Source organism: Trichosurus vulpecula, chromosome 1, assembly GCF_011100635.1.
Source record: "Trichosurus vulpecula isolate mTriVul1 chromosome 1, mTriVul1.pri, whole genome shotgun sequence".
Classification (NCBI taxonomy): domain Eukaryota; kingdom Metazoa; phylum Chordata; class Mammalia; order Diprotodontia; family Phalangeridae; genus Trichosurus; species Trichosurus vulpecula.
In genome coordinates this window covers 307,099,109-307,163,269 of record NC_050573.1, presented here as the reverse complement: position 1 = coordinate 307,163,269, position 64,161 = coordinate 307,099,109, and the positions used below count along the sequence as shown (strand labels likewise).

Genomic DNA, 64,161 nt, shown 5'->3' with positions numbered 1-64,161 from the left:
CTAGAGGGTTCACAACATTTGCATACCCTTCTGTTAAACATCACCAGTTCAACACAACCAGCATTTCTTGAGTATTTAAGAGACGTTGTACTAGACACTGGGGGAAAAAAGACAAAATGAGACAGTCCTTGCCTCCAAGGAGCTAACATGCTGTCAAGGGAGACATGTACACAGATGAATAACAAGATATATGCAAAATAAATTCAAAGAGGGGGCACTAGTAAATGGGGGAATCAGGAAAGGTCTCTTGTGGGAGGTGGCATTTCAGCTGAACCTAGAAGGGAAGTAGAGGTTACAAACACTTAGCTCAGTGCCTGGCAAAGAGTAGGCACTTAGTAAATGTTTATTGATTGGCTGAATGATGAGAGATAGAAATGAGGAGGCAAAACATTCCAGGCCCTGGGGACAGCCTGTGGTAAGGCAAATGGAATGCGACAGTCCAGAGAACAAGTTGACCAATTTGGGTGGAATGTAGAGTGTGTGAGGGGGAAGTAATTCTCACTTAGCCTGGAAAGCCAGGCTGAAATCTGGTGTAGGGCTTTTGAAGCCAAAGAAGTTTGCATTTTATGCTAATGGCAATAAAGATCTTCTGGAGCTTCTTGAACAGGGTAGAGACATGGGCAGATCAGTAATTTAGCATTATCAGTTTGGTACCTATGTAAAAGATAGATCACAGATAGGAGAGACTAGAGGGAAACAAATTAGGAGAGTATTACAGTGGTTTAGGTGCTAGTTATTTAAGCCTCGAACTAGGCTGGGATATGAGTGGGGAGGCCACAGATGAGGGAGATTTTGAGAAGGTAGAATTGACAAGATGTGGCAACTGACTGAATATGGAGGATGAATAAAAGAAAGATGAAAACAAGCCTTTGTTAAGCACCTAGTATATGGCAACTATGTGCCAGACACATTATAAATATTGTCCTATTTGATCCTCACAACAATCCTGGGAGGTAGCTGGTATTATCCTCATTTTATACCTGAAGAAATTGAGGCAGACAAAAGATTAGTGACTTGTCCAGGTTCACAGAGCTGGTAAGTGTCTGAGGTAAGGTTTGAACTTGTCTTCCTAATTCCAGTCTAGTGCTTTAACCACAGCACCGCCTAGTGGCTTCTACTAAAAGTGCTGATTGAGGATGACTTCTGGGTTATTGAATCCCTTGTGATTTCTCTTTCATATTTACCTTTTGATGCTTCTATTGAGTCTTGTGTTTGAAAATCAAATTTTCTATTCAGTTCTGGTCTTTTCATCAGAAATGCCTGAAAATTCCGTATTTCATTAAGTATCCATTTCCCCTCTGAAGGTTTATACTCAATTTTGCTGAGTAGGATTTTCTTGGTTATAATCCTAGCTCTTTTGCCTACTGGAATATCTGATTTTTTTTTGTGTGGAAGGTCCTAAATCTTGTGTGATCCTGAGTATAGCTCTACAATTTTTAAATTGCTTCTTTCCAGCTGCTTGCAATATTTTATCTTTAACATGGGAGCTCTGGAATTTGGGTATAATATTCCAGGTGGTTTTCATTTTGGGATCTCTTTCAAGAGATGATCAGTGGATCCTTTCAATTTCTATTTTACTGTCTTGATCTAAGAAATAAGGGCAGTTTTCCTTGATAACATCTTAAAATATAATGTCTAGGCTATTTTTTTATCATGCTATCAGATAATCCAATAATTCTTAAATTATTTGTACTTGATCTATTTTTCAAGTCAGCTGTTTTTCCAATGAAAATTTCACATTTTCTTCTATGTTTTCATTCTTTTGACTTTATTGTTTCTTGATGTCTCATGGGGTCTTTAGCTTCCATTTGCCCAATTCTAGTTGTTAAGGAATTTTTCCCCCAAAAACCTTTGGATCTTTTTTTTAATTGATCACCTATGCTTTTTAAGGAGGTCTTTTCTTCAGTCATTTTTTATGTTTCCTTTACCATTAGGCCAATTCTGTTTTGAAAGGTATTTTCTTCAGTATTGTTGTGCCTTTTTTTTTTTTAGCAAACTGTTAATTCTCTTTTCATAATTTTCTTGCATCACTTGCATTCTTTTTCCCAATTTGTCCTCTACCACTCTTATCTCTCTCTCTTTTTAACTCTTCCTTGAACTTTTATTGGGTTTGAGTCCAATTAGCATTTTTCTTTGAGGCTTTGCTTGTAGCTGTTTTCACATTGGTGTCTTCTTCTGAGTTTATGTCTTAGTCTTGCCTATAGTAAGAGTTCTTACTCTTTGAGGGGGGGGTGCATTACGAACACTTTGGCAGTCTGGTGAAGCCTATAGATGGCTATTTAAAATTTTTTTTTTGAGGCAATGAGGGTTAAGTGACTTGCCCAGGGTCACATAGTGTCTGAGCCTGGACTTGAATTCAGATCCTCTTGACTCCAAGGCCAGTGCTCTATCCACTGTACCACTTAGTTTCCCATCTTAGAATATTTTTAAAACAACTCATAATTGCTAAATTTCAATTATGGGTTGGTGAAAATAAAGATGGAATTTTTTTGCCATTCTACTTCAAAGAACCCCTAAAGTCTAAACATGGATGTCTGCTCTAGAGGAAAAGTGATCCTTGCTGAATTAAAATGAGAGGTAATCATGGCCAAGGTAGGCCAACAGAAGCAGTTAGGCTGAACAGCTTAGAAACTCTAGAACTGCCTAATCTAGAACTGTTTTGTTTTATTCGCACTTCTACCTTCCATACCCTATTGTGTCATTGGGTATTGGGTTCTCTTTTTTCTTGTGAGATAACTTTGGTAAAAACTCTTTTGTGGTCAGAGGTATGAAAACAGATGGTAGAATCACAAAAAGGAAAATGTGTAGTAAGGGAGCCTAGAAAAGGTGAAAGAAGCAGCAGAAATGAGATAGACAGTTTGGGCACTGTGGTAGCAGATCTTTGGATTATATTTCTGGACCCAAGGAACTAAATAAGTTCATAAATCAGGATGTTTAAGATCCATTGTGCTTCAAAGTGGAGTTCAATTTTAGGGATATTTTATGATTATGCAGTGAAAGAAGGACCCTGGAAAAAGAGTTCTTTGACCAGGTGCTAAGGAAGTACCCTAGAAAACTGACTTATGGTCAGTGAAGCCTGGAGATGTGCTTTAAGGCTTAGCATATGGAGACAAAAACAGTAAGTCTGGAGCTTACATTCTTTTGGGGGTGAAATAACATGTCCACAGCAGAAAAAATACAACATTCACAAAAACATCATTTTTTTTGGAGTGCACAGTAAAGTGTGGGGATCAGAAAAAGTCTCATGAAGACGGTGCTTGAGCTGAGCTTTGAAGGAAGCTAAGAATTCCAAGATATAAAAGGAAGGAAAGGGAACATGCCAGGGAATGGTGACAGATTGTACAAAGTCTGCACACCAGAGATGGAGTGTTCAATGTGAGGAGCAGCAAGAAGCCTGGCTTGGATGGAACACAAAGGAGAGCTTTTCTCCCTCTCCTCAGGTCAACTCTGATTCTTCATTGGGCATGAAGAAAGCATTAGCTGTTCAAAGGCTAGGCCAGCAGAGCATGTGCATAGTGTATGTAACATAGTCATCTTGAAATCAGCCTACTAAGCTTGGATAAGTTCATCCTCAGGAGGTTGGTCACCTGACATTCTTTTAAACTGTTTGTATACCAAGTTATAGCATATGCTTCCAAGCAGAGAACCAGCCTAGGCCAGGCTTCCAAGAACTGAGAAAACCAAGGGTGTGGGGGAAGGCCAAAAAGGGAGTGTGAATCACAGTAGCTCACAAAAGGTTTTACTCTTACACAGAGGACTTGTGCTATACACAGAGAGAAGTAGAAAACCCCTCCTTAGAGACCACGGGGTTTTAGAAGCATAACAGTGTCAGCTAACTCTTTTACCAAGAAAGAGACAGAGGCCCTTTCAAAAGTTTCGTTCTACTTTTGCTGTCCAAGACCACAAAGATTTACTTGGCTCAAGGGTGCTTAGACACCACTTCTTTCCCTTTGTCCTTGAAAAAAGTAAGCACAGACTGAAGGACCTATGCCTTTCTGCCCATATTAATTCCAAGATTTGACTTTGCTCTTGACTGCAGATTTGCTAGCTGGCAGCCGGTGCATTTGTGTAAACCAGAAATATTTAATTATCCGTTGTTCTGACTTTGGAACTTTGTTTCTAAAAGTATCTGCTTTATATCCGAAGAATTCCTTATTCTCCAGAAACATAAATTCACAGGGTTAAAATGATTGTTACAAAACTATAAGGTGTTTTCCTTTTAGAGGTGTCTTAACCCATTAACATTTATGATCTCAGTAGTAAAGACTGTTTTCTCTCTTTTTAAGTTTTCATTGATATTTAGTTTTCACATTACATATATTTGCAGAGTGCTCTCACATCATTACAGATCTCTCAAGTAAAACTAACAAAACCTCATCTGAAAGCTCCCGCAGCATTTCATATCTGCAGCATACCTGTCATATCTATTTTTTCAATTCACAGAAAACTATTTTCTCTTTCTATCTTCTCAAATTAATCAGGAATGAGATACAGAGCTGGTCCGTTTTATAGAGAGAAAGGCTTAGGAGGAGGTTAAGGTTTCAGTCATAGTAGAGTAGGAGCAAGCCAAGTTGTGGTACATGGTATATGTTTGTGTGTGCTGGGTGATGGGAAGGAAAGTTGTTGCGTTCTTGGTCACTGAGAAACAGAAGGAGGGTTGGTTGCTGACCTGGAAAAGAAAGAAGATGTAGGTAGTGTGGGCAGTAAACCACACCAGATTCATATCAGCATTAGAGCTTAGACTAAAAGTCCCACCTTTCATTTTACAGATCAATTAATAAGTATTTATTAAGTACCTAGTATATATTAAGGATTTTACTAGGTACTGGGGACACTGAGGACCACAAACTTGTCAAATGTTCACTCTGTCTATAGTATGTAATATTCAAGTTAAGAAGTGACAGTTGTAATCATAAGGTAGAAGTAAAAAGAGAGTGAGTTCACGTGAGGTCCTAGGTCTTAGTAACTTCATTTTTATCAAAGCACCTAGAAACAATAAACAAAACACCATCAGATGAAAGCAGGACAAGCCTGGTAGGAAAATCACTGTTAAAAATGTAAAAGAGCTTAGATATCATCATATAGTCTAATGTCCTTGTGACCGATAAAGAAACTGAGGCTAGGGAAGCAAAAGGACTTGCCCAAGTTTACACAGTTGTTGGTGACATAGTTGGAAGCAGAACCCAAGATTCCTGCCTCTCAGGCTATCTTTCTCTCCTCTGACCTGCAGCTGCTGCCATCAGAGAAAATAAAAATTTCTGAGACCAGCAGGAGTAGGAGTATCCAGGTGCCTAGGAGCAGGAGAAGCACCAAGGACCAAAGTTAAAGGTTAAAATTGACTCTTTTATCTCCTGTCTCTTCTCCTGCATCTTTCTTAATAGCTAATATTCTGGTAGAGATGTTAAACTAAATGCCATGTGGCCCTAAACTCCCAAATGCAGTGGGAACCAGATTGAAATGTAGTTGGGAAATATTTAACAAAAGCAAAAATAGGATACAATATAGATAATGTGAATTTATGGTTTTCTGAGTCAGTATGTTTCCATTTGAGTGGGATACCACTATTAGGGCACGGTTTAACTTTGTGTCATGTATTCCTTTGGCAGTCTAGTGAAGTCTATGGAGCCCTTCTCAGAAAAAAAAAATTTTTAAATGAATAAAATAAAATACATAGGATTAAAGACGAAACCAAGGATGTCAAAATATAATTATCAAAAACATTATTAAAATGTCCACAGAAAACAGGTTGGGAGCCCCTTCCTAGAACTTATTGTTGCCAACACCAACTCTTTTCCCCTTCCTTCCCATTGAATTTTGCCCACTCTTTTATCTCACTAACTCAGGGCCCAGGTTGGAGCTTCATAGTTTAATCTACCTGTCCCACATACTAAGTGAAGAAGATTATTAGCTTTAGGTGATATGTATGTGTGCATGTGTGTGTGTGTGTGTGCTCCCACACGTATGATTACATATATGCACATGCATATACCTAGACACACAATTACCTCGATGTTGTTACTAAACCTGTCAGCTAGAAACTTCTTGGTCCCATAAGCTGGCAGCTGGGTCCTTAGAAGGTTTCTTAAACTGCACAATAAAAGCTTCCCTCTAGGTGTAGTATCTTCTGATCAGTGATGGAAGTTGTTTTGGCTGCTGGCCAGCCCCAGTCAGCCTCTGATCAGGCCAGATGTTCTGCAGCTGAGTTCCACCCTTCTGGGCATATCTTATGGCACACAGTGTTTTTGTAATGTCATTTATTTCTCATTTTAAAAAATGTTGTTAAAAAAGAGTTATTTTTACCCAGGTTTGATAGACCAGGAAATTGAGGTTCAAAGAGTGACTTGTCTGTGGCCACTCTGCTAATAGCTAAGTGGGGTCTGGACCCATGTCTTCTAGCAGTAAGCCCAGTATTCTTTTCCATCACACCACCCCAAATTTGGGGCACAGAACCAACATCCGCCCCTCTGACTCAGCCTCCCTCCGCTCTAATTAGGACTAGCACGAAGCACTCCACTTCCTTCCCTCCACCTCTCACGCCAAGTGCAGCAGCAACATCTGCAGAGTCCAAGGCAGCAGCCTTTTTGATAAGGTAGATAACAGCAGTGGCAGTGGCAGCGGCGGCAGCAGCACGATCCTGGTATAGTATAGGGGAGACTTAATCACTTGGATCTCACACCTGGACATCTGCTCCCCTGCTTGTAACAGTCCTGGCTGGAGGAAGGGAGGGGCTAAGCTATGAGTTGAGCTGAGGGGGTGAGAGCGAGGAAAGTCTGTAAGAGGAGTGCAAGAAAAACGGGGAGGGAACCGACTAAGCAGGGTGGTCTATAGGGTTATTGTCCTAGGAATCATCCTCCTCCTGCTCAGTATAGTCGCTGTAGGTGACCACACATTTTGTCTAGACGTGGCTGTCAAGCAAGCTTGGGGAAACAGCCAGGGCTTTTGCTTTCTTTGAGGTTTTCATTTATTTTGTTGAGTTCTGGCTGTGGTTAGATTGGAATGAGTATTAGTTTACTTTGGAAGCTCTCTTTGGTTTCACATGATTTTAATAGTAAAGTGTAGAAATTTTAGGTACTTTAATTATTAGGCCAGAGATGGGAGCAAGAAGAGAACATTTGTAAAGACCCTCCAAAGTTCTCCCCACCTGAGTTCTGTCACTTCAGTAGAGTTCTACTTCTGTGTGGTCCACCGTAGATTGGACCTGCCTGGCATTATGTGCTATGACCCTGGCACATCATAGGGCTGTCCCGTGCATGGAAGGGGAATCACACTTTATCTGTTTAGACACAGTGGACAAAACTAGAAGCAATGAGTTTTAAAGTTGCAGAACTGGAAATCTCAGTTTCAAAGAACTTTCAATAATCAGATGTTTTTAAAAATAGACTTGGAAAGGGAAGGGGGGAAGTGAGTAAGTACATCTTTCTATCCACCTCTATTGTCTTCTTGAGGGGAAGGGGATAAGTATCTATCTACATATATACATTATACACCCATATACATATGTAGAACATGTATATATGCATGTGGGGGGTGTATATGTGTGCATACATATTCACATACTTATCACCTGCTATGTGCCACCACTTTATAAATATTATCTAATTCAATCTTCACAACTCTGGTAGATAGGAGTTACTATTATCCTCATTTTACAGTTTAGGAAACTGAGTTTAAGTGACTTGTCCAGGGTCACACAGCTAGTACGTATCTAAGGCCAAATTTGAACTTGAGTCTCCCTGACTCCAGGCCTGGCACGTTGATCTTGCAAGTCCTGGGTGGTTCTGGATATCTTTCTTTATTCAGAGGCTTTCTGACCAATTGTTGGGGATATTGTAAAGAAGAATGCCTTGGGAACTTCTCTTGTCCTTGTCCTGTTTAATCTTCTTATCAATTTGTTGTGTAAAAGCAGATGGTACATGCTAACATTTTTATGATTATGATTCTAGACAATAGAAGTAAAATTCTCAAAGAATTTACCATGTTTTACTGCTTGGCCATATCTAGCAGGATGAAATGTAACAGAGTAAAGTGTAAAATACTGCACTTGAGTTTAAAATATATATATATATATATATATATATATATATATATATATTAGTATAAGTATGAGACTATGAGTGTGGGAAACTTCATTTAACATTGCAGTTGTTTGATAGGTTGGTTAGTTTCACTGAATTTTTCTTTCTTCTTTTTTATTCTTCGACATAAAGGATGTCTCTCTGGGAAGAGAGGGGATGATACATATTGCAAAAATGAAGTGATGGGGAGCAGCTAGGTGGGGCAGTGAGTAGAGCACCAGCCCTGGAGTGAGGAGGATCTGAGTTCAAATCCTGCCTTAGACACTTGACACACTTACTAGCTGTGTGATCTTGGGCAAGTCACTTAATCCCAATTGACTTACCTTCCCACCCTCCAAAAAAAATGAAGTGATTTTTAAAAACAAAAGGTCCATAAAAAGTTTTTTAAAATTATAGTAATTATAGGATGGAGAAGACATGGCTAGATAACAGTTTATATTTTTATAAAAGACATAGTGGTCTTAATGGATTTAAAACTTTTCTTCCTTAGTACATAGTGAGTTTCCTGAGAAACAAACAGAAGCTGAATGCCTACTTGTTAAGGAGGTTACATAATGGATTCTTGCTCTGGCATAGGTTGAACTGGATTTCTTCTAAGATTTTGTGATTTTGTGACTATAGGCTATGGAAGCATGGAATGGGACAAAGTAATATCCCTAAAATGTAGGAATTTGTGGATCAAACAAAGGTCCAGTGCAGGGATTCAAGAATAAGTGGGCTGGTTGTTGCAGTACACAACAGTAATCCTTGCTATCAGGGATGATAATTCCAGTGGATTGGTCAAGTTTGGGAGTTCTGAACTGCAGTGGTCTAAGGAAAATCAAATGTCACCAGTACATATGGCTCCCACAGTGTGAGCTCCAAGAATTGGGGTGCTACCAGGCTGCCTAAGTACATACCATCTACTTTCCCAGGTTGGAATTCGTGAGACCTAGGGTGGGGGTGGGGAGTAAAAAGAGGGAGAAAGGGTAGGGGGGAAGAGAGAGAGGGGGGGGGGAGAGAGAGAGAGAGAGAGAGAGAGAGAGAGAGAGAGAGAGAGAGAGAGAAAGAGAGAGAGAAAGAAAGGGGGGGAATGGGGGAGAGGGGAGGGAGGGGGGGAGACAGAGATCGAGAGACCACCAGGACTCATTAGTCCACTTCTTCATTGCCTCCTTGTTTGATACATAAATTACTGCATTTCTGGATTCTTTGTATCATTCTATGCTTGCACAGTCTGTAGTCACAAAATCACTAGTTGGTTGACATTAGCTCTGTCCTTAGGTAGAGATCTAGGTTTCTTCATCTGTCTTTTCTAGAATAACATCTGGACCCAATCTCCCTTAAAGACAAAAAACCATAATGTTAAATGTGATCTTCAGCTGGTATGTTTTCAGGATTGTGTCAGGTCTAGGTTTATTTGCCAGTCAGTACCTGAGTTACTCGGGCAGGTATTTGATCACAAAGGTAGGAGGCTGGTAAGGGTCTTTGAGTGAATTGAAGTAAAATTACCTAGCAATGTACCAGATCTGAGAGGGGTGGAGGTATGTGAATAGCAAAGACCAGAGGGTTGGGGTAGGGTTTGTGATAGTGATGAGACAGGCAGGGGTGATGCAGGACCACAAGATGAGGAGACTTTATATAGTACCTACTATGTACCAAGCACTGTATTAAGCTTTACAAATGTTGTCTCATTTGATCCTCACAACAACCCTATGAGGTAATTATTATTATTATTCACATTTTATAGTTGAAAAAAATGAGGGTAAAGCAGTCAATTTGCCCAGTCACACAGCTAGTAAGTATCTGAGGCCAGATTTGAACTCAAGTTTTCCTGACCCCAGGCCTAGCACTCTATTCACTGTGCCTCCGGCTATTCCCCATAAGATCGTAGATTTAGAGATGGAAGGAATGTTAGAAACTACGAAGTTCAACTAAGAGTTTAAGTGATTTGCCTAGGCTCACATATTAGAACTCAGGTCTTCCTGAGTTCCATATATTTCATTATAGTAGATACTTTGTAGTTTTCATCTCAGTAAATCTAACCTGACAGGTAGAAGCATAACTCTTTCTTTTCACTTTTCAAAGCATTTCTTCTTGGGTTGCACACTAAGTTTTTATGTTTTACCTTCAAGACACTTCTAGTTCTCAGCTCATTAGCATTGGATAGATAGCTGACATTCTCTGAGCCCAATATCTGATGCTCACTTCGGCAGCTCTGCACACTTCTCCAGATTCTTATCAATGACTAATTACCCAGAAAGCCCCAGGAGACAAGTCTTCCAGAAACTTATCATCATCGTCTCATGAAACCAGAATACTTTAAACATTCAGCAAAACAAACAAATAAAAACATGCAATGCCTATATAGAGAAAGGAAGGCTTCTTCCTTAACAGGAAGGTTTCTGATTAATTATTTGTGAGAGTTATATAATTTAGCTGGTATGTCTCAAAATGCATACAAAGTTCCTTAGCAGACCCAGTTGGAAAGTAGCATTCAGAAGTTTAATGTTTTCTTTACGCTACAGTAAAGCTCCTTCTCAAGGCACTGGGTGGTGAGTCAAGATGCCTGCTTATATAGAGCATAAATCACAAGCTGTTCTCTTTGGTGTCTTTTATGTGATAGCTATGGGACATTGTACAACTAGCTTCTCCGCTTTGACCTCTTTTCCTCATCCGTAAAGTGTGGGAGCTGGTCTATTGTGAAGGATAACATTTTCTGACCGTGATCTCACCCAGCAAGATTGTACCCCATCCACTAATCCTAACATGTTTTCTTGCTGTTGTTGCCTTTTCTTAGTCCTAAAAGAAATGTGTCTGTTTTCCCCTTTTCATTTCCATAGCCTCTCTTGCTTTGCCAAATAGCCATCTGGGATTATTTTTTCAATGTCTTCTCTTCTTAATTCTTTTTTTTTTTTAATTTAAAAAGAGGTAACTGAGCCAAACATTCTTTGTTTGAACTACATGAGTCACATGTTTATTGTACAAATCTTAAGACATGAATTAAAAACATGAATGCAAACAGTGGTTGCCAAAAATCACTTGTATGACTAACACTTGTGCAATGTGGGACTTTCATTCACATTGTACCGTTGTGTTGAGAAGCAACCTTATTTGCGGCAGCTTAATTTAGTTTTGGTTTGGATTGGTTCAGAAATGACACAGAGTCTCAAGTCATATACATATATATACATATATATGTACATGTATATGTATGTATATAACTAGTATTTATTATTAATAATAAAGGTCTCAATCAGTAAGTGAACAATAACTATAGGTCTTAATAAGTAAATCCCAATACTAATGTCACAATCAGTAAATCTCAACAGTTATGCCACAATCAGTAAGCCTCAATAGGTGTGTCACAATCGGTAAGTCTCAATAGTTATCCAATATTACCGCAATTGATCAGCACCAATGGAGGAATTATCTACATCTGGATCACATGGCTAAGGAGTCCTGGGTCACCATCTAGAGTCCTGACAGGAAGGTCCTGGGCTATGAGTCCTTACCATGGGGGAGAGGGGGAGGGTGACTCCCAAAGTTGCCTCAGGAACTAGTAGTTCCTTCTAACCAAGAAGGCATTTTGCCAATTAAACGTGTGATTGATGGGAAAGGTGCTGTTCTCAAAGAATCCTTGAAAGCATTTCTGTTTAGGAATGTCTGATTCCAGGAGGTGCGGCCAGTCTTCCCTGGTAGCAGACATCATAAGCAGTCCTTCAAGATCTAGCTAGGAATGAAACTAGTTTGAGTCAGATTGCAGGCATACTGAGAGAAGTCAGAATGTCCCAAATGAATTTATGCATCACAACAGATTGCTGAAGGGCTCCGCAACAGAACTAATTATCTTCCTTTCCCTCTCCAGTCCGCCCCTTTTTAATTTCCCTTTTTCTCTTTAGAGTACTAATATCCCTCCAGTAAACTAGGTTCTCAAGCTTAGAGTCACCATGACTTACCTCCTCACTTTCCTTCATGCTGTATATCCAATCTGCTGACAAGTCTTGCCCATTTTACCACTCCAATATGTATTACATCCATCTCCTTCTCTCTACTTAGATAGCCACCCCCTCTAGCTTAGGTCTTTATCACCTCTCACCTGTACTCTCACAATAGTCTCCTAATTGGTCTCACTGTCTGAAATTCCTCTCCACTCCAGTCCATCTGCCTCACAGCTGCCAAAGTGACATAGCAGAGGTTTGCTAGCTCACTGTCCCTACTCCAGACTTATTATGGACAAATATGTGGCCCATGGACTGACAGAGCTCCAGCTCTGGGACTGAAGAGGGAAGCCGGCATGATATAGAATTCCTTGTCCTTTCACCAGCAAGCAGCTCTTCAACTAATCAATCAACAAGCATCACTTAATATGTACCAGGCACTGTACTAGAGATGAGGGATGCAAAGATAGAAATGAGACAATCCTTGATCTCGATGAGCTTACATTCTATTAGGGAGATGGGAAGACATCATATCTCTACAATATGATCTATAGACAGACAGACAGATAGATAGAGTTATATTTTCCTTTTTGTTCTTGTTGTTTAGTCACTTTCAGTCAGGTCTAACTCTTCATGATCTGATCCGGGGTTTTCTTGGCAAAGATACTAGAGTAGTTTGCCATTCCTTCCTCCAACTCATTTTATGAAGAACTGAGGCAAACAAGGTTAAATGACTTCCCAAGAGTCACACAGCTAGGAACTGTCTGAGGCTGGATTTGAACTCACAAAGAGGAGTCTTTCTGACTCCAATCCTGACACTCCATCCACTGCCCCACCTAACTGCCATATGCTACACGCACGCGCGAGCGTGCACACTCACACACATACATACATACATGCAAATATATATGTATATATACACACATGCACACACATATTTACTGTATATATGACTCATATCTCCTCTAGGATCAAATTCAAATTCCTCTGTTTGGTATCTAAAGCTCTTCTCCACCTGACTGTAACCTACTTTTCTAGATATAGTGTGTAAAATTTCCTTTCACAGACTTTATGGTCTAGTCAAACTGGGCATCTTGCAATGCTGTATATCAGGCTAGATTTAAAGCCTTTCTGCCTTTGTCTGGTTTGTCTCTCATGCAAAGACTATACTCCCTCCTCATCTTGGCCTCTAAGCATCCCTAATTTCCTTTGAATCTTAGCTCAAGTATGACTTTCTATGAGTCCTTTCTTGACCTCTCCCCTCCCTTCCTCCCTCCCTCTCTCTCCCCACATGCACACTTTCTCTTGGATAATTTAACTTTCTCTTTTGTATGCCTAGTTTCTAGCACAATGCCTGGCACGTAATAGGTGATTAATAAACACTTGTTTATTGAACTGGTTGAGCAGTTGCTTGCTGGTCAAAGGACACAGCACCTGCTTCCTATGCCATCCCAGGCTGAAAATCTGTCAGGACATGGAGCCAATCTCCACCCAGGCACTAATGTGACTTTACTGGTCTAAAAGACAGAGTTCCCTTTAGGGCAGTTTTCTGCTCCCTATTAAAAAGTGCTCCCTGTAGGGGTTTGATTCCACTGGAAGTATCAGCAGGGAATTTGGAAGAGTAACATATGTGAAAGAGGGCAGAAAGCAAGAACGAAAAAGAGGCTGGAGTTAAATGGTCAGTGCACTGACAAACATTTATTAAATACTGTGGTAGGCACTGTGCTGAATGTGGAAATACAAATACAACCACAATGAAAGACAGTCCCTGCCCTCCAGGAGATAACCTTCTAATGGGTAAGACAAGATGACATATCAAAAAAGCAGAAAAGCAGGGGATGAGGCTGAAGTCACCAAGGTGGGGCAGGAAAATGATGAAGAAAGGCAGAGTAATGCAGCCTGGTGGAAAATGAAGAAAGAGCTGTCTGGTAGATTCAATATGTCCAAAATGGAACTCATTATTTGTCCCCCTAAACCCTTCCTTCTGCCTACCTTCCCTATTACTGTCAAGAGCAACAGCATTCACCCAGTCCCTCAGGCTCTCAACCTAGAGGTCATTTTGGATTCCTCACTAGCTCTCCTCCACCAACCTCCATACCCAAGCTGTTGCCAAGGCCTGATGATCTTATCTTCGTAACACCTTAGAATATGTTCTTTCTCTCTTCTGACGCTGTTACCACTTTAGTGCAGGCCCTAGTGAACTCATGCTTGGTGTGTTGCAATAGCCTGATGGTGAGTCTGCCTGCCTCAAGTCTCTCCCTTCTCCAATCCAGCCACTATTCAGTCATTAAAGTCATTTGCCTAAAGCACAGGTCTGAGTATGTCAATGTCCTCCCTCTCCTCAGTCGGTAAACTTCATTGGTTCCCTATTGCCTCCAGGATCAAATACAAAATGCTCTGTTTAACACACCAAACCCTTCATAACCTAGTCCCCTCCTAACTTTCCACAAACTAACCTCCTGACCATTCCACAAAGAACACACTCCATCACTTGCTGTCCCCTGTGCCTGGAGCACTCTTCCTCTCATCTATACCTATTACAGACCTCCCTAGCTTCCTTTCAGTCCCAACTAAAATCTCATCTTTTACAGGAAGTCTTTCCCAACTTCTCTTAATTCTATTGCCTTCCTTCTGTTATTTCCCACCTGTCCTGTATGTATCTTGCTTTGTCTCTGTTTACATGTTGTCTCCCTCATTCGATTATAGTCTCCTTGAGGGCAGGAACTGTCTTTTACCTCTTTTTGAATCCTCAGCACTTAGCAAGATATGTACTTAATAAATGTTTTTTAATTCATTGATTGACTTGGGCACCCTTCTGTAATGGAGGATTTGGAAGGAGTCATTCAATCTGAGGAAAGTGCCCCAAGAGACAGAGAGTCAGAGTTCCAGGGCTAGAAGTGAGCTTCCAGTCCGAAGATGTTTTTTGGTGGGGATGGATAAATATTGAAAAAAGAAACTGAAGAATGAGAAAGGTAGGGAAGGAAAGTCAGGGCCTCTCTTTTCGTAGAAAAGTAGACGTACAGAGGGTCTAGGTCCTTCCTTTGTGAATTGGAGGCTATCCTCACATAAAGAAATATATGCAGCTGCCATCATGGAAATAGCACAAAGATTTTAATATTAGAAAATACATTGAGGTTAGAGCTGAAAGATCTGGGTTGGAATCTGGTTCTGCCACCTGTGTGACTTTGGAGAGGACATTCTGCCTCCCTTCAGTTTCCTCACTTATGAATTTGGAAGAAGACCAGATAATTTTTAAAGACCATCTACCTCTAGCTCCTCAGAATATATTTTTAATAAAAGAGCAATAAGTTTGAGCTCATCTCTTTTTATAATTAAAATAAATCTTTGTTCATTGAGTAAATCCCAGTATTAACTGCCAAGAATAAAGATGAAATAAGTTGTGCATCAATGTAGCATAGAATGCCAGGCCTGGAGTGAGGAAGACCCATCTTCTAGAGCTCAAATCTGGCCTCAGACACTTACTACCTGTGTGACCCTGGGCAAGTCACTTAACTCTGTTTGCCTCAGTTCCTCATCTATAGAATGTGCTGGAGAAGGAAATGGCAAACCACTCCGGTATCAGCCAAGAAAACCCAAATGAGGTCATGAAGGGTTGGACATGACTGAACAAAAACAACAACATGTAGCATGACCTTTTGTGATCTTTTCCAGGTTCCATTATGGATTCCCTCTCTGAAGCAAATGGTCCCTTTGCCATTAACCTTTTGAAAAAATTGAGTGAAAAAGATAACTCACAAAATGTGGTTTTTTCTCCCCTGAGCATCTCATCTGCCCTTGGCATGCTTTTCCTAGGCGCCAAAGGAAACACAGCAGCCCAGATCATAAAGGTATGTTTGTTGGTCCCAAAAGAAGATGTGAGATAGCTGGATTTCTTCCTTCATTTCTGACTGATTTTGAAAGCAATTATTTAGTGCCCTTTCCTGCCTAGTGACCTTGAAGACTTGGATAAGACCAGAAACACACAGTTTGTCATTAAAAAATCAATACTGCAAGACTAGGGACCACCTTTTTCTTCTGGCTTTATAAGAGATAAGTATATTTGCATGTAAACAAGACATTTTTCCTTTAATTTCATGAATTTAAACATTTAAGAAATATTTCAGGTTTCTAGTAAGTTCTGCTGTGAAAACCAAATATGAATTGCAAACAGCAAAGAGTGGAAGTGGGAAGAAAGTAATATATCCAGGCGCATTGTAATGGGAATAGAGAAGAGGGGACAAATACAAGTGAGATTGTAGAAATAGAATCAATAGGATGTGTTAATCAAAGACCTCTGATACATCAAGGAGAGGACAGAGAGAGTAGGTATATAAGGGTGCCACTCACATAAATAATGAAGTCAGAAGACTGAACAAAATTCAGTGTTTACTTTTCTCTAAAGGTTCTCCAGAAGCAATTATTCTGCCCTGGAAGGGGCCACTTGCCATATGCCGATTTAACTACTTGAAGGTCATTTCTGTCACTCCCATACAAACATCAACTTGGCCATTTGGAACAGTTCAGGATCCATTGTCTTGTTCATTGTCGTGTGCCCTGTAGTGTCTCCTCAGAAATATGATGCTTATTCTTTGTCAGAGGCAGGGTCACTCCATTGCTCTCTCTTCTATCATTAGGCTGATCTCCTGTCCATAGCCCATATTGACCACCCCTTAGGTATAATCTTTATAGAGTATCCCTTCATGACCCTGGCAATCTCTCATCAATTAACATAAATCCCTCTCCAACCTAATCCGGCCATAGCCATCCATTTAGCATGTCCAATACACTTCCTTTATTGTAACCTCGCAATCCTCAGAATGTCATCAGAATTATACCATATGGTGGCTAGTCTACCTCAAAAGTGGCTTCTCGGTCTCTCTCCTGAGCACCCCAAAAAAGACCTTGTACACAAGTTCTTTCTGAAATCTCACCTTTCCTCATCCAACCCTCTCAGGATTCTCACCAGTTGTCATTGAACCAGCCCAGTCAGTGTTGATATAGCAATTTCTCTGAGGGCAGTGGGCTTCCTACCATTACTCTTCCAGCTTGAAGAATCATAGGTGGCTAGATCTTTTAAATTTATTCAGTCAATAAGTTTTATTTCAGTCAATGTCCAATTATACAAAATTTCGTGTGAATGCCTGTATCTCAGTTTAATAGTCCATCATGGGTACAAAGGATATGAGCTGAAACTTTCTAGACTAAAACAAAATTCTATTGGAACAAAAATACAGAATATAAATGAATATCCAGTTAAATGCATGGTCATTCTTTTTTCCTCCCCTAATCTATTATAATTTCATTAGGGTTTTCTTTTTCTTATGCCAAGGGTTTCAAAGCCATCTCTTAAATTTGCTGTCTGTGTAACCCTGGACAAGTCAGTTATTTCTATGTAGCTCAGTTTCCTCTCATACAAAAATATGGCCCCTGAGTACCCTCCTAGCTCTAAGATTTAAGATATATGAGAGCATCATCCATGATCCTATTTCCTGAGGCATAACAGGTATCAAATGCCTGACAAGATTCCTAAATGTACTCTTGCTCACTGCTAAAGGGAGTTGTAATCCTCTGCCCCACCCCTGAGATGTTGATGTACACACATAGAAACGGTGGACTGACATACCCACACATATTCAAACACATGTTCCCATTTCACATTGAACCATAACAACTTTCAAAGTGATTGTTTGCTTGAGGGAGGTCTCCAAACATAAACAAAAAGAAGTATGTCATCATGATGAATATAGTCAATTTTTCTAAATCTGAGTCTTTGTCAATTTCCAATGTACAATGAAAAAAAAAATCAGTAGATTTGGAGTCAGAGAGCCTGGGTTTGAGTACTGGCTCTGATACTAAAGGGAAAGTTATTTCACTGCAGAGTACTCATCTGTAAAATGAAGGATTTGTACTCCCTGACCTCTATGTTTCATCCCAACTGTACATCTATGATCCAACTGACCTCAACTTCTGTAAAAACAAAGCTCTTAAATCATTAGAATGATTCTCCTTTCTATCTGGGAGGTTTACCACTTTGGAGAACTATTTCTCTTCCTAGATTGTATGACATGTAGGACGTTGTTGCCTTTGCAAAAGTTTTAAAACTTGCAATCTGGGCATATTCAGCTTCCAGGTCATTGCTGGAGACAGTTCTTGTCCCACAGGACCAAGGATGTGTTGGTTAATGATGAACAACCAGCTCTCCCAGCACAACATATTTTTAATATTAATCAGCACTATTACAATTTTCTCCATTAGTTTATTCATCTAGAGCCAGCAATCAACAAAACAGTAAATCAAGCCCTAATTTGGAGCCTCTGCCAATTTCTGAGGTGGAAATTCTCACATTGAAAATTTAGTAGTTGGTTTTTAAGCTTTCATAAGCCAATACAAGGTGGCTCCAGCACTCCACTATCTATACCACATAATCTAGACTCTCCACCTGTAACCAATCCTTAAGTGGCCTGAGTTATTCACAGTCTTAAAGATAGATAAACATATGTGCATGTGTATGTATAGATGTGCACATACATATATATACACAAATATGTATAGATGTGTACATACATATATATATACACAAATATGTAATCATGCATAATATGCATATATAAAATATTATATATACACACACATATATGTGTGTATATTTGTTGTTCAAGATAGTTTGAAATAATATATCTTATACCTAACCCATTTCTTATTTTCAAATCTTAACTGCTCTTCTCTTCAGCTAGAGGCTGATAGAAAGGTAGGGAAAAAAATGACTGAAAAAAAGACTATCCCATGCATAGAGATCTTTAGAATCTGGCTTACCCTGTCTAAGAAATACTGCAGTTTCTACCTTGAGGAGAGCAGAAGAAGGGCCAAGGTTGGAGGTGCTAACTCTTTTCTTCACCTATCTCTGAAAGGGGTATCAGTCTAGAACTATATCTCTCTGCCCCCTCCATTATCTATTGTGGTCTAGTCTAGGAGTACAAATCTTCATTCTGAAGGAAAGCTCCTTCCCTGGTTGCTCTTGAAAGGCATGATAGGGAGTGCTTAGTTTACACTCACCAGCTTAGCTCCTTTTACTCCTTACAAAGAGTAAAACTCCATTTATCCAAACAAGCAGAAAGCGTATGAGTTCTACAGATTAGAATATACCAGAAAATATACAAGCATGAATGAGATCTCTAGATGGAGACAAGAGAAGACCCTATCTCAAACCATGAGAGAGAGTCTCATCTCCATCAAGGAGGTTCTTTCTAGAAGTCTCTAGCCAGGCTAGCTTATAAATCACGGACCTCTTGGAGAACCAGCTTCTCATACATGCCTGTTGCTTTTTTCTCTGTGTCTTTCCCCCAAGAATCTCTGGCACCAACTCCATCCCTGATACAAAGCACAGGCACAAAACATAATGTTGTGCTCAGTATTCTCTTGACTAATCTAGAATTTCATTTCCTTGCACATATGCAGCCACACACAAAACACAACCAGGCATTAGTGAAAGACTGGCTACACAGAGAAAATACTTCTAAAATTATGTGGAGAGTATTACATGGCAGGACACGGAATTGTTCAAATGAGAACAATTCTGGTTAAAATTCTAATTTTCATTCTAATTAGGAAAAAAAATCAAGACAATTTTACTTTATCTCATACTGTAACATAGACCAAATAACCTATAATGTACATATTAGTCTTCCCACAAAGCACATGTAGTTATCTCACTAGCCACTATCTGAGTAGTAAGGCTGGGCTAAAGTAGGAACACAATGACTGATAAAAGTAACATGAATTTGAGCAGTTTTGCAAAGGAAACCTCTTTCTTTCCAAATCTGGTATCATCTGCCCCAGAACTTTTTTGTCCTAGCTCCTATTTATCTCCTACTCTGTTTTTTTTTCTTGGAATAAAGGATTTGTTAAGTAGTGTCCCTCTCCTGGCATGGATTAAGTCCTCTAACTTCTTAAAAAAAAACCTATCCCTTTTCATTTCAAGGAAGATACTCTGGTATTCAATCACAAGGTTTGTGGTCTGAAGGTGGGTTTTTGGAGGCAGAAGGTCAGTGCTGACAAGAATTTTCATTTGTTTCCCTTTTTTTAACAGGTACTTTCTTTAAACAGAGGTGGGAACATCCACAAGGATCTTCAGGCACTTTTCACTGAAGTGAACAACTCTAGTACCAAGTACTCACTGAGAACTGCCAACAAGCTTTTTGGAGAAAATACTTATGATTTCCTCTCTGTAAGTTGAACTAAGTGATAAATAGAGGAAATGAAAATAGGTTGTGGGGAAGAAGGGTTAAAGGCCCTCAATAGTATGAGCATTCTGGTGAATTTTTACTTAAACTGAATATGCTATCATTAAACATTGGGCTTTTAAAAAATCTTTTCCAAGGTACATTGTATCTTTTCTTGGCTGTGTATGGCATATCCATCCCTGTATATTGTTACTGTAAAAAGAGGAGTTATATATGTGTATTGTGTCCAATGAGGGCCTAGAACCTGAATTTATTTTCCCCCAAAGTGCACAATCATTTTTAGAGTCTTACTCCGTATGAGAGGCTCTTTTGAGTAACTGGAGATGTTGCTTTATGTTTTTATCTTCATAGACATTTAAAGAAACTTGCCGAAACTTCTACAGTGTGGAGCTGGGAGAACTTTCCTTTGCTAAGGCCCCAGAGGAGTCCAGAAAACATATAAATGCCTGGATAGCAGAGATGACTGAAGGTCAAAAATTATATTTGTTTGTAAAATGTTGATTGTTTCAGTAATATTGCTATAAAAGTGGATAGAGAGACTGGTTGCCCCTTTCAAACAGAGCTACAAGGTACAGCCAAACATTCATCACATCCCTGGGGGATCCAGGAAATATAGCACAGTGTAAAACAAAACAAAGATAAAGACAAAAAAACTGAACTTGTAAACAGGAGAGACCTGTGACAAAGGTTGTCTCTGACACTTATTGGGTATATGACCATAGGCAAGTCATTTAACTACTCTGAGCAATAGTTTTCCCTTCTGTAAAACAGTGGGTTTATTATTCAGTAATTTTTTCAGTTGTGTCTGACTCTTTGTGACCCCATTTGGGGTTTTCTTGGCAAAGCTACTCAAGTACTTGGCCATTTCCTTCTCCACTTCATTTTCTAGATGAGGAAACTGAGGCAAGCAGGATTAAGTTACCTGTTTAGAGTCACACAACTAGTAAGTGTCTGAGGTCATATTTGAACTTTAGGAAAGGAGTCTTCCTCATTCCAAACCCAGTACTCTACCCACTGCACCAGCTAGCGGCCTCTAAACAGTGATATACCTATACTTGCCTGTCAGGGTTGTTTTTTTTTTAATTAATAATTAATTAATTTTCAACATTCACTCATAAGATTTTGAGTTCTAAATTTTCCCTCCTCCCTCCCCAAGATGGCATGCAATCTGATATAGGCTACACATGTACAATCGTATTAAACGTATTTCCACATTTGTCACGTTGTGAAAGAAGAATCAGAGCAAAAGGGAAAACCACAGGAAAGAAATAACAATCCAAGAAGAAAGAAAGTAGTATGCTTCGATCTGCATTCAGACTCCATAGTGCTTTCTCTGGACATGGATAGCATTTTCCAACATGAGTCTTTTGGAATTGTCTTAGATCATTGCATTGCTTAGAAGAGCTAAGACTAAGAAAGTCAGTCACCACACAATGTTTCTGTTACTGCGTACAATGTTCGCCTGGTTCTGCTCACTTCACTCACCATCACTTCATGCCAATCTTTCCAGGTTTTTCCGAAATGTGCCTGCTCATCATTTCTTTTCTTTAAATCTTTTTTTAAAAAAAATTATGTACTTACTTATTTTTAGTTTTCAACATTCACTTCCACAAGATTTTTTTAGTTCTAAATTTTCTGCCCCTCTCTCCCAGCTTCCCTCCCCAAGATGGCATGCAATCTGATATAGGCTCTACATATACATTCACATTAAACATATTTTCACATCAGTCATGCTGTAAAGATGGATTAGAACCAATGGGAAAAATCACGAGAAAGAAAACAAACAAAAAAAGAGAGCAAATAATATGTTCTTATCTGCATTCAGACACCATAGCTCTTTTTCTGGATGTGGATACCATTTTCCATCATGAATGTTTTGGAGTTGTTTTACATACTTGCATTGCTAAGAAGAGATAAGTCTATCAAGGTCAGTCATCCAACAATGTGGCTGTTACTGTATACAATTCTCCTAGTTCTGCTCATTTCCCTCAGTATCGGTTCATATAAGTCTTTCCAGGTTTTTCTGAAGTTCACCTGCTCATCATTTCTTATAGAACAATAGTATTCCATTACATTCATATACCACAACTTGTTCAGCCATTTCCCAGTTGTTGGGCATCAACTCAATTTCCAATTCTTTGCCACCACAAAAAGAGCTGCTACAAATATTTTGTTCTTGTGGGTCCTTTCCCCTTTTTTATTATCTCTTTAGGATATAGACCTAGTAGTAGTATTGCTGGGTCAAAGGGTATGCACAGGTTTATAACCCTTTGTGTATAGTTCCCAATTGCTCTCCAGAATGGTTGGATCAATGCATGACTCCACCAACAATGCATTAGTGTTCCAATTGTCCCACATCTCCAACATTCATCATTTTCCTGCTTTGTCCTATTAGCCAATATGATAGATATGGTGTGGTACCTCAGAGTTCTTTTAATTTGCATTTCTCTAATTAATAGTGATTTAGAGCATTTTCTCATATGACTATAGATGGTTTTAATTTCTTCATCTGAAAACTGCCTGTTCACGTCCTTTGACCATATATCAATTGAGGAATGACTTGTATTCTTATAAATTTGATTCAGTTCTCTATATGTTTTAGAAATGACACCTTTATCAGAAACGCTGACTGTAAGAATTCAGGGTTGTTTTTAAGAGGCAGTGGACTAGGGTAGAAGGAACCCTGACTCTGAAGTAAGAGAACCTATGTTCAAATATTACTGCTGTCACTAGCGATATCACTTTCCCTTCCTTTGTAATGTGAGGAGGGGCTGACTAGATGATTTCCGGGATTTTTTTTCTGGATCTAAAGATATTATTTCATAGTCCAATGGTATAATTTATATGTAGAGTTTTGTAAGTCATGAGATTATATATAATTATTGAATGTTACTTATCAGTAGAGCAGCACTACAAGGTTAGCAGGCATGTCAATCAATCTCATTCATCTCCCACATTTTTGTGGATTGGTTTGGCTGCTTGAGGATGGCCTTCTCTCCAGTGATTCCTTAGGCTCTTCTCTCTCAGGAGGGAGACCTTCTTCTCAAATCAGACTTTTGAATATGGGGAGAAATGGCAGAGGCTAGAGCAATGACTGCCAGTCCCCTTCATTACTCTTACCATTACTGATGCATTGCCTAGAAAAGGGATTTTTTTTTGGCCACGAACTCCTTCGGCAATCTGGAGAAGTTTATGGACTCCTCAGAATGGTGTTTTTAAATTCATAAAATGCACAAATTTAAAAATAAAGCTAATGATATTGAAAAAGATATATAGATGTGTGTATATATGCATATATACGTGTTTGATACATGTAGAATATGTGTGCCTATAAAAACAAGTAAAGTGGGGATTAAGAACACTTAACCTGGAAGAACTCTGATATAAGTAATCTCTCTGACCTAGGAAGTTGAAAGAAAGGAAGGAAGAAAGGAGAGACAAAAGGAGAGAGACAGAGAGAGACAGAGAGAGAGATAATGACTCTCTTCTGTAACTCTGAAATCACAACCAGAGATCCCTTTCTGGCAAATTCTGCAATTTTTGATGCTTCTTTTAAATTTTTTTTAAGAGTTTCCCCTTTTGAGAGGCTTTCCAGTGGTTACATCTCAGATTCATTTCAACAGTAACACACAGATTATCATTTCGATGGCTAGCACCTTATATCACAATTTCTGACTTAGGAGACAAAGCAGAAGTGTAAATACTAAAAGGTAGACAAACTTTAGGCCCCTAGGCAAAGATAAAGGCAAAAAAAGTAGGATGAGAAATAAAGAATCACCAACTCTGGTCTCAGGTTCTATGCTCCATGTCTCCTTTATGATTTGATCATACTACTTCAGCCTCCAGGGTCCTGGCACCTTCCCTTCATGGTTGCTGCCACCTGCCACTAATTCTGACCTCCAGATTCTTTATACTCTTGCCCCTTCATGGTTTCCTTTCTCCTAGATGTATTGCAAGTTCTCTTCCTAAGCACATTCCCTTAGGATGGGAGGGGATAGCTTATAAAATATACCAGCCCTCTCTACCTGACTCAAAGTCAGGACAAAACTTCCTAGGAGTCAGATGCAAGTAGGAGGCTGGGAAATTTCTATATGACCAGTAGCCATTCCCAGCATCCTGATCTCGTTGCATGATGTCTGTCAAGGTTTGGCCATTGAAGCATAATATCTTTTTTGCTCTTTTTTCATAGTCATCTGAGGTGACAAGTTTTGAATCCCAACTCTGCTCCCTTTGACTGTGTGTGGCCATGAGTAATGCATTTAATATCTATAAGCCTCACTTTACCCATCTGTAACCCAATAAGTTTGATCTAAACAGCTCATTTTCTTTCAGGAAGTTAACATAAAATCAGAAGAAAGTAATTTCTAAATCAGAATATTAATTCATTAAATTGATAACTGGCTTTCTCAGTAGTGCTGGATATGCTCTGGTAAATTCAAGTTCCTTTGATTTCCTTTGCTTCAGTTCTGTAGAGCCCACCAGATTTCTGTTATTACCTTGGACATGCTACAGTTCAACAGACCACAGCTTTTTTTTCATTAATCACATTTCAGCCTTCATGACGCAATTAGAGAGATAACCCAGTATTGTGATGATCTTTAGGGTGTCCCACAGTTTCATCACTAGCAGATTTACAAACCATCTCTTAGCATGAATTTCTTTTGTATGTGATTAATCTTTTTAGGACCTCTGTCCTCTCAGTCCTGGTTGGAAGATGAAGTCATCTCACAATATCTAAATAATCATCACTGAATTATACTTTATGTATGCCAATGTGTATTTTTTATTTTCAAAAATATTTTATTCTGATGGGTATTATACTATTATCTGCCATTTTGTTTCCTAAGTCACGTGTAATTTCCTTAAGATCATCAGTCCATGAGTTAACTAGAGGACTGAAAATCCCAAGCTGCTTCTTGACTAGGACTCTCAGAGCATAGGTTCCCAAAGTGGGTGATACCACCATCCAGGGGGTGCTGCAACAATCCAGGAGGGCAGTGGTAGCTACAGGTGCAATTGAGGAACATTGAATAAAAATAAGGAAGTGGTGGAAGCATAAGGAAAGAAGAGAAGAGAAGAAAAATTTGAAAAACCATTAGGATGTTTCATCTATTATGTAACAGAGTTAAAGTTGTAGTGATTACATTATTTTCCAAATAAACAATAAACCAAAATGAAAGTTGTAACTGATTAGTACAAAGTCCACCACCAGATCTTAACAAGCAAGTGTTGGCAGGCTGGTGTGTCTCACATTCTTGGGAAGTCCAGCATGCATTGACAGGAATATATGTATGAAATGACTTGTTTACAATACAATACTATATGGTTACATGAGGCAATATTGTGTCATCAAAACTTGAATGTAGAAAAAAATCACAAATTTGCAATAAATTATTAAATTTCAGATGCATCATTTAAATAAATATTCCATATTGTTTTGAAATGAGGCAAATTTCAAAAACACCATTAAAGGGTTAAAGTTTCCGGGGAGACACTACATTTGGAAACCTCTGCCTCTGAGAAACTCGTGAATTCTCAATCAATCCATAAGTAAATACTCTCATAAGTAAATTAATCCTCTACTGTGTGCCAAGCCCTCTGCTAGGTACCAAGGCTACAATAACAAAAGGGAAATTATCTTTGCCTTCAATGGATATTCAATAAATGATTTTATCCGGCTTTGACTCCAACATTGTTGAATTTGGATTGCTGACTCTGAATGTAAGATCATATCCCTTTTGTAAAAGTATTTTCTTCAAACACTGATTTAATTATTTCTCTGTTTTCTTTAAAGGTAAGATTGCAGAGATGTTACCTAGCTCTTCAGTCGATCCACTGACTAGACTGGTCCTTGTGAATGGCATCTACTTCAAAGGGAAGTGGAATGAACAGTTTAAGGACAACTATACAAGGGAGATGTTTTTTAAAACCAGAAAGGTAGGAGAAAACTTTTAGACATTCTGATTACTGGCATGAATGAATAATATAGAAAAAATACAGTGTAGACCTTTTTAGGGTTCTGTGTCTTCTGACTTCCAACATCTTATAATCTCTGATATAAAAATGCCTGAGAGAATAAGGAACAATCCATAAAGTGTTTAATCATGGTATCAATGTATCAACAACATGAGCTCATCATGATCTTCTCTAATTTCTGAGTCCAAGACCTTGGGCAAGCAGCTTGTGTAGCAATTAGCCCACACAATTTCCCCAAGGACATACACAATGCAGGCAAACACACAAAGAAGCACTGGAAAAGCACACAGGAAGAGAAGAATAGAGGCTTGTATCACAACAAGGTATCCTATGCCTTACTATCTCTACCTCCTTCCAAGGGAGTCAGTTCTTCACTTGCCATAGAATGGTGCAGTCTACATCCACCAGCTCAGCAGTTTTACTTCTCCTTTGCTGTGTCTGCTCTCTGAGGTTGAGATAAGGGTTGGTACAACCTCAGGGGTATTGCCCACAGTTGGTCCCTTGCCATTCCCATGTTTCAACCTCCTGGACTCCCTTACTGTGATAATAATATCCTTCCTTCTAGGACCTGTCATTCTTTTTCCAGAATTTATACATCTCTGTCTGTCCTTCAGAGTTATTGCTTGAACAATTTCCTGCAAGCAAATTTATCTCTATTGTTAAGCTGGGCTGGGGATGGTCTGCCTTTTAATTGGTCAGTTATTCTGTATAAGAGAGGCTAGAAGATCTCATCTCATTGCTTTCCTTTCTATCTCTATTCCTTTTTTCTTGCAGATTTGGCTTCCCACATTTCTTCTGAAGACGTGCATACTTCTAGGGGTCACTACAATAATTTTCTATACTTCTTTTGGATCTTCAGATTCTATGTAACTGGCTCCTGTCCCTCCAGAACTCTGTATTTGATGATTTTGTAGACTCATCTATTCGTAGCTTCTTGTACTGAATGCTTATCAAAGGGAAGGTGAAGAAAATTAGGCCCTATCCTATTTCCTGACATCATTCTGCAGCAGGAGGGATTTGGGCAGAGTGCTGTGTGTTGCACACTCATTCCTCTGATCCTGCTCTGTGAGAGGCACATTTCCCTGATCTCAAATTGAAGTACACATAATGAGTCTTGCCATATTGGACCTAGGGACCGGTAATAATGGCCCTGGTAGGTTAAATATGGCCATACCCTGAGAGTCTGAGATCTCCCCTTGCCCATATTGGTCTAGTTTCAATGATCTCCTGCCTTCTCCAGGGCATATCGATTATCACTGCCAGACCACTGAAACAGAGGTACTGTTTTAACAACCCAGCTAGCAGCTTCGATGGGGGTGTAAGATCCCTCCCCCGCTGCCGGGACCCAGGGGGCTGCCGGGACGCCGGGAAAGCACAGGTTCTTTTTATCTGCTTAAACAAGGAAAGCACGGTGAAGGGGTTGACCAGCTTACTTTAATCCAACATTCAGTTAGCATACAGACAACAATCATTTAGTTCAGGGGAAAACACCAGCATTCAGTTAGCATTCAGTTAGTTCAGGGGAGCATACAGACAAGCATCAAGAGATATACCAAATACAGATTCACATACTTCAGGGGAAAAAAGCCAGCACCCTGAGGTTCAAAACATTCATTTAGTTCGGGGGAAAACAAACCAGCACCCTGAACCTCAAAACCAACATACAAACAAGTTACAAATATCAACAGACAGACCCAATACAATTCATAGTTACCAACATCTGGGCTCGGCCCGAGAGCAAGGGCTGGCCCAGAGTCACGCTTGCTTGCCGCTGCTCCCATACCAACCGGAAGAGGAAAAAAAGATCTTCAAGCTGTCCTCTCCCCTCTTATAGAGTTTTTGACATCATCAAGCGCCACCTGAATGACCAGGGCCGATTGGTTCTTGACTTGGCCCCTCCCCCTAGCGTAGACATTAACACCTCCCCTCAGCCAGCCCCATGACTCATCACACAGGAAGTTTTCTGCTTCCTGACATGCTCTCTGGGCTTCCTGCCCTGGAAGAGCAAGCCACAGCATCCAGAGGCTCAATGAGGTAAGCTGAGTCATTCAAAGAAAACAAAGGCCATTCTGGTTACAGGTACCATGGAGGAAACCAACGCTATAATGAGCCAGATATTGCCACCTCAGAGAAACCTGCTGAGCCCCACTTGTATAGGCTCAGAAGTCTCTCATGTCTTCAGTGGGTCTGTTCTCCTCTCCATCCAGATCCTGCTCCCTCTACCTGTACACTTAACTATAGTCTTGCATAAGTGGTCAAATTGGAGACAGGAATGGGTTGTTTGTTAAATGCTTTACACAGTTCCACCCTGTACCAAGTCTAGCTTTATGGCATGACAAGGAAAATGGAGATACAATGCTAGGATTTCTTTTTAAGTGTTTCATATTTACTCAAATAGGTGTTATGGCAAATGGGAGATAAAATTGTACCTCTTTTATTTTGTCAAAGGGGAAAAACCTGGACTTTCTGTTATGAAAAGCAAAGAGGGTTCCATGGAATTTTACCGAATAAAGAAATCCCTACTATGTGCCAATAGCCTAGTTTTCTGGAAGTTGAGGTAGTGGTTGTCTATTTTTTGAGGTTTTTTTGTTGAAAATTCTTTAAAGCAGTTAATGACACTTTTTACATCTACGGACAAAGGCACAAAAGGATGATTCTTTTGTATGTATCATAAAGAGTTCCTTAAGTCAAGTGCATCTTTTCGGTAAGTTTTATTAGCAACTTGAATAATCTGATACTAATCTCACATTCACCTTTTCTCCACCAGAATGAGAAAAAGCCAGTGCAGATGATGTTTAAGGAAGCAGCATTTAAAATGGCCTACCTAAAGGAAGTGTCCACCAAAATCCTGGAGCTCCCCTATGTGGGTGAGGAGCTGAGCATGATCATCATGCTTCCTGATGAAAACATTGATTTAAAAAAGGTAAGTTAATGATCCCAAGATCAAATGACATAACTCTAAATATTGTTATGTTATATTGCTCTTTGAGGCTCATCTGATCCAATTGCCAGTTTATTATAGAGATATAGCCTCATGTAGTAGATGGAGTACTGTTTGGCTAATAATCAAAAATTCTGGATCTAACCATGGCACTACTTCTCTCAATGAAGACATTTAATGTCTTTAAACCTCAGTTTCCTCACCCAGATTCAGAGGATCTGTGTTTAAATTCTGGCTCTGCCACTTACTAGTGTGGCCCTGGTCACTTGACCTCTCTAGGTTTCCATTTCTTCACTTGTGAAATGAAGGGGGTGGGCTATATAATCCTCTCCGAGTTCTAAATCAGTAGTTCTATGTTGGTTAGAATCAAGCAAGTCAACAAAGCAAGCAGTCAAAAAACAGCATTACCACTGGAAAAGAGAATGCATAATGCTACTGGCCCATTGAATTTGGGGATAAGAGATTAAGCATTCTAAAAGTCAGTTTTGAAAGCCAAGAGAGAATTAACTGGGCTTTATGGGGGTTCTTTAAAAAAATACATAATCAAAATGTCTATCCCAGAATAAGCCACTCTTTGTCTTACTCCCCATAGAAATATCTATCATTTCTTCTGTCTATAATAAGAAACAACCAGTAACAAGAATATAAGGAGTGCCTACTTCATGACAGGTGCTATGAATGACATGAGATAGAAAAAAAATTGCTACCAGCTAACATCTCTACAATATTTTAAGGTTTTAAAGCATGTTGCATATTTTATCTCATTTGATCCTCAAAACAACCCTATGAAGTAAGTTTTGATATTATTCCCATTTTGCAGAGGAGGAAACTGAGGATGAAAAAAGTTAAATGACTTCTCCAGGATCACATAATGAGTAAGTTTGAGGAAGGATTTACACTTAGGTCTCCAAGACCAGGATTTTATCTACTATGTCACCTAGATGTTAAAGAGCAAGCAAAATACAACAGTAAGGTTTCTTTACCCGAAAACTCTTTCCCATTAACTTCATTTTTAGATAGATAGATAGAGAGATAGAGAGATAGATAGATAGATAGATAGATAGATAGATAGATAGATGGATGGATGGATGGATAGATAGATGGATAGATAGATAGATGGATGGATGGATAGATAGATGGATAGATAGATAGACAGACAGAGAGATAGACAGACTGAAAGATAGATAGATAGATGGATGGATAGATAGATGGATAGATGGATGGATGGATAGATAGATAGATAGATAGATAGATAGATAGAGTAAGAGCCCATTGCGTTATAGCCTCGCTCCAGCCAGGTTCCTTGTTTTCAGCTATCCTAGTAATCATGGTATCATGGTGCTAAATATTCTTCATTTCGTCAGTTTATTTTCCTCTAATGCCAACATAAGCAAGTGACCTATGACAATATTTTGAGTGTGGCACTTTAAAATTTTTCTATTTTACTTTTTCAGTTTACAAAAGTCTATTTTCTTTCCTGCTTACTCCTTTCCCACAAAGTCCTTGTAGATGTTAAAGCAGAGTTAAACGAAACAAATTCCTACATTGGTGTAATGCCAATGTGATACCCATAGCAACTGTTATGAATATGCATAGGCATTTCCAGGGTTGATTCGCAAAATACAAAAAAAAACTTTTTCCTCCAAGACAAAACCAAAATATTTATTTGGAACATTACTATCAGGATGCCAGAAGGCAAAATTTAGCAAGACACTCATCACCAATCCAGGGAGCACAGACATCTCAAGCACTCTTTAAGTCCTCCTAGGCAAGCAAGTTCCTCTAGGCAAGTTCTTCCCTTAGTCTGTTTCTCTTTCTGTTTCTCTCTCTGCCTGTTTCTCTCTCTGCCTGCTTCTCTCTCCACCCACACCTCTCCCTCCAAGCAGTATAATATATACTGTTTCCAATCAGAGGCTTGGCACTTGATTGGCTTAGTTTGGAGAATCTTGGAAATCAGCACTTAATTGGAAAGATGTGGAAATCCCTGCGGCCTGGAGCCTAATTGGCTCTATGCCAAGGCTCCATATCAGGCCTATTAATGGGTAGGGAAAATCTTATATTCCATTAACTTTAGAATTGGTCATGTACAAATGCGCATTTACATCTCTCTATACGTATAGTTCTACACCCAAAGTCTATCACCTGTCTTTGAGGATATAGGTAGCATGCTTCATCATAGGTCCTCTGGCCATTGCAGTTCTTACACCTTTCAAAGTTAATTTATTTTAAATGTTATTGTATAAATTCTTCACCTGGTTCTGTTCACTTCTCTCTGCATTCGTTCATATGAGTTTTCCAAGGTTTTTCTGACACTGTATTTTTCATTTCTTATAGCACAGTCGTTGGCTTCAGTATTTTTGGAATACAAAAGAGCAGCAAGGTCTTTCACCCCTCACTTTAGAGACAATGCAGCATGGTATATTAGAAAGAGTGCTAATTTAGTCATTGGACCCAAGTTTAAATCCCAGTTCTCTGCCTTCCCACCTGTGTGACCTTGGGCAAACAACTTCTCTTAGCTCCAGTTTCCTGATCTGCAAAGTGAGAAGGGTTTGAACAATAGGACTCCAAGGTGCCTTACAGTCCTAGATCTATGTGATCTTATAACCATTATCTTGCTTTCTCCAAAGTGCTCTCCCACTTCACAGGGGTAGGATAGCTGCGTCTGCAAGTTGTCATTGACCCTGGGGAGGAGTGACCTGAGGGAGGGTCAGTTATGGAGGCAGTGTGAATGTAACTAGCTGTTTTAACAGCACCTTATGACTTCAACCATTGTCTTCCAGGTAGAAGAAGAATTGACCTATGAGAAATTTGTAACCTGGACCAGACCAGACATGATGAAGAGAACAGAAATGGGTGTGTTTCTCCCCAGATTTAAACTAGCAGAGCATTATGACATGGTATCTCTTCTTCAAAGTTTTGGAATACTGGATGCTTTTGAAGGAGGCAAGGCTGACTTTTCTGGAATGTCATCTCAAGGAGGCCTTGTTTTGTCCAAGTTCCTGCACAAGTCTTATGTGGAAGTCGATGAAGAAGGTGCTGAGGAAGATGATGCTGCAATATTCCGAGTGCCCCTTTGTGGACAAATTCTGCCAACCTTCATCCCTGATCATCCCTTTCTTTTCTTTATCCGGCACAACAAAACCAACAGCATCCTCTTCTGTGGCAAATTTTCTTCTCCATGAATATATGCAATTACTTTGCTTATAATCCATTTACTTTTGCTACTTCTTTGTTTTTTCCCCTAAGGTAGAAGAATCATATCCATCATCCAAAGTAATGCCCTTAATGCAGCTTGTAGGGCAGGAACAGCAATTATGCTTTTTCATATTTCCTCCATTACCTAGCACAGGTTTAGGTATATACTTTGCATTCAGTAATATCTTTTGATTGATTGATAATAAAATTAAATTAGTGGAACAGCATGTTAGTGTTTGTTTCTACTTTTTTGCTGAATACTGTGATATTGAACAGTGTAATATAATGGGAAGAGAGCTGGGTTTGGTGTTAGAGGATTGGGATTGAAATCTTGGCTCTGCTACTTATCTTTTTTGATCTTGGACAAGTCACTTGACCCCTCTCAGTTTCCTTATTTTTTAAGATGTGGGGCTGGACTAGATCATCTCCAAGGAAGCCTTTGATGGCCTCTATATTATCTCCCCATTGGCCAAATATGTGCTCTATAATAGAGCTTCTCTTTTTTTCTCATTTACAAATTGGCATTTCTCTACTTTAGCAAAAATCTATTGCACACAGACATGGGGAGAATTTAGGGAGTAGGTGATAACACCAATTCAAATAAACTGTGACAGAATCTTAGTATTAGAAGAGACTTCAGAGTATAATATGTATCTGAACAATAATTCCTTCCATAAAATCCCCAGTGAGTGTATTCATCCAGGCTTTTCTAGAAGGCATTAAGTGAAAAAAAAATCCACTTATTCTACCAAGGTAGCCCATTCCACCGTTGGAGAGCTCTAATTGTTACACATCTTTCATGTGCATTGAATTGAAATCTGCCTCTCTGCAACTCTATCCTTGCTTCTCTGGGGTTGGGCTGAAACTCTTCCTCATTTCAGACCTTTAAATGTTAAATAAGTATTTATTCCCAGCCCTTATGTTTTCTCTAGTCTAAATACCCTCCCCATTCCCCTTCCTTGAGAGGTCTCTGCATAAAAGTCACTCTTGCCTGGGTGCTCCCCAGCCTGTCAATGTCCTTTCTCAAATGTGGCACCAAGATCTGGACATGTATCCCAAAAATGGCCTGATTTTAGAGTTGTCTGATGTAGGGAAATAGGGAGTTATCATCTCTCTCACTCTGGACACTTTGTCATTCTTAAAGTAATCCAAGAGTGCCTTGGTTGGCATGCCATGTTATTGACTCAAATTGAGTTCACAGTTTATCTGGATCATTTTCAGATGGCCTTTTCCATGTAATACTTGTGAATGTGATTTTGGGAAACCAAAATGTACCTATTTATTCTTGATAGTATTGGCAGGCATAACGGATCAGGTACCAATCTGGATTCAAATCCTTACTTGAGCAAAGTTACTGATTGTATGATCATGGTCAATCTGTTGGTCAATTAACATTTATTATGCATTCACACAGGGCAATCACTCACCTGGGGGCCAGAAGAAGTGACAGAAGGACACTCTCAAGGTCTCTCTTGATAACTTTGGAATTGATTGTGTAACATGGGAGACATTGGCACAGGACTGCCCAGCATGGTGTGCCCTCATCAGAGAAGGTGCTGTGCTCTGTGAACAAAGCAGAATTGAAGTAGCCCAAAAGAAGTATGAGATGTGCAGATTTAGAGAATCCACTCCAAATGTGCACATGGACTATTTTGCTTGACCTGTGGTAGAGCATTCTGAGCTTGTATTGGTCTAATCAACCACAGTCAGATGCATTATAACTTTAACATAGCGATATCATTTTGGTCCTCTTCTAGAACAACAACCATTTATTATTCACCTATTATGGGCCAGGCACTGTGCTAAGCACTGGGAATATAAAAAGAGGAAAAAGACAGTCTCTGGCCTCAAGAGGCTCACAATCTAAGAGAGAAACAATAAGCAAGTTAATATGTACCAACAAAAAGCTAGAAAATAAGAGAGGAAAGGCACTAGAATTAAGATGTGTTGGGAAAAGCTTCCTGTAGAAGATGAGATTTTAAGTGGGACTTAAAGAAAGTAAGAGAAGCAACTTAACTTGAGTGAGAAACTTAACTTCTTTGTGCCTCAGTTTACTCATCTGTAAATGGGGTTAATGATACTTGTAGAATACCTATCTTGCAGAGTCATTTGTTAGGATCAAATGATCTTTTGCCTGCCAACTACTATATAAATTTCAGTTATATCTATTAAAACCCCATTTTGTTCAATTTGACCCATTATTCTGGTCTGTCATTGAAGGTATGCATTATGCATTATATCCCAGCTTTATGTCTTCTAAAAATTTGACAAGTATCCCAATGTCATTGACAAAAATGTTAGACAACACACAGTTAAGCACACATCTCAGAGGTACTCTAGGGAGCTTCCAACCTGTTGATATTGACCTATAATAGATTACTCTTTGATCAACCATAAAGATCTGGTTGCGATTAATCATTATCATCTAATCCATAGACATCCTATAGACATCATCTTGTCTACAAAGATAGCATGAATGATTTTGTCAAATGTTCTACTGAAGTCTAAGTAAACTATATCTATAGCATCTCCCTGATGGACCAGTCTAGTTTTGCCACCAAAAAAATGAGATGAGGTTAGTCTGCCATAGTCTGTCATAGTCCACCATGTATATATTCTTGACAAAACCATGCTGGTGCTTATTAACTACTACTTCTTTTCCTAGCTATTTAAAAACCATTCTGGGGCAGCTAGATGGTACAGTGGACAGAGCACTGACCTTGGAGTCAGGAAGACCTGAATTCAAATTCAGCTTCAGACACTTATCAGCTGTGTGACCCTGGGCAAGTCACTTAACCATGATTGCTTCAAAAAAACCCTTTTAATTAGAGCTAGACAAAAGAAGAAGAAGAAGAAATTAATTTGGGATAATCATTGAATATATCATGGAGGTGATATTATATGTGAACTTTAAAGGATGAAATTTTTTTTTGGTTTTTTTTTGGAGGGGGGAAGGCAGGGCAATTGGGGTTAAGTGACTTGCCCAAGGTCACACAGCTGGTAAATTTGGCAAATGTCTGAGGCCGGATTTGGACTCAGGTCTTCTTGACTCCAGGGCTGGTGCTCTACTCACAGATGAAAATATTTTTGAAGGCAGAGATTAAGTTGGGGGGGGGAGTTTTTCAAAGGTAAGAGAACAACATAAAGGATATCACAAAGGTGAGGGGGGATGTTTTGAGGAACATTGAATAGTCTAGTTTAGCCAAATCAGGAAGTGTTTAGAGGAAAATAGTGAGAAATTAAGTTCAATGACGAAGATGATGAAGAAGAAGATGCAAAGATAAAATGTTCCAGTAGATCTATGATCCCATCAATATGGGCATTACTTTCAGGAATGCAGAATACACTTCATTCAAGGTTACCCATCCTGTGTGACTCTTGCCCATGCTTTCTGATAAATTTACTCCAATGTATTGACCCAGTGTCCTAGAACTCTTTCCCTAGTTCTCTTGATATCAATGTAGCACATAGTGTGACCATTTATTATCCTTCACTCTTACCACAAGCCAAGTCCATATTTTTTCATCATATTTTTTCAGATTACATCTTTTATGTTACTCTCCTGAACAATCCTTTGTTTGGAATTGCTGCACTTTATTCAGGCTGACCATTTACTTCTCCTTCACCCTTTTCGGTGATCCTCAAGCTTAACATTTTAGAGATTATATTGTTTTACAACTTGAATCTACAAAATATTATTGAGAAAATGAGTTTATTAAAAGAACTGGAAATATTTCCAAAGGCAAAGCAGCCTTCCCATTCTCCTGTTCAATTCCAGGGCCAATTCATTGTGCATTTTCAATATCTAAGAATTTTGTGCTGAGAAGCACATTCTTTGGCTTATCTACCCAAATGTATATCATCATCTGAATAACAAGAATTCTTCATCCACTTGGTTTTACTTATTTGGATAGCTGAGTCAAACTCTTGAGCAATTATTGCTCTGATTTGAGAAGCTCTAAAACATTCCAAAGAGGCAGCTAGATGTCACAGTAGATAGAGTGCTGGGCCTGGATTCAGAAACATTCATCTTCCAGAATTCAAATCTGGCCTTAGACATTTACTAGCTGTGTGACCTGGGGCAAGTCACTTAATCCTGTTTGCCTCAGTTCTTCATCTGTAAAATGAGCTGGAGAAGGAGATGGTAAGCCAGTATCTCTGACAAGAAAGCCCCAAATGGGGTCACAGGGAGTCAGGCACAACTGAAGAATGGCTTAACAATAACAAAAACATTACAGAGCTTACAGAACTCAGTATAGGGTAAGATGGCGGAGTAGGCCAGAAAATTCCAAGCTCTCAATATTCCCCCAACACACACACACACACAAAAGAGATAAAACAGTATCTTAGGGCAAACAAAGAATGAGTAAAAATAAATAAGAATAGGGGCACAACAGGAGTCTTCCTGGGTCAATTTGAGAAGATGAGAAGAAAAATCCCAGGATGAAGTTTGGTCCCGGTGAAAAGTAAACACCTCCAGGCTAGGGTCTGCTCTGACAACAAGCGTCAAGCCCTGGGGTTAGTTGGCTTGGGAGGCTGCCTCAGCCCCAGCCACAAGAACTTTTTCCTCCAGGACGGTGAGGAGAGTTGGATATCTGAGCCAAGGGAAGATCAAGAGAATCTCTGCTGACATGGAGTGCAAGATCCAGCTGTGCTGTTAAGAGTGGCGGGGATGAGAAGGAAAGAGCATGTGCCTAGTGGGTGCAGAAGCAGTAGGGCAGAAAGCCCCTGACTGTGGGCATTTACAGGAGTTCGGAGGTTTGGCTTTGGTTCCAGGCTAGAGGGGAGAACTGAAGATCTGGGGCAAGAGACACCATCTCACATACCTAGAGGTGATTACAGAAATTAAGCTATTACCACAAAAAATGCACAGGCAAAGGGGAAAGAATCCAGCCATAGAAAGCTATGAAAAGAGAAGACCAGGGTATCATCTTCAGAGGAGGATATTGAAACAAAGAAACCCCCTTCTACCCAAAGAGTAATGTCAAATCATCAACTGCCCAAAGAGAATTTATAGAAGATCTTAAAAAACATTTTAAAAATCAAATGATAGGGATAGAGGAAAAACTTTAAAAAATAAGACTAAATCAAGAAAAACAAGATTATGAAAAGAAAGTCAACCAATTAGAAAAGGAGATCCAGAATCTTTTTTAATTATAAATTTATTTTTTATTTTTAGTTTAGAACACTCAATTCCACAAGTTTTTGGGTTACAAATTTTCTCTCTCCTCTTCCCTCCCCTCCCCTCCTCTCAAGAAGGCATGTATTCCAATGTAGGTCCTATATACTTCACATTGAACTTATTTACATAATAGTCCAGTTGTAAAGAAGAATTATAACCAATGGAATGAATCATGAGAAAGGAGAAATGAAACCAAAAAAGAAGGAAAAAAAAGAGAGCAAATAGTTTGCCTCAATCTGCATTCAGACTCCATAGTTCTTTCTCCGGATGTGCGTAGCTTTTTATATCATGAGTCTTTTGGAGCTGTCTTTGAACCTTGCATTGATGAGAGGAGCCAAGTCTATCAAAGTTAGTCCTTACAGATACTGTGTGTCTGTAATCGTGTATAATGATCTCCTGGTTCTGCTCCCCTCACTCAGCATCAATGCACATAAATCTTTCCAGGTTATAACAAAGTCTATCTGCTCTTCATTTCTTACAGCACAATAGTATTCCATTACATTCATATACCACAATTTGTTTAGCCATTCCCCAATTGATGGGCATCCCCTTGATTTCCAATTCTGCTACAAATATTTTTGTACATACTGGTCCATTTCCCACTTGTGTGATCTCTTTGGGATACAGCCCTAGAAGTGGTATCGCTGGATCAAAGAGTATGCATATTTTTAAAGCCCTTTGGGCATAGTTCCAAATTGCTCTCCAGAATGGCTAGATCAGTTCACAACTCCACCAACAATGTAACAGTGTTCCACTGTTTCCACATCCTCTCTAACAGTTATCATTTTCCTGTTTTGTCATGTTAGCCAATCTGACAGGAGAGATGTGGTACCTAAGTGTGGGGGGTCCCCGACCAGCAAGGACCCCAATCTCAGGACGCAATGATGAGGCGGGAGTCAGAGAAGAAACAATTCCGATTTATTGGGAGACATTATCCAGTTTTATAGGGTTTTGCACTACATGAGCAGAAGCAGGTGTTCAAGGGGTAAGGGGACGACAGCATGGGAAGATCGATATCGGGTGGGAAGAATACGGATTGTTGCAAACTATGGTTTCTACAAGCGTATGGGAAAAACTAGGGCTGTAGTAAGGTAGTTTCTATGGGAGTATGGGAACAAAGGGGGATGCTGTCCTACAGTATCTACAGAGGCATGAGAAGGCTCGGGGCATGTAGCAAGCTGCCAGAGCTGTATGAGCTATGTGAGGCACGGGGCAGGATGCCCTTGTAAAGTATCAAAGATGTTCCAGTAAGTAAAGTATCAAAGCATGGTTGTATTAGGCACTGGTTCAAGAGCATTAGGTAGTGGCCAGCTGGGTTCCTCCTTCTGGGCTTATGAGTCCCTTGTGGATGGACTCTGCCTACATGTGTAGGAAGACCACAGGGGGCTGTTAAAGGCGGAGGCCCTCCCTCCGGGCACCTGCCGTTCCATCTCCTACTAAGCCTGTCTGGTTTTACCCAGGAAACAGGCCAAGCGCTAGGGTCCTGACAGCCCCGGGGTCGGCACCAACCCCTTACACCTAAAAGTTGTTTTTATTTGCATTTCTCTAATCGGTAGTGATTTAGAGCATTTTTTCTTTAATTTCTTTCTCTGAAAACTGCCTGTTCATATCCTTTAACCATTTCTCGACTGGCAAATGACTTGTATTCCTATAAATTTGTCTCAGTTCCCTGTATATTTTAGATATAAGGCCTTTATCAGAGACATTAGTTGTAAAGATTCTTTCCCAGTTTTCTGCTTCTCTCCTAATCTTTGTTGCATTGGCTTTGTTTGTACAAAAAATTTTCAATTTAACATAATCAAAATTATCCATTTTACATTTTGTAATGCTCTCTATCTCTTCTTGGGTCATGAATTCTTCCTTTTCCCATAAATCTGACAGGTAAACTATTCCTTGCTCTTCCAAATTGCTTATAGTATCAACATTTATTCCTAAATCATGAATCCATTTTGACTTTATTTTGGCATATGGTATAAGATACCGGTCTATGCCCAGTTTCTGTTTTCCACTTTTCCCAGCAGTTTTTGTGAAATAGTGAATTCTTAACCCAGAAGCTGGATTCTTTGGGTTTATCAAATAGTAGATTGCTATAGTCATTGACCACTGTGCCTTGTATGCCTAACCTATTCCACCGATCTACCACTCTGTTTCTTAGCCAGCACCAAGTAATTTTGATGACTGGTGCTTTATAGTGCAGTTTAATATCTGGTATGGCTAGGCTACCTTCCCTAGCATTTCTTTTCATTAATTCCCTTGATATTCTGTACCTTTTGTTCTTCCAGATGAATTTTGTTATTGTTTTATCCAACTTTGTAAAATAATTTTTTGGTAGTTTGATTGGTATGGCACTGAATAAGTATATTAATTTAGGTAAAATTGTTATTTTTATTGTATTGGCTTGGCCTAACCATGAGCAACTGATGTTTTTCCATTTATTTAGATCTGATTTTATTTGTGTGAAAAGTATTTTGAAATTGCGTTCATATAGGTCCTGGGTTTGTCTTGGCAGATAGACTTCCAAATATTTTATAGTGTCTACAGTAACTTTAAATGGAATTTCTCTTTCTATCTCTTACTGTTGGGCTTTGTTAGTAATATATAGGAATGCCAAGGATTTATGTGGGTTTATTTTATATCCTGAAACTTTGCTAAAGTTATTTATTATTTCAAGTAGTTTTTTTCTTGATTATCTAGGATTTTCTAAGTAAATCATCCTATCATCTGCAAAGAGTGACAACTTAGTTTCTTCTTTGCCTATTCTAATTCCTTTGGTTTGTTTTTATTCTCTTGCTGCTAAAGCTAACATTTCTAGTACCAAATTGAATAATAGGGGTGATAATAGACATCTTTGTTTCACCCCCTATCTTATTGGGAATGCATCTAGCTTGTCCCCATTACATATAATGCTTCCTGATGGTTATTGGTAGATACTACTTACAATTTTAAGGAAGACTCCGTTGATTCCTATGCTTTCTAGTGTTTTTAATAGGAATGAATGTATTTTGTTAAAAGCTTTTTCTGCATTTATTGAGATAATCATATACATAGCATTGTTATTTCTCTCTCTCTCTCCCTTTCTCTCTCTGTCTCTCTCTCATCCCCCCCCCCACCCCGTGAAGTGTTTGGGTTTCTCAACTCCCTTGGCAAACTTCACACTACTACTGTCCGAGGATGGTTTTGAGCTCTGTTCCTTGTGATTCTATTGGCAATGATCTGTCCTCTGTGCCAACTTGGTGCCCTTCAAAGGTTAGTTTCCAAAATGAAAGTGTAAGACAACCACAGATGTTTGCCTTATAGGAAAAGCCTAATGGGAGTGTCCAGTCAGGGAGAGGATTGCCTCCACCTGCCTTCTGTGAGCTCTAGAAAAGTTCCACACCAATAATTAAACATGTGCCTTTCATAGAACTGAACTATGAGGAAAGTTTTGGCATTTGGCAAATAATTACCAGGCGATGACAACCCAGGACCAATAAAAGATGGAGACTTGATGATTGTTTCCTTCAATAATCTATCCTGTTCTGTAAAACAGCATTCCAAGCAGGGATATTTCAGTATAAAACCAGTCTTCACCTCAGGATCATATTCCAAGTTTCCTATTGGGGCACAACATAGACTTGTTACTTCTCTCTCTCTCTCTCTCTCTTCCCTTCTGTGCAGTGTTTGTGTTTCTCATGTACCTTGGTGAAGGCCATGTGACTATTGGCCACAACTGGATCTGAATGCTGTTTCTTGCAGTTCTAGTGGCAATGCTCTGTCCCCTGTGTCCCCTTGCTGGCTTTCAAAAGTTAGCCTCCAAAAGGAAAACTGAAGACAACCGCAGATATTTACCTTATAAGGAAAACCTAATGGGACTGGCCAATCAGGGAAAGGATTGCCTCTGCCTTTCTTCTGTCAGCTCTAGAAAAAAACCCCTGAGCGATTATTGAACACCTGCCTTTTCTAGAGCCAATCAGGTCTCAACTAGGAGGAAAGTTTTGGCGATTCACAAAAAATTACCAGGGGATGACAGCCCAGGACAAATAAAAGATGGAAACTTGAGGAATGTTTCCTCCAATAACCTATCCATCTTGTAAAACAGCGTTCCAAGCACAGAGATTTCAGTATAAAACCAGTCTTCACCTCAAGATCATATCCTAAGTTCCCTATTAAGGCACCAAATAGCAGTGTTAATTTGCTTGCTCTCTCTCTCTCTCTCTTTCCCCCTTCCTCTCTCTCTCCCTCTCTTCCCCCCTCTCTCCCTCCTGCTCTATCTCTCTCTCCCCCCCTCTCTCCATCACCCCTTCTCCATCCTGCTCTCTCTCCCTCAGTCTCTCTCTCTCTCTCTCTCTCCCTCCTCCTCCAAAGTGTTTGTGTTTCTCATGTCCCTTGGCAAAGGACACACTGCTATTGTAGGAGGCTGGATTTGAACACTGTTCCTTGTGATTCTAGTCGCAATGATTTGTCCTCTGTGACAACTTGGTGCCCTTCAAAAGCTAGCCTCTAAAAGGAAAACTGAAGACAACTTCAGCTGTTTGCCTTATAGGTAAAGCCTAATAGGAGTGGCCAATCAGAGAAAGGATTGCCTCCACCTGTCTCCTGTCAGCTCTAGAAAAGCCCCAGAGGAGTACTTTTCTAGAGCCAGACAGATTTGAACTAGGAGGAAAGTTCTGGCATTTCACAAATACTTGCCATGGAATGACAAGGATGAAGGGAGAAAGAGTGTAGGGAAAGGAGACAAGGAGGGAGTGAGGTAGTGAGGTACAGGCAGAAGAGAAAGAGAAGGGTGGAAGGAAAGCAACAGTGATGAGGGGAGTGAAGAAGAGAAAGGAGGACACATCAAATGAGAGAAAATGTTAGAGTTAGACAAAAGAGAGAAGGATGGAGAGAAAAGAGTTCCCGAGTAAGAGAAATTGTGGGGGCGGGGCAGAGAGGGAGGGAGAGAGGGAGAGAGCAGGGGGCGGGGTGGGTATGATGGTGATGGTGGTGGTGGTGGTAAATAATGTAATGTGGAGGCCAGATAGGCAAATTGGGCTATGATCCTTAGGTGAAGACTGTTTTTATACAGAAATCTTCTTGTTTGGAATCCTGTCTTGGAGCGGGGAATAGGTGACTGAAGGAAACAATCCTCCAGTTTTCATCTTTTACTGGTGCCTACCAGTCATCCCCTGGTAATTATTTGTGAAACACCAAAATTTTCCTCCCAGTTGAGATCTGACAGGCTCTAGAAAAGGCACTTGTTCAACTATCCCTGTGGGGCTTTTAGAGAGCCAGAAGAAGACAGGTGCAGGTAATCCGTTCCCTGACTGGCCACACCCAGTAGCCTTTCCCTATAAGGCAAACATCTGTAGTTCTTTGTTTTCCTTCTAGAGGCTAGGCTTTGAAGGGCTACAAGCTGGCAGAGGGGATAGACCATTGCCACTGGAATCAAAAGGAACAGTGTTCAAATCCAGTCTCTGAGAGTAGTAGTGTGATCTTCACCAAGGGACTTTAAAAACCTAGAGACTTCACAGAGGGAGGGAGAGGGAGAGAAGGAACAATGTTTGTGACTCCCAGACTCTTAAATAGGATTATGATCCTGAGGGTTTTTATTGGGAAATATAGATGCTTAGAATCCTCTTTCCTGGGGGTAGATTCGTGATTTAAGATAAAAATTCTCAAGTCTTCATCTTGCAGTACTGTTGACAAGGCATGCCACGATAGTTATTTGTCAGTTCCCAAAGCTTTCCTTGTAATTAGGTTTTGAAGTGTGCTAGGAAAGACCTGTGTTCTAGACGAACTCTGGCAAGGTCACACAGTCTAGAATGGCTCCAGAAATGGCCACGTGATCTAAAATGGCTCTAGAAAAGGTCACCCATTCTACACAAGCTGTCGGGGTGGGGGGCCCTCCTGGAGAAGCGCTCTAGAATGACCTCACTTTCTAGAAAGCATTCTAGAAAAGGCCTGGGCTAGTCAAAAAGGGACCTAGAAAAAGACAGGCATTCCATTGGGCCAGCTTGTTTTTTCTAGAGCCTCAAGGAAACAGGTGTAGCTAATACTTTGCCCGATTACCCAAGCCAAAAATACCATGCCCTTATATGGTAAACATCTTTGGTTCTCTAATGTTTTCTTTTTGGAGGCTGTACCTTGAAGAGCAGCAAGGTGGCAATGTGGATACAGCATTTTCACCAGAAAGACAACCACCAGAGTCCAACTACAGCTTCTGATACTAGCTAGCAGTGGGACCATCGCCAACAGACTTGAGAAATCCAGGCCCATCACCAAGATTGAGAGAGAGTTAAGAGAGAGTATGGGATGGAAAACAACAAAGAAGGAAGGAGGAAGAGAAAGAGTGCGTAGGTCAAGGAGAAGAGGAGGTAGTGAAGGACAGGACTGGAGAGGAAAAGAAGGTGAGGAGGGAAAGGTAGAGTTATTCAGGGAGGCAAAAAAACAAAGTAGGACAGAGAAAATGATAGAAAATATGAGAGACAGACAAAGAAAGAAACAAGGAGGGAGGGAGAAAGAGTGCTTGAGACATCAAAAACAGAGATCAGAGAGTGGGGAGAGAGAGAGTGACAGAGAGAGAGAGAGACAGAGAGAGACAGAGAGAGAGGTAATAATATAATGTGGTGGCCCAATAGGCAAACTGGGCTATGATCCTTAGGTGAAGACTGTTTTTATACAGAAATCTTCTTGCTTGGAATCCTGTCTTGGAGCAGGGAATAGGTGACTAAAGGAAACAATCCTTCAGTCTTCATCTTTTAGTGGTGCCTACCAGTCATACCCTGGTAATTATTTGTGAAACACCAAAACTTTCCTCCCAGTTGAGATCTGATAGGCTTTAGAAAAGGCTCTTGTTCAACTATCCTTGTGGGGCTTTTAGAGAGCCAGAAGACAGGTACAGGTAATCCTTTTCCTATAAGGCAGGCATCTGTAGTTCTCCTTTGTTTTCCTTCTAGATGCTAGGCTTTGAAGGGCTGCAAGCTGGCAGAGGAGACAGACTATTGCCACTGGAATCGAAAGTAACAGCGTTCAAATACAATCTCTGAGAGTAGCAGTATGACCTTCCCCTATCCCCTGCTGTAAGGCAGCATTCCAAGAAGGGAGATTTCAGTATAAAACCAGTTTTCACCTTACGGTAACAGTTCAATTTTCTATTGGGTTGCCACATAGCATTTTACCTCTCTCTCTCTCTCTCTCTCTCTCTCTCTCTCTCTCTCTCTCTCTCTCTCTCTCTCCTCTCCCTCTCCCTTCACCCCCTCCCTCTGTGAAGTGTCTGGGTTTCTTAATTCCCTTTGCTAAGGTCACACTGCTACTGACCAAGGCTAAATTTGAACACTGTTCCTCATGATTCCAGTGGCAATGATCTGTCCCCTGCGCTAGCTTGCTGCCCTTCAAAGGTTAGCCTCCAAAAGGAAAATGGAAGCCAGCCATAGATGTTTGCCTTATAGGGGAAGCATACTGGGATTGGCCAATCAGGGGAAGGATTTCCTGCACCTGTCTTCTGAATGTTCTAGAAAAGCCCCAGAGCTATAATTGAATACATGCTTTTTACAGAGCCAGTCAGATCTGAACTAGGAGGAATGTTTTGGCGTTTCACTGATGATTACCAGAGGATGCCTGCTCCCCACCACTAAAAGAAGAAGTCTTGAGCACTGTTTCCTTCAATCACCTATCTCTCCCTTCAAGACAGGATAGATTCAAGCATGGAGATTTCAGTATAAAATCAGTCTTCACCTGAGGATCATAGCCCATTTTGCCTGTTGGGGAAGCACAAGGCATTGGTTCTCTCTCTCTCTCTCTCTCTCTCTCTCTCTCTCTCTCTCTCTCTCTCTCTCTCTCTCTCTCTCTCTCTTCCCCCCATCCCTCCCTCCCTCTGTGAAGGAGGAAAAGAAAGACAGGTGGGAAAAAGAGAGGGGGGGGTAATGAGAGGACAAGAAGGAGAGAGGGAGGGAAGGAGAGAATGACAGAGAGAGGGATAGATATAGAGAGAGGGAGAGAGAGACACACACAGCACATACAGAAAGACAGAGAAAGAGGGAGTGATATAGAATGACAGAGATGGTGTCAGTTATAGAGACAAGTATTTTGGGCCAGAGAAAGGCAGAGAGATTTAGGGACACAGTGCTAAAGAGACATTAACGCGTGCTTGCATGTGTGTGAGTGTGTGATCAACTTAGAGACAGACTGACAGATAAACACAGAGAGACAGAGATAGAGACAGAGAGAAAGGGAGATAGAGAGAGGGTGGGAGATAGAGACGGTGAGACAAGTAGAGAGTGAGATGGAGAGATACAGATGCTGCTAGGTGGCACAGTGCATTGAGTACTAGCCCTGGAGTCATAAGGACCTGAAGTCCAAATCCAGCCTGAGACACTTGGTAGCAGTGACAGAGCATCTGCAAAGCAACAGAGTCCTGCCTCAGTGCTAGGAAAAAGATCCCTGTAATTTCCTTCTAACCAACTTTTGAACATCCTCACTTTTTGTGGGCTGAGATCTCTGGAAGCATTTGCTGCCCTGACTCTGCTGATTCAGTGGCTCCCAAGGTCTGCTCCTGGTTTGCTACGGACTGTTCTCCACTTTCACCCAGATGAGACAGACTTTCCTGCTGATCTTCTTAGTTGTCTTTGATATCTGTAGGTTGAGAGATCTAGAAACCACCACTCCTGCCAGTGATTCAGTCTCCTAGAGGCCTGCTTCTGGTTTGCTGTAGCCTGGTCTGTGCTCTCACAGCCTGACCTGGATTGCTCTCCTCTCTTACCTTGGTGCAACTGACCATTCCTAATGACCTTTCAAGTAGTCTTGGGCTGAAAATTTGTTTCACTCTTGTTTTTTGTGGCTGCTCTAGAAATTGTTTAGGGTCATTTTTAAAGGTATATAGAGGGGTTTGTGGGAGAGCTCAGGTGAGTCCTTGTCTTTACTCCTCCATTTTGGCGCTTCCTCTTCTCTTCCAGGAATTCTTGTTGGGTTTGTATCCAATTCACACTTTTCTCTGAGGCTTTGCTTGTAGCTGTTTTGATTTCATTGTCTTCATTTGTGTTTGTGTCTTGATCTTCTATGTCATCTTAGAAACTTTTTATGGTCAGGTTCTATTTTTGTTGTTGTTTTTTGCTCATCTTTTAATGCTATTTCTTGATTTGGAACTTTGCGTTAGTTTGGCTCTCTTCTCAGTGTGGGATCAGGGGAGGAGGGGCACTGTCTCAAGCCAGAGGCTTTTTCTCAATGCTGTTTTCAGACCTAGTTCTGGGGAGTTTGAAGTTTTCAGTGCTTTTAAGAGAGTGTGATCTGGAGAGAGTTGTGGTCATTGCTGTCCTGGTCTGTACTCTAGTCCTTATCCAAGAAGGGCCCCTGATCCTTTGGGATTGAAATGGATACTGCTTCTCAGGGCCACTTCTCCCTTGAGACAGGAAACATTACTGTTTTTCAGGGTCCCTTATCCTTTGAGACTAGAAGTGGTTCTGCCAGTCAGGGTTTCCATTTCCTTTTGACCTAGAGTGATCCTCTCTGCCTTTGAAATATGACCCTGGAGTGGACACGGGCCGTGGAGTTGCCACACAGCTGCCTCTCAGGGCTCCCATTCCTTGACAAAAAGTGCTCCTCTTTGCCATTGAACTACCCTAAAGTGGGTATAGATAATAGAGTTGCCAAATAGCAAATTGGTCTCGTATAATCTCCTTCTGATCAGTTGCCAGGTCCCCTTACTGTCTCTGTCTTTAGAGCTCCCGAAACTGCTGCTGCTTCTGTCACCACCATTACTTAGTCCCGCTACTGGTGATTCATCCACATGGGCCCCAGGCCAGCTTCCATTCCTGTGTCATAGATCTCTCTTTTTCAACCACCTGTGTTGTCTTAGGCTGGAAGTATATCCCATTCTGTCTTTTTGTTGGCTCTGGCCACTCTGGAATTTGATTTGTCATTATTTCAAAATTATTTGGAAGGAAATGTTTCCACTTAAATTTCATCATGGCATATGGTGTTAGATGCCATGGTTTTCTGTCAGACTGCTTTGCAGTTTTCCAAGCAGTTGTCAAATAGTGAATCTTTACCCCATGAACTGAGGTTTTGGGGTTTAAGACTAGCCTACTAGGTTTATTTGATTTTGTACACTACATACCTAATCTGCTCTATTGATGGATTTCACTATTTTTTTAAACCAAGATCAAATTATTTTGATAATTCTTTATAATATTATTTGAGATGTAGAAATCCTAGTCTCTCTTCTAAGCTTCAAGGCAACATCACTGCCTTTTGGACATCGCAAATTCAGCATGTCCAAAACAAACTTCATAATCTTTCTCATAAAAACTACCCAACTTCCACACTTCCTTATTACTTTGGAGTGTCTCATTTTTCCCAGCCCCCAGACCCATTTTATCAACACAATATTTGTGTCCCATTCTCTTTATTCATTCACTCATTACCCTAGTTCAGGTCCTCATTTCCTTCCTAGACTATAAGAATAGTCTTCTACTTGTTCTCTTCACCTAAAGTCTCTCCCCTCTCCAAATTGTCCTCCAGTCAGCTTCAAATATTGTTTTTTCTAAAGCACAGATCTAACTACCCCCTGATCAATGAATTCCACTGACTCTCTATTACATTCAAGCTATTCAATCTGGTCCTTTAGTACCTTTTCAGTCTTCATGTACCTTAGTCTCCCCTCTATGCACTCTATATTCCAATAATACTTACTCTCACTTCAATATGACACTCCATCTCCCCTTTCTATGTTTTCACACTCATTGGTCCCCATACATGAATGGATGCACTACCGTCTCACTTCTTCTTACTTTCCTTCAAGATTCAGCTCAAATTTCACCCACTTCACAAGGCCTTTCCTAGTTCTCCCAAATGACTTCTCCTCTCAGAGGCCCTTCCAACTACTATGTAAATATCTATCTAGTTGTTTACATGTTGTCTTCCTTATCACGATGCAAATTTATCAAGGGCAGGGACTAGTTTCTTTTTTTCTTGTCTTTCTTTGTATCCCTGGTGCTTAACTGGACTTTTTTTCTTCAGTTTCTTAAACTTAATCTACAGTTTGCTTGTATTCTAGAACCTAAACCTATTTTAATAACAATGTAATGCTAAGAAATATGCATATTCTTAAAATTCCCGTTCAGAAGATGCCATAAATCTTTCAGGTATTAACCTTCAACCTTCACATTAATTAGTATTAGTTTTTTAAAATATATTTTCTCTTATGAATTTAGTGGCAGTGCCACTGAATTTTGTGTGTGTGTGTGTGTGTGTGTGTGTGTGTGTGTGTGTGTGTTGATATTGCTTCATTGTCTATGGTGTCTTTAAGCACAATTTCAAGCTTTCTAAGAAGAGATGACCTCCTTCTTATGCCCATGTAATGTCTCCTATCATTAAATCAAAAGCATTTTCTTATTGTTAAAAGCACAGCATTTATAGTCACACACAGTATAGTTCTGCTATTTAATCTCACAAAAACAAAGGTACAGGTGCTACAAAGGGTGGTTTTTGTTAGAAATCAGTCTAGGGCTCAGCCTACAAGGACTTAATGAAAATCATTGACTAATTCCCTCCACCTCTACTAAAGATGTAACAACATAACAAAGAAGAGAGAATATTGATAGACTTAGACCCTCCTACCCAGGTCACAGTAACATAGGCTTTCCCTCTTACAGTCTAAATCTTCTTACTCCCAATCTTATCCCCAGTGCCTGCCAGGATGAAAATCTATAAGATTATATAGTCCTCTTGCCAAGTTTCATGATAAAGTGTTTTGCATATTTTTGTTTCCTACCTAAGGTCACCATGGCTCGCATGCACAGATGTAGCATCTTTATGAATCTTAGGAAGAGAGAATCAGGGAAGTAGCAAAAGGGAAAATACTCTGGGGATAGTGACTGCATCTCTTTAGGGAGAGGAAACTCTGCCACAGAACAGGATACTTTTGGTTTTATAGCTCCAGATAAAAAATAGAAAGAAACCGTTAGCCTTTAGTCCTTCATCTCTTTTTGAAGCTGCTGGTATCTCTGCTGCTACAGTAGCAGCAGATGCCTTGATGCCCTCTTCATTGATCTCCAGGTAAGATGTATGCAAAACCTTGGATAAAGACAAAGGTTTGAGCTTCAACATTCCAGAAAAGTCAGCCCTATGCTCTTCAAATGCATTTGACATTCCCAAACTGTAGAGGATATGCTCCAAGTCACAGGTCTCTTCTGTCTTGATTTTGGGTAGTAAAAATGTCTTGTCATGATTTTCCATCAACGCCATTGCTTCTGGCTTTGTCCAGGATATAAATCTTTCATAGGTAAGCCCTTTTTCCAACTGGAAGACAAAAGTTGGACATCCTTAGATCCTGCTACCTGTATATGACTCTGTATGTTCAGATTCCTTGTACTGGAGCTAGAAGTCAACTGTTTCCTCAGAATCTGTTGCCACTTTGGTATGTTGGCCAGTGAAAGTCTATGCTTTAAAGGTCTCCTCCTTTTCTTCCCTCCCTGCTAACCTCATCTCCCAAGATACATTCCTCCCTGACCTTTGGGGGTTAGGTTTAATTTTAACTATAACCATATAAATAAGGAGGAACTGAAGAAAAATCTAAGCACTTTACAACTTCTGTTAATTACGTAGGACTAGGATTGGGGGTGAGTGGGAAGGCTAAGAGAATTTGACACAATGGATCAGTCTGACAAACCATAGATTAGTTAACACTTGTAAATACCATGCATTTCACAGAACAGGATGATAAGTGGATAGCACAATGGAACTGGAGTCAGGAAGACCAAATTCTGTCTTAGACACATAACCCTTGAAAAGACACATTTAACCTGTCTGAGCCTTATTTTCTTCATCTGTAAAATGGGAATAATATAGGACTTACCTCTGAGTTGATGTGAAAATCAAATAAGATAACATAGGTAAAGCATTTTGTGAATTTAAAATACTTATAAGTGGTAGTTATTATTAATGTTATTGAATTTGGTATACAAATCACCCAAAATACTATGTATTCTGTAGCTTTGTGTCAATGATCCTTTCTTTTATCTTATTTCTGAGGCATTGAATAAGGATCTGTTTCTATCAGCAGCTTTGCACTGGATATTTTCTATTTTAGGGGGTTCTGTCCCTGGCTTAATTTCTTCAATCTACCCATAAGATCTGAGACGTTATGTTTCGTAAAGAAGCAATTATCATCTACTATGTGTCAACCACTTTGCTAAGATAAAGAAGGGCCAAGACAGTCCCTGTTCTCAGGGAGCTCAGTCTGATGGAGGGAGAAAACATGCAAATAACTATGTGCAAAGAATATATATACAGGATAAATTGGAGACAATTAACAGATGGAAGACACTGACATTAAGAGAGACTTGAAAAGCTTCTTAGAGAAGGTAGAATTTTAGTTGGGACTCAAAGAATGCCAAGTGGATACAGAATGGACCAGTGTTCATCCTCCCTCTGACACATACTGGCTATGTGACTTGTGTCAAGTTTCTTAAACTCTCAGTAATCACAGGTAACTCTCCGAAACTACAGATTACAGAGAAAGTGCTAATCTGCATCATTGGAATTCTCTATGCCCATGAAAAATTTAAAAATACCAGAGGATCTAAAGATTTAGAGGGCCTTTAGTACAAACCCCTCATTTTGAAGATGAGGAAACTGAGGCCCAGAGAGATCAAGCAACTCCCCCTAGGTTGAACAAATACTATTACTCTTATTGATTTCATCTTAGTTTAAAAAGTGGCATCATAAAGTAGAGAGTCTAAAACACTTTCCTGCAGAACGTAAATTCAACGGTTTCTGATATCTTTCCAGATAAACCAGTAGCAAGTCTTTACAGATAAGGAAACTTATTATCAAGGCAATCAATATTTATACAGTTCTTTGATAGAACAATAGGAATTAGACTGGTAATATTTTTGTTAAGGAAACACTCAAGAGAGAAATCTTACTCCTTCTACCCAATGATCTGCATTGGGTCTGCAATTTATAGTCACACAGTTGCCTAGATCACCGGAAAGTTAAATAATTTGTACCAGGTCACACCACTAGTATGTGTTAGCAGCAGGACTTGAATACAGGTTTTCCTGGGCTCCAGACTAGCTTTCTATCCACTCTCCTTTGCTGTTTCAAATTCGATCTATATAATAAAAATAGCATTGCTTTCTATTCTTCATTTGGTGACAGATTAGATGGAATGCAAGTAGCCTTTACAGCCACATGTTCTCCACCAGCCTGCTAAGCCTATACAGTTTGTTTAAGATTCTTGCCTCTTTTACCAAATGGGAAGCATTCCAATGAGGATTCATTTGCAGCTTCTCTATTGGAGGTAGAAAAAAATTGGAAGAGATATTTCAGATAAGGGAGGTTGTGGTTTATGTATATTTATATTGTCTTGAAAGAGTTATGAATATGCATAAATACATGTACATACAATTTCATGAAAAATGTCTTTACACATACACATAATATCAATGACTCCAACTGAAATAAGGCCAAATTCTAGGGTGGGTGGTGAAAGTATAGGTAAAGATTGGAGGTAGAATATGGAAGGAGTCACCTTTTATGCTCAGGCTGGGGAAGAGAGATTTAGGGAAAGGGAGCCAGGTTGACAGATCTATGTTAGTTCAGGATGGGTTCCCAGACCAAGAAACCAATAATGCTTCTTCACTCACAGCAACAGCCACATCTAAATGTCCAGAAGCCTTAATTAGGTCAGTCGCTCAACTTGTCTTTGGAGAAATAGTATACTGTCTGGTTGGAGAGACTTTGGATTCTTTTCTGTTTGTCATCTTTTTCAGGTTAATCTCAGGGGAAGGGGAACAGAAGGAAATAAACATTTATATAGTATCTACTATGTGCCAGGCACTCTAAGTGTTTTACAAATATTATGTCATTTGATCCTCAAAACAACCTTGTGAGGAAGGTACTGTAATTATCCCCATTTCATAGTTGAGAAAATTAAGGCAGACAGAGGTGAAATGACTTGCCCAGAGTCACAGAGCTAGGAAGTGTCTGAGGCTGGATTTGAGCTCAGATCTTTCTGACTTCAGGTCCAGTGTTGTACCACCTAGCTCAGGGCAAACCTCATGGTTAACTGAAAAAGCCTAGAATGATTTCAGGGGAAAAACAAAACAAAACCACCTCATCTTCCTATCTGCTTATTGTTTCCCACGTTTCCTTTAAGGACAAGAAAAGGCCACTTTTATTCTCTAAGGAGAGATCAAAGGTACATGACAGTATGAACAGGTTAAGGTATCAACTCACCAACTGAATAACTAACAACACATTTGTTCCTGTCTTTAAAAGGAGGAAAAGAGGTTGTTGTTTTCGAAATGAGGAAACAATTCCCTCTTCCTGTGAGAAGGTTCAGAGGAAGGAGTCTGGGCATTTAAAAGTTTAGGAGAGAGGTTCCCAAAATTATTTGGCCTGCTGCCCCCTTTTAAAAAAATACTCAGTGCCCCCTTGAAATCTACTTTCTTTAACCCTTTTACATTTTTTGAAATTTGCATCATTTCAAAAATATATGAAATATATTTTTGAAATGATGCATCTTAAATTTAATGATTTATTATAAATTTGTGGGGTATTTTCCTGCACTGAAATTTTGATGATGAAATATTGCTTCATGTAACTGTATGGTATATTGTAAACAAGTCATTACACATACCAATTCCTGCTGATGCATGCTGGACTTCCTGACAATGTGCGACAACCTCACCTGCCAATACTTGTTTAAGACCTGTCAGCGGACTTGACCACTGATCAATTATACTTTGTATTTTGTGTGATTATTTGGAATATAGTGTAATCACTACAACCTTAATTCTACTGCACAACAGATGAAACATATGAAGAGTTTTTCAAAATTTTCTTCTCTTCTCTTCTTTCCTTAGGCTTCCAGCACCCCCCTTATTTTAATTCAACAGCCCCCAATTGTACCCAAAGCCACTACCTCCCCCACCCTGATCATTCCAATGACCCCCAGGGGTGGTATTGCCCACCTTGGGAAGTTATGTATGGACAAAAATATTTATAATTTTGCCAAGGATTGGTCTTCTACTCTAAACTCAAATATAAATTCCTTGAGGGCTGGTACTCTGTCTTTTGTATTTTATCCCCAGGTCTACCACAATGCTTAGTTAACTGCTTAAAAAATTCTTTTGAATTCAGACAAAACCTGTGGTCAGAGGTAGATAACTGGCTTAAAGAGATTGGGATGCTTTCACAAGAGCAAGAATCAACTTAGATTGGGAATCTAGGAAAAATAGTGGATATGCATAGTGCTTGGATATATAAGTTGCCACTAATATGAGAAGGTAATATCAATTTGGATTATACTTGCTAAAACAGATAATGACACTTTAAAAGGGTCAGGTTGTAGACATCAAAAACTAGACATTTTCCCAACACACCTACAAGCAACCCAAGTCTCTGTTTCATAATTATCATCAAGTTTCTTTCTTCTTTTTCCTCATTGTTCCTGTCCTCCTTACTTTCCTCATCCCCAAGATGACTTAAAGGAACTTAATTCTCAAGACATATTTCCTTTTTCTTTTAATGATGTTAACATCATTTCTTTTTTGAGAAAGTACAAATCCAATGATGCTTGAAGATAAGAAGTCTTATCTCACGAACCCATTCTGACAGAACGGAAGTAATTTTCAATGACTATTATAATAAATATGTCCCACAGAAGGTTTTTTTGGAATGAAGACAGGACAGAATATAATGTTGCCATTTATCCACCCAGCTTTACCTTAGTTAGGTCACTATCAGAAGTAAAGACAAAGATTATGGTCAATTCCATTCCACGATAGGGAAAGATGAAGAGCTGTCCACCCAGCTCTTCTAAAGAAGATGTCAGAAACTCCTCTTTCTTCTTCATAATCTGCAATGTTGTTTTCTCATGCTTAAAGTGAACAAATGGACATGTTATTGAAGTCAAATTATTGCGAGGGAAGAAGAAATCAAATATGTATTATTTAAAATATTTTCAAATTCACAAACTATAGATGAGTACTCTTAAAAATCAAAGAAAACTGCAATTAATTCTAATTTATCTCTTCATGACACTTCTAAGGTATCTGGAAACCCCCTTCCTCTACTCCCTTCATTCATGTTCACACCCTACCTCATTGACTTTTAAAATATCAATCCGTGTGTGCCTTGGATCAAATGCCCTCTCCCAGGTCACTTTAAAGTTGATGGCATTCACAAAGACCAGCAGGCTAAGTGGATCAACAAGACCATCAGGTAGAGCATCTAAAATGTTACCTTTTAAGAAAATAGAAATTAGGTTTAGTTTTTCCCCAGGAAAAAAATATCCTTTAATAATATTTGACATGCTTTATGTATAATAGAATCTGGATCGAGCACTGGATTTTCAAAGTTTCTGAACCAATTTAATATTTTTAAGATTAATTTTTAGTTTTCAACATTCATTTCTACAAGATTTTGAGTTACAGATTTTCTCCCCATCTCTCCCCTCCACCCACCCCAAGATGGAATGTGTTCTGATTTCCCCTTTCCCCAGTCTGCCCTTCCTTCTATCACCCCAATCCCTACCATTATCTCCTTCTACCTTTCTTACTTGTAGGGAAAGATAGATTTCTATAACCCATTGCCTGTATATTTTATTTCCCAGTTGCATGTAAAAAACAATTTTGAACATTTGTTTTTAGAACTTTGAGTTCCAAACTCTCCCCCTTCTCCCCTCCCCACTCACCCTCCTTGAGAGGGCAATTCAATATAGGTTATACATGTATCATTATGCAAAACACTTCCATAAGAGTCATGTTATGAAAGACTAACTGTATTTCCCTCTATCCTATCCCATCCCCTATTTATTCGATTTGCTTCTTTGACCCTGTCCCTTTTCAAAAGTGTTTGCTTCTGACTACTTCCTCTCCCAATCTGTCCTACCTTCTATCATCCTCCCCCTTATTCCCTTTCCCCCCTACTTTCCTGTAGGATAAAATACCCAATTGAGTGTGTATATTATTCCATCCTTAAGCCAAATCCAATGAGAGTAAGGTTCACTCATTCTCTTTCACCTGACCCCTTGTTCCTTCCATTAGAACAGCTTTTTCTTCTTTCTTCTATGTGAGATAATTTACCCCATTCTATCTTTCCCTTTCTCCTTCTCCCAATATATTCCACTCTCACCCCTTAAAATTTATTTTTAGATATCATCACTTCATATTCAACTCACCCTGTGCCCTGTGTGTGTATTCCCTTCAACAACCCTAATACTGAGAAAGGTTTCATGAGTTACAAATATCATCTTTTCATGTAGGCATGTAAACAGTTCCACTTTAATAAGTCCTCTATGACTTCTCTTTCCTATTTACCTTTTCATGCTTCTCCTGAGTCTTGTATTTGAAAGTCAAATTTTCTATTCAGCTCTGGTGTTTTCATCAAGAATGCTTGAAAGTTCTCTATTTCATTGAAAATCCTTTTTACCCCTGAAGTATGTTTTGCTGTTTCTTTTTGGCTGCTTGCAATATTTTCCCCTTGACCTTGGAACTCTGGAATTTTGCTATAATGTTCCTAGGAATTTTCCTTTTGGGATCTTTTTAAAGAGGTGATTAGTGGATTATTTCAGTTTCTATTTTAACCCTCTTGTTCTAGAATATCAGGGCAGTTTTCCTTGATAATTTCTTGAAGGATGATGTCTAGGCTCTTTTTTTAATCATGACTTTTAGGTCGTCCAATAATTTTTAAATTATCTCTCCTGGATCTATTTTCCAAGTCAGAGGATTTTCCAATGAGATACTTCACATTGTCTTCTATTTTTTTCATTGTTTTGGCTCTGTTTTGTAATTTGATTACTCATAAAGTCATTAGCTTCCATTTGCTCCATTCTATTTTTTAAGGACTTATTTTCTTCAGTGAGCTTTTGGATCTCCTTTTCCATTTGGCCAATTCTGTTTTTTAAGGCATTCTTCTCCTCATTAGCTTTTTGGACCTCTTTTGCCATTTGGGTTAGTCTATTTTTTGACATTCTTTTTTTTTGGAGGGGGGAAGGCAGGGCAGTTGGGGCTAAGTGACTAAGGTTGTCTTGGGCTAGGGACTTGTTTCCACTCTTTCATTTTGCGGGTTTTGTAGCTCTAGACTTTGTTTAAAGTCATTTTTACAGGTATTTGGGGGATTTGGGTGAGAGTTCAAGCAAGTCCCTGCCTTTACTCTGCCATCTTGGCTCCACCCCCCTCAATATTAAACATAATCTTAATATAAATTCTTCATTGTCAGAAAAGGATCATTTGTATGTCTACAAGGTACATGGCACTATATTAGGCTACTGGTGGTTTGGTAACATGTAATCCTTACCATCAAGGACATAATCTTTCATCAAGTAATGAGACAAAAAAAATGTACATAAAATACTTATTTAATGTCTCAATAATATGCCTCCATGGAGATAATAGCAACCATCCTTCCATATCTTTGTAGACTACTTTTGAGTTGCAATGGTGTAGCAACATTTTTACTAGCAGCTACTATGGCTGTGTAAAACCAACAACTCGTACACAGAAGGCCACTAACACAGTTTCTATGATCTGCTTTACTAAGGAAAGCAACATTAAGGGATTAACAATCTTATTTTAATCCAACATACAAATATAATTCACTTAGTTCTGGAGGAAAAGCCAGCAACCTGAACTTCAGAGCAAATACAAACTACAAGCACAACATAAACAGACCAAATCACAATTCATAGTTACCAGGAAGGCATCAACATCTGGGTTTACAAGCCAGGAGGCTCTTAACAGCTGCCCAGAATCCCATGCCACTCTTCCAGTGACTGAGAGCCCCAAGGGAAGACACCAACCTTTTGGGTTTATATATTCTGTTCAGGGTCAAAGGGTGTCACACATGTGACTCACCCACATGACCTAAAAGGCTCTGGCATCACAAACATGTCACTCAAACCCATGCAAACCAGGCTTTCCCTTGAGGCAAGGAGGTCAAAGACTCCTAATTTAATCAAAGAAACAAAGGCCATACTCATCAAGGGCACTTGATTAAATAAGTGCTAAAAGAGAAAACAGTTAAAAAAAAGTCCTACCTTAATTAATATTACAAATGGTTAAAAAATCAAATAAGCAAACAAACAAAAAACCTCATTACTTGGTAGAACAATCTTCTTGGATAAGCTCTCAATACTTAGTTATGCTGGTCCTGGGATCACAGAAATATAGAAGCTGTCACTGGACCCAGACCCCAAATATTTTCTTGGCAGATGTTGTGCCACACTCACAAAACCTTCAGAAATCCAGGGTCAATAAATCAACAAACAGCTCTGAAGTACCCACTATGTCCCAGGTATAGTGCTAAGTGCCAGAGATACAAAAAGAGGCCAAAGATATTCCCTGTACTCAAGGAGCTCATAGTCTAATGGAAGAGACAACAAATAAACAGGGTAAGTAGAAAATAATTAATAGAAAAATGGTACTAGAATTAGGAGGGGTTGGGAAACCCTTTCTGTAGAAGATAGAATTTTACTTTGGACTCAAAGGAAACCAGGGAAGGCAGTAGGCAGAGATGAGGAGGGAGAGCCCTACTGGCTACCAGAAGATAGCCAGAGGAAATGTCTAGAGCCGAGAGATAATGTATCTTGCTTGTGAAAGGAAGCCAGTGTGTCACAGGATCAAAGAGTATGTGTCCAGGAATAAATTGTAAGAAGACTGCAAAGTTAAGAGGAAGCTAGTTATGAGGGGCTCTTGAATCAGAAGAGTATCATCTTTAAACACTGATGAGGCAGCAGAGTAGAATTTTAGTCCTCCATCAATAAATACAAGAAACAGAGAAAGGCAAATATATATGCAACATGATGAACCAGCGGTTGGATATGATTAGTTGGGACTTATATGAGACTTAATAAGGAATGACTCTGAAGGATTAGGTGAATGAAAATTGGTAGAAGGAATAATGTAAGCAGGCCCCACTGTGAGGAAAAAAAGAGTAAGTGAAATATAGAAAATGGGGAAAGGATATGTGGCTGGGATGTAGGGCATATGTTTCAGTTTCTGAAAAGATGACTTTGGCTAAGTAGGGTGGGAAAATATGCTAGTGTTCCTAGGATCCTACACAAGCTTCATCCTTTTTGATCACTGATTGGGCCAGAGGTCACTAGAGAACTGTAAGTGGCTGAAAAATGCAAGACCACCTAGGGTAGAAGGCACAGAGAGGTAGATTTGGGTTTTCTATAATGACAGCTTCCTAAAGATTATAGCATTCCAAATGTGGAATGGGATACTTTATGAGATTGGATATTCCTGCTCACTACATGCCTATAAAGAAAGGTTAGATGACCCCTTGTCAGGTCTGTTGTGGAAGGGATCATTGGCAAGGTACAGGTAGGACTAAATGGCTTCTGAGGCCCCCATTAACTCTGAGATTCTGTAGTAACAGTAGCCATCTTTAGGGTGAGGGTGGAGTTGGAGGTGAAAAAAAGAAAAAAATTTACATGATAATTTTGTTGTATATTTGAAAGGAATAGCAAGCTGTGCATAGTACATTTGCAGTTTCGTGTACGTTCATCTATTCATTATGTTATGTTATAAAAATGTTCTAGTCCATAAATTAAAAGTAAAATTAAAAGAAGTTTCATGAAAAGATGACTGATATAGACAACATAGACAGAATTTATGACCTTCAGTCTTCTCTGCTACCCAAGCATTTATGTGTTTCCTGATGGCCTCTGTCTCTTGAGAAAAGCGAACATCTTCCATCACTGAATTGCAGAATTTGAAACAGGAATCCCTAAAGGACTAGAAGAGGAAAAAATTGGGTCAGAACAACATCCCTACTTCTATGTCCCCCAAATTTTCTGAGAGTTAGAAATATATGAGTAATACGATACACATACACACACATGCATTTGCTATGTGACCCTGGACAAATCCTTAATTCTTAATGCCCCAGGTAATGCTCTAAGACTGTAAGTAGCACAGAAGGTATCATCCTGTAGAGTAGAAGGGATTTCCCTCATCTGGGAGCTCCTTATGTTAATTAAATCACAGGTCCAGATAAGCAAATAAATACATATCAGTCCTTGCTCATACACCATTAACAACCTAGAAAAGAAACACTCTATTCAAGACAGAATCTATTTCAAAAACTAAATTTAAAAACAAGACTGTTAGTCTTATCCCAAAAATGAGATAATAAGCTTTTCAAGAATAAAGAACCAATCCTATAGTGCTTTTGCATTAGTTTTATTTTACAGTAATATCTTGAATACATAGTAGGTACTTATATTTGTTGACATTTGATTAATACGTAGTAATTGCTACCACTTCTAAGTTTTCAGCTACACTAATCTAGGGCCTTTATACATTCTTCGTAATTAAAAAACTAGAAAGAAAAAAGTCAGGGCAATATCTTTATTTCTTTAAGAAAAATCATCAAAATTTCCTAGGATTTAGAAAACATTTTTTTTGGACCAGAATGGTGGTGTGTGCCTATAATAAGCCTAAGGCTGGTGAATGGTTTGAGCTCAGAAGTCCTGAGCTGCAACACGAATAATGTAGATGGGCTGTCCACACTAAATCCAATATGAAAATTGTGAGCCTCTTGGAATGAGGGCCACTAGGTTGCCTAAGGAGGGGGAAACTGGCTGAGGTTAGAAAGAGAACAGGATAAAGCACCTGTGCTCAAAGAAAAAGACCCTGCCATGAGTTGCCCCTGCACTTCCAGTCTGGGTTAAATAGAGGAAAGTGAAGGGAAAAGCCAGAGAGAAGAGGAAGGAAAGAACTTTTTTTTTTCCTAATGAGCTACATCCACATCTTAACCAAAGGTCCTCAATATTCATGCAAATTGTATTATTATACAGTATAATAGCTAAATAGAAGCATCTAAGTAGTGTAGAGAAAAAACTAGTCTCAGACTTTCTTCTCATTTTCTTAATCACTAATTATTTTCATTTCCATTCTTCATTATCACTTTATGATAAAATAGAAATGTGTGACTTACTGAGAAGAAATTTAGAGTATTTTCTCCAAAGAGTTTGTTGGTAGTTTTAAGCAAATACCAGGTGGATGACTTGTTCATTTCAGCAAGAAGTGACCGGTATCCCCAGAAAGCATTTCCACTTCTGTTTAAAGAAAGTAACTAAGAAAAACAAAGACATTAACTTTCTCAGTTGGTCTCTGAAGAATGATTAGCAGAAAACAAACCTTGCTAGTGAGTGCTTCACAGAATCTTGGAGTATTGAGAAAATGGGTTCATTGTGAAAGGACTATGTAGGCTTATGTATTTGAGAAGGAGTCAGGTGCTCAATCAAGCCTTCTTTGCAAGAGAGAAGGGGGTGGGGGGTGGGGGGGAAGCAGCCAGGTAGCATGATAGAACAAATCTAACATCATTCTGGAGAGCACACAAATGCATAGAAGGAAAATGCAATTTCATCTGAAAAGCTAAGAGTAGGTCTCCAGACTCAAACTTCCTTTGGATCTGCTCTCATGAACATATGGATTTGGGGGTTGATTTTTTTCCCTCTAACTAGAGTAACTTATGACCAAGCTGAATTATCTTACTTAGAGCTGGAGTCAGCAGGCCTAGGTTTAAATGCTATCACTCCCACTTAATAGCTAAGTGGCTATGGGAAAATTACTTTAGTAAACTCTGCCTGGTAATGCTATTGTGAGGAAAGCATCTTGTAACCCTTAAAGTAAGACAGAGACATTTTCTTAGTTCTCTTAGGTTATATCAATTGAGTACAAGCTCTGGGAGGTACTGCTTGAAGCTAGGGAGGCTTCAAATAGAGGTTTGCCAACAGATCAGAGCTTTACTTGTAGTCAGCAAGACCTGGGTTTGAATCCTTCCTCAGACACTTATTAGCTGCATTATCCTGCATAAGCTAGATAGTTAGGTGGTACAGCGGATAGTGCTGGGTCTGGAGGCAGGAAGATCTGATTTCATATCTATGTTCAGACACTAGCTGTGTGACCCTGGGCAGGTCGCCTAACCCTGTTTGCTTCAATTTCCTCATCTGTAAAATGAGCTAGAGAAGGAAATGGCAAACCACTCCAGTATCTCTGCCAAGAAAACCCCAAATGGGATCATAAAAAGTTGGACATGACTGAAATGATTGAACAACAGCAAGAACAACCTGGGTAGGTCACCTTAATCTCTCTGAACCTCAGATTTCTCATTTGAAGTATGATGGGGGTACACTTATTGAACTCTTACAGTCCCTTCCACTTCTCAGTCTGTGATCTTATGATCCATGCTTCTAAATGCAAAGAGAGGTGTCACTAGATGATATGGCCATAAGATGAATTTTTTTTAAAAAAACACCTTCAGTCCTATTCAGAACTTTTAGTCAAGCAGTAGAAGAGGACATCACTTGATTTGAAGTTGGAGGACCTTTCTTCGAATCTCATTTCTCCCAATTACTGCCTATGTGGCCTTGGGAAAAACATTTCAACTTTTGGGGCCTAATTTGTTAAATTAATAGGTTGGAGTGGAAGACTTCTGAACCTATTGTCCCCCCTGTATCATACTCCTGTGATCATCTACAAGAATTACTGGAGTGGTTGGAGTTAATAAAAATTAACAACAAGTTGACACACCGCTGGAGAAATGGAATCACCTCCACCTTGATATTTTTTTGCCATCAAAACAACCAGAAGATAAAGGAGTTACACTTAAGTCAGAAGAAAAATCTAGGATTGACTTTAGACAGGGGATAATGAAGGAGTTGGTGCCACTAGTTTCACTGTGAACCAAAAGGCAACAAAAAGATATTATGAGTCAATTTCTCTCCTTGTCCTACAGAGTTCATCATGAACTTGAAAAAGCTGCAGCAATAGGCAGGTCTCTTAAGTCCACTTCACGTTATGCCCTGTTTGCTAAAGGGACTAATTCCAAAGACCATTATTCATTGATAAGTGATGGAAGTACAGAAGTTGAAAAAATAGAGCTGTTACATCAAGGTGTTGACCATATCTATCAAAACCAACATATGACTTGCTGCTCAGTGACATCAATGTAAAGATGGGCTCAGGAGAAGATGACAAAACATATGTTGGAAAACATTGTTTCGGATTCAAGCAATGGAAGAGCCCAAAGGCTTGCAAGCAACTCAGAAACTTTATGCCTATATATAAAGTATACTTTTTTCATGAGAAAATTAGATGGGGAAAATGCTGAACAGCACAAAAAAGAAAGAAATTGATTAAATTTCAACTGATATGAAATGGATTACCAATGTAGTAGTCATTTTAGAATTAGAGACAAATTTCTGCTTTTTTAGACAAAGTCAAAACAAATACCAAATCAGAAGATAACATGAAACTTCCTGTGATTTTATTGATATCAAGAAGTCTTTCTGAGTAACTTTCCTTTACCAGTTCAGGTCAGTACCTTCCCTGTAACAGTCTTGAGAGAGCTGCCTAGAGCTCTTAGAGAAATGTTCAGAGACTTGTCCAGATTCCCTCAGCCAGCATGTGTCAGAGGCAGGATTTGAACCCCAAACTTCCTGACTTTGAAGCAATTTCTGTATCCACATGATTTTGACTTCAAATCAGAAGAAAAGATAAAACTGAAAATCCCCAATTAAATACCAAATTAGAAATACTGAAAATCAAAGGAGAAATTAATAAAATTGAAATCAAGAAAACTATTGAACTAATAAGTAAAACTAAGAGCTGGTTTTATGAAAAAAACAATAAAATTGATAAAACTTTGGTCAATTTGATTTTAAAAAAAGAAGACAACCAAATTACCAGTATCAAAAATCAAAATGGTGAATTCACCTCCAATGAATAGGAAATTAAAACAATAATTAAGAATTATTTTGCCCAATTGTATGCCCATAAATTTGGTAATCTTAGGGAAATGGATGAATATTTACAAAAATATAAATTTCCCAGGTTAACAGAAGAGGAAGTAAAATACCTAAATAATCCCACCTCATAAAAAGAAATTGAACAAGCCATCAATGAACTCCCTAGGAAAAAATCTCCAGGGCCAGATGGATTTACAAGTGAATTCTATCAGACATTTAAAGAACAATTAATTCCCACACTTTATAGATTATTTGGGAAAATAAGTGAAGAAGGAATCCTACCAAATTCTTTTTATGACACAAATATGGTATTAATACCTAAATCATGAATAGTCAAAACAAGAAAGAAAATTATAGACCAATTACCCTAATGAATATAGATGAAAAAAATTAAATAAAATATTAGGAAAAAGACTACAGCAACATATCACAAGAATAATATGCCATGACCAGGTAGGATTTATTCCAAGAATGCAAGGTTGGTTCAATATTAGGAAAACTGTCAACATAATTGATCATATCAACAACAAAATTAGCAGAAACCATATGATTATCTCAATAGATGCAAAAAAAGCTTTTGACAAAATACAACACCCATTTCTATTAAAAATACTAGAGAGTATAGGAATGAAAGGAACCTTCCTTAAAATGATAAGTAGCATCTACCTAAAACCATCAGGAACCATTGTATGTAATGGGGATAAGCTAAATGCATTTCCAATAAGATCAAGGGTGAAATAAGGATATACATTACCACCCCTATTATTCAATTTGGTACTAGAAATATTAGCTGTAGCAATAAGAGAAGAAAAAGAAATTGAAAGAATTAGAATAGGCAAAGAAGAAACTAAGTTATCACTCTTTGCAGACGAGATGATGATTACTTAGAGAATCCTAGAGAATCAAGTAAAA

At 39.3% G+C, this 64,161-nt stretch overlaps 2 protein-coding genes across 2 annotated transcripts in view; one reads left to right on the top strand and one right to left on the bottom strand.

The window, feature by feature from the left end:
- Nucleotides 1-10,538: 10,538 nt before the first annotated feature.
- Nucleotides 10,539-32,381, top strand: LOC118858624 (serpin B6-like). The gene is made up of 7 exons (XM_036769209.1): nt 10,539-10,554; nt 15,665-15,840; nt 20,079-20,216; nt 20,584-20,701; nt 26,027-26,169; nt 28,976-29,131; nt 31,930-32,381. Exons 2-7 carry the CDS (start codon nt 15,673-15,675, stop codon nt 32,329-32,331), a joined length of 1,125 nt encoding a protein of 374 aa, XP_036625104.1. The 5' UTR covers nt 10,539-10,554; nt 15,665-15,672; the 3' UTR covers nt 32,332-32,381.
- A 16,983-nt stretch (nt 32,382-49,364) lies between these two features.
- Nucleotides 49,365-64,161, bottom strand: part of LOC118834672 (serpin B6-like) — a 21,213-nt gene continuing 6,416 nt past the window's right edge. The window contains exons 3-7 of the mRNA XM_036742113.1: nt 60,435-60,572; nt 59,113-59,230; nt 54,589-54,731; nt 54,214-54,366; nt 49,365-49,778 (exon numbers count right to left, since the gene is read on the bottom strand). Coding sequence (XP_036598008.1) covers nt 49,365-49,778; nt 54,214-54,366; nt 54,589-54,731; nt 59,113-59,230; nt 60,435-60,572 — 966 coding nt within the window. The remainder of the gene's footprint in view (nt 49,779-54,213; nt 54,367-54,588; nt 54,732-59,112; nt 59,231-60,434; nt 60,573-64,161) is intronic.

Coding starts and splice junctions, on each gene's coding strand:
- LOC118858624 (XM_036769209.1), top strand. CDS start 15,673: ATGGATTCCCTCTCTGAAGCAAATGGTCCCTTTGCCATTAACCTTTTG. Junction 15,841..20,078: donor CAGCAGCCCAGATCATAAAG/GTATGTTTGTTG, acceptor TTTTTTTAACAG/GTACTTTCTTTAAACAGAGG. Junction 20,702..26,026: donor GATAGCAGAGATGACTGAAG/GTCAAAAATTAT, acceptor TTTTCTTTAAAG/GTAAGATTGCAGAGATGTTA.